Raw genomic sequence first — 61,666 nt, 5'->3', positions numbered from 1 at the left:
AGCGTCGGATTGTCTACGTCGGGAATCCTCCAGACGCCCACTTGACTAGTGTTCGTGACGCAGGTGACGCCCAACAAATTAATTGTGTATTGTCTACGTGGACCCGTTTACCAACCAGGTGAGCTCATTTATAGGTCAAGTGGACCAGTTTATTAACCAGTCGGATCTCGCGTGCGCAGTCTACGCAACTCATTTATTTTAGCTGCATCAATGTGCACGTAGATTCTCTCGTGCTCTTCTATCTCTTGAAGAGCGATGTTCATTAACTGGAGTTCGTATTGCATCAATATACACCACTATTCCACATTCGATCGTTGCTTTTGCTCTTTCTTCCCCATCTCATTTCGTGTGAGAGAATGGAAATTTTCCTCTATGGTTGATTCATCTTCTAACAAACCACATATTAGCTTTCCAATAAATTACAAGATCTAGCCGTCAAAATAAAAATAGGTCTGTTTTTATTTCTAGTCAAATTTGACCTTGTTTATTGAAATTCGTTTATAGAGTGTAATTCATTGCAAGACTTTTAAAATATATATTATCGTGTGTCAAACTAATTCAAATGTAAATTATTATAAATATCAGTTTAGATATATTAATTCCCAAATTTTAACTTATCGAGCAACTCAGTTTTCCAATAACTTGACGGAGTATATTTTAGTCCCATCGCTAGTACAATTAATTCAGAATACATGCAATGAGAGGAGATTAATTATTAGTTTGAGTTTATAATCATTAATTTAGGCATCTTAATCAAAAAACACAAATCAATTTTGCAAGACGGACTCTCACCCAACTCAACTTATAAAAAAAATATTAAAAGTATAATTTTTCATGGTGAATATAAAAGGAATCGACGTGTCTTCACAATATACTCATCCAAAAGTTCTTGACCGCTTTTGTAAGTATATTATTATAGTTCAGAGTTATTAAATATTGATATATTTGGTTCTTTTTGCTTTTTATCATCATATCGATGTAATTATTTGGAAAAGATCTAATCGATCGAGATTATCGCATAAATTTCGAGATTAATGTAATAACATACAAATCATGCTAATCAGATAAATTGTACTTGACATACCTTATGTGAGAGACTCTCGTCTTAAAAAAAATGTAGATAAAAAGAATTAAACAACCGACTATCGGTCAAACACTAATATATTCTACCCATTCGGATATCCTCAAAAGTTTAATGAAGTATATTATTATTGTTATTGTGGGGATGCCCTTTGATCTTCTTAAATCGGTGTGTCATGTAATTAATATATACGTATTAGGTGAAGACGACCGTCATTTGTATAATTTAAATGGGAACAGTCGGTTCAAATGAAGGAAAAAGGTGTCAGCTTTTTTATGATTGGAGTATGTACGAAATTAATTTTACATTTGGATTTTCTTTTTATTACAATAGTTTACTCTAATAAATTAGAGATCTTAACATTTATTTTTGTTTCGATCGTTAAATGTTTCATTATCAATTTTTCATGAATATTAAAATCTCACAGTGATGTGCATTATCCATTTTAAAGAAACTTAATTAGCACAAGAGACTGTCAAAAGTTCTTTAAATTGTGATCGGATGAACAACCTAAGAGTGGGTCTCATGTGAGACCGTCTCACGGATCTTAATCTGTGAGACGGGTCAACACTACCGATATTCATAATAAAAAGTAATACTCATAGCATAAAAAGTAATATTTTTTCATGGATGACCCAAATAAGAGATTCGTCTCACAAATACGACCCGTGAGACCGTTTCACACAAGTTTTTGCCAGAGGCGGCTGGGGAAGCACAACCTGATGAAATTCATTATTCGAAGCACAACCTAAACGTCTCTTAAGCAGCGGCCGAGGAAGTATTTATACTTCAAGTTGTGTACTTAAGAATCGACTACGAAACAATTAATTTCTTGAAATTGAGAGTGGAAAATGTATTGTAATTACACAATCTTTAAATATTTGGTACTTTTGGATCGGACAATCAGTTGAGCCACTGAATTTTAAATAATCCTACTTTCGAAATTCGATCATCAAGTGTTTTCACACAAGTTGAGTTTAGCATAATAGCCCTACTTTTAAATTATTTATATTAGATGTTGCTAGAATTTAGGTTTGACTTTTTTTGCACGAAAAGTAATTTTGAAGTGCATATACAGGCAACAACAGCACATATGTCAAATCCAAAAATTTGCAGCAATACACAAAAATATTAAATTGACTATCAAAGATATTTTACAGTTTCTTGTTGATTAAACCATAGACTGTGATTAGAGCCATTATAAGTGACTGATCTGCATGGGCTTCCGCCATTAAAGTCAACACATCATCTCCCAAAGCAACTCCTGATGTCTGTTTTTGTATTGCCTGCATGCATCATGCAAAGATATTGATCATTATATCTTCAAGAATTTAGTTTGTATATATATGTTACTGTGTGTATGTATACTAACAAGGCTGACCTCTGCCAAAATTTGGCCTGAAAAGTTTATAATCTTGAGTATGGATTTCCCTTCCAACCCTAAAATCTTGTAGCAACTTCCAATCTTTTCATCACACTTGAAACTAACTTGGAAAGACATATTGCGGCGTAAAATAATGTGATTTCTTCTAACTTGAAACCATGGTAGTCTCTCAGTTTTTCCCTTTGAATCAATCCATTTGAATCCTTCCCAACATGGGAAAATTCGTAGTTTCTGCAAAATTTGAACCGATTACCGACTCGAACTAAATAACACCAAACACGAGTAATTATTTTATATTTGAAACGTACGTGCTTACCTTTCTAGTTAAAGAAAACAAAACTTGGCCTTCGGAATCCATCAAAAACACTTTGGTACTGCATCTTTGCTGGTAATTGTCGACCCGAAACGCGATTTCACCTTTGGAATTGAAAATAGTGCAACCATTTCCATGAAACATAAGGGATTTCATCCATATAGTGTATATTTCCTTTTCCGATAGATTATTTGTAATTTGCTCTGCTTTAGGGTGTATTCTTGCCATTTTGAAGAACAATGGACAACTACTGAAAACTCTTGATTCTAAATGTTTGAGAGTTCAAAGAGCCGATGAGGATGTGTGTATATATATATACACACACACATGCATGTTCAGTGAGTAGGTAATTTTGATTAGATCAGAACATTTTATATTATACAGTTATTTAATTATTAATCAGTTTTGATTATTGAATTTTGTCATCAGTATTATTATATTTATTAAATAAAGAGTGCTCACGTTTTGCAATAGTGCTTAAACTGTGGTTATCTATATATGAAGCCCACAATTCCTTGGCTACCGCTGGTTGAAGAGAACAGGCGTGGAATATTTAATTTAAAGTAAATTTTCTGCACATATAAAAAAATATTCCAATACCTTCGTATGAATTTTTTTTAATCGCAATATATGAAGCAAGCTCTTGACCTAAATTTTTATGATCATTAAGCACATTGGAAATGCGTATTATTGAGAAGTTTCCTGTGAAATATATTATAACAGAAAATTAAACAATATTGCAAGCAAGATGAAGATTATAGGTTTGGATGCCGACACTCCATCTTGTCAACAAACGGGCATAAACGAGTCGACGGTTCAGTCTGAGTTTAAAAATCTTTTTTGACTTAGCGAGCCTAAACCATCGCCGATTTCAGGTTACAAGCTTAAAAACATCCCTATATACATGAAATAACATGGTGAATAGCAAGCGATTGTAAAATTAATTAAGTTATATATGCACCATAGAAATCCATTATATTAAATTATTTATCATGCAACAAACTAATATTTCTATGGTCTATAAAAATATAAGAGTAGCTCTTTTATAATACGGTCACATGTAACTATTTCCATCGGTCACATGTAACTATTTCCATGAGATTAGTTAACATGATTCATGATTAAAATGAAAAGTAATATCTTTAACATAAAAGTAATATCTTTTCATGAATTGAGTCGAGATAGATACCTATTTCACAAAACTGACTCGTAAGACGGTTTCATATGAGTTTTTGTGAAAATATAATCGACTAACTCAAGTAGATTTTAATATAAGTTGTGCATTATTGATATTGCATTATTGAAATTGAGGAAATGTTTTCTTAAAGTATGTGCGATGACCAAAAATACAAACATTTGCGTAGGTAATTTTCTTCGATTGTTTAATTTACAGGTGGATGTGGAATATATCTATACATAATAATTAATTATTATCAAGAATGAAATTACTGCTAGAGTGATTAAATTATTATATACACAATTGGACCATTTTGCTTACGTGGTATATTAGGACATATTATATTTAACTAAATCGTTAATTATTTAAGTTTTGATCGGCACAAAATTTCAAATGTATGTACTTAGCCAATATCCGTCAACTCAATTGGAGGAACTGGTTTTGTTGTTATCATCATACGTATACAAATATAATATCTCCATTAATTTATTTTGTATTAATTATTTTTATATGGATTTTATTATTTACAAAACGTGCGTTTAATGTAGCTCTGGTTAAAAATTTGACTCAATCTTCTCTCCTCGTAAGCTAACACTAGTTCGCAGTTGAAGGTTCAATACGACTTGATCTCGGCACGGCCCAACAAAAATATTAAACGTGGCCCATTTCATGCTGTTCACATGAGCCCAGTTGCTTCTGGTTTGATGAGTTATGGACACGGCCCACGGGAGAGAGACTTGTTGAAGTACACACAGAAGATCTAGGGGTGGATCCGACCCGTGTAAAATGAGAATTTTTCAAACGATCTATTTTTTTTTTTTTTTTGCACTCTATTTGTGAATAAATTTGGTACGTATTTTACATATGAAATAGAGTGTAGATACACAAAATTAGGAAAAAAAAATCATATTTATTACAAATGAATAACGTGATAAGTTATGGAATACTGATAATTTGTGAGATCATCATTTTGGTTAAATAAAAGTTGAGCTCTTTCGTCCAATATCTTTGTATCATTTCATCTTCACGGTATTTGTTGAGTTCAAATAAATACATATTGTTAAAATCGTGACATAAATTTAAGAGCTTCGAGTATCAATAAATTTTAATTTGATATACAATTTATGCCATATGTAAAGCGTGAAAATCGTAACGCAATACAACACTTGATGTAATGCACTTCTTACACGAGATGACCACATGATCATCTCGTGGACATCACATCATATGAGATAGATTTAAAGAATTGTCAGATTAAACGAGATGATCATTGATAATCTCGTGTAAAAAGTGTAAATTTAAAAGTTGTCAGATTAAACGAGATGATAATGCGATCATCTCGTTTAAAAAATTTACGGCACTTGATGTCGGCAAGTCAAATGGGGCGGCCAATCAAAAGAAAGAATTAAAACGTGGGAAATGCTTAGGAAATTTCGTGGAATTGCGTGATGAAATTGCGAGGCAATTTCCTTGTTCACACGGTTAGGGGCTCTATAAATAGAGCTCCCTCCTTCATTCTGAAATCATCCCTTCTTCGAGTTTTCTCTCATCTTATAAGCATTTGAGTGCTTAGTTCTATAATATTTGTGAGGTGTTTTGTTCTCCTGTATTAAGAGAGTGTGTGTTCTCTTTGGAAACACAGTGAGTGAGTTGTACACCACAAAATATTATAGTGGAATTATTTTCATCTTGCTCGTGGTTTTTACCCTAATAATTTTTAGGGGTTTTCCACGTAAATCTCGGTGTCCAGTTTATTCTTTATTTTCGGGTTTTATTATCTCAAATTCCGCACGTGGGACCAACAAGTGGTATCAGAGCCTTGGTTTAAAATTTCTTAAAATTCTGAGTATGCTCTGTGGTTGCAGCCTAGACTGATCTTCCACATCAGAAAAGATTTTTTGAGATTTTTTATTTAAGGCGGGATTATTTTGTCTGGTCTACTAAAATTGTTGTAGACATAATGGCGGGAAGGTACGAGATAGCAAAGTTCAACGGAAGCAATTTTATTTTGTGGAAAATAAAGATACAAGCAGTTTTAAGAAAGGAGAATTGCTCGGCGGCTATTGGAGACAGACCGGTGGAGATTGCGGATGATGGAAAGTGGAATGAGATGAATGACAACGCTGTTGCCAATTTACACTTGGCTATAGCAGACGAAGTTTTGTCAAGTATCTCTGAGATAAAAACAGCTAAAGTTATCTAGGATACTCTAACAAAGATGTACGAGGTCAAGTCGCTACACAACATGATTTTCCTAAAGAGAAGGCTTTATACTCTTCGGATGGCGGAATCTTCATCGATGACCGACATATCAACACACTAAATACTCTATTTGCCCAACTCACTTCCATGGGGCATAAAATAGGGGAAAATGAACGTGCAGAGCTTCTACTTCAAAGTCTACCAGATTCATATGATCAACTTATCATCAACATAACCAACAATATTCTTATGGGCTTTCTAAGATTCGACGATGTCTTAACTGCGGTTCTCGGAGAAGAAAGCCGGCGCAAGAATAAGGAAGATAGGTTGGTATCCTCGAAGCAGGCAGAGGCGTTACCGATGATAAGAGGAAGATTTATAGACCGTGACTCCAGTGGGAGCCAAAGGCGAGGTAGATCAAAGTCGAGAAGTAAGAAGAAAAATATTTACTGCTTTAAATGTGTCGGTAAAGGGCACTTCAAGAGAGAGTGTACGAGTATCAATAAAAGTTCTCAAGGAAATGTGACCAGTACTTCAGGCAGTGGTGAAATATTATTCAGCGAAGCAGCAACTGTTGCAGAAGGCACACACAAATTTTGTGACACATGGATTATGGATTCAGGAGCGACGTGGCACATGACGTCTCGGAGAGAATGGTTTGATCATTATGAACCAGTCTCAGGAGGATCTGTATTCATGGGAAATGATCATGCCTTGGAAATCGCTGGGGTCGGTACTATCAAAATTAAAATGTTTGATGGCACCATTCGCACCATACAGGAGGTACGACATGTGAAAGGACTGACGAAAAATCTTTTGTCCTTGGGGCAATTGGATGACATCGGGTGCAAAACTCGGATCGAGAACGGGATCATGAAAATTGTGAAAGGCGCGCTTGTGGTTATGAAGGCGGAAAAGGTTGCTGCAAATCTGTATGTACTTTTGGGAGAAACACACAAAGAGGCAGAACTAGCTGTTGCATCAATTGGTTCAGGAGAAGAATTAACAGTGTTATGGCATAGAAAGCTCGGGCATATGTCAGAACGGGGGTTGAAAATTCTCTCAGAACGGAAGCTGCTGCCGGGACTTACAAAAGTGTCACTACCTTTTTGTGAGCACTGTGTTACCAGTAAACAACACAGATTAAAGTTTGGCACTTCTACTACCAGGAGCAAAAGCATATTGGAGCTGATTCATTCGGATGTTTGGCGAGCACCGGTTGTATCCCTAGGAGGAGCGAGATACTTTGTCTCGTTCATTGATGATTTCTCTAGGAGATGTTGGGTGTATCCAATCAAGAAGAAATCAGATGTTTTTCAAGTCTTCAAAGATTTCAAAGCGCGGGTTGAACTTGATTCTGAAAAGAAAATCAAGTGTCTGAGGACTGACAATGGAGGAGAATATACCAGTGATGAATTTGATGCATATTGTCAACATGAGGGCATCAAAAGACAATTCACGACGGCTTACACACCTCAACAGAATGGAGTGGCGGAGTGATCGAGCCAAACTTGCACAGTGAATAGTCCCAAAATTTGTTTTATAAATGAAAGCTCGATTTAAAATATCGCAAGTGCACGATAGTCAAGTTATAATAAACGTACGTGAATACGAGTATCGATCCACAAGGACTGCGTTACACTATTCTTATTTTCACTTAAATTTCTCTAGCAACGATAGATGGAGTTGGTGATTAAACTAAAGTGAATTTAATACTAAAATGATTAAAATGCAAGAACAAATAATCAAGAAATCAATGATTAAATTGGATGAAAATCAAATGAGAAACGAATTTGTTGGGAATTATCAGTTCACCTACCACTCGTGTTCAGATAATTAGACTCGACTTTTACTCGTGCATTCGACGGAATTCCCTAGACTAATCAATATACTCTGTCGAGCTATATTAATACTAATCATAAACATGCAGTAATCAAGTGTCCTCAATTATTTAACAGTTCACGATTGCATTACGTTCTATGGAATCCACTAGCTTTCATCCGGGTGAACTATTACTATCGACACGTACCCAATTCCGTATGTCTACTAAAATTGTAAGTCCGTGGTTTATACTATGCGATCCTATTGTTAATTAGTCTGTCGAAATCGTTAACAACATGCAATAATCAAAGGAAGATAGCTAGGCTTCGCTGGAAACAAGAAATAACAATAGCATAAACAAATCACTTGTAAAAATGTCAAGAAATAATGTTAAACAACGAGTATGGGTAGGATCCCCTCAAATCCCAACAAATTTAGAGTTTAGCCAACCAAATTCATACTAAAAATCAACAATCTATGCAAGAGAATAAAATACTGAATAATAAAATACTAAATATGACGATGGAAGATGGCTGCGACGCTTGGAATTCTCGAGTTCTTCGAAAGTCTTCCTTACTCCTAGCCTTCTCTCCCAGAAAAAATGATGAAAATATGATGTGTAAGTCTGAAAAACGGCGCCCAATCTCGTGTATTAGGTTAGTGGTCTTGGATAGAGTCCATGAAAATAGAAACAAATCTCGCAGAATCTTGCTGGATCGCGTAACTCGCTAGGGCGGTAGGTTTTGACCGCTGGGGCGAGTGACTCTCGAATAAAAACTTTGAGCCTTCTCTCTAGTCTCGCTGGGGCGGCCACTTTTGACCGCCCGAGCGAGAGATCTTCTGTTAAATTCTCTTGTCCAGGCTAGCAGTCTCGCTGGGGCGGTCAGTTTTAACCGCCCTAGCGAGAGGTCTTCTGTTCGATATCCTCGGTAAGACTAGAATGCTCGCTGGGGCGGTCAGTTTTGACCGCCCTAGCGAGGCTTCTTCGTTGTTGTGCCCATTTTCTGCTATATTTGGTTCCATTCCTACAAAATACCACAAAACACACGAAATCAGTCATATGCTAAATAATGCAAACAAAATGCAAGAATAAACTAGAACAAGCTAATATGATGTATGAATGCGACTCGAAACCAACACTAAAAACACGTAAAAACGAGTCCTATCAACCCCCTCATACTAACCTTTTGCTCGCCCTCGAGTAAAATAGGTTAAAGCACGAGATTCTAAACAGACAAAATAAATAAAAAAAACGAAATAACCAACACCAGAAAAAGTTAATGGTGAGTTAACAATTTTATGTTCGTGCCTCAGTAAATTTTTTCACATCATAATCAAGTCATTTCACAAATAAATACTCTTTTTCATCTACAAATAAGTCTTGGCACTAATTCGAACGTGTGTGTGTCATGGTGGGTCTAGTCATTCGTACGTCAAATAGATCAATCGTCAAGTTATGCAAGTCACTCAATTAACACTTCAATACAAATCTCACTAGCATGCATCCCCGTGTCCATTCATCACTAACCATCATTTTGAACTTTAGTCAATTTTTAAGTGCATAGAAGGGTGTCGAAAGGAAAGAAAATAAGCTCAAGTGGCGAAAAGTTGGGAGTACATCGATCATTTTCATTGTGCAATTGTCAAGACTGTGTGTCAGACTTCCTCGACTCCTTACATCTCCAACTTTTAGCCTAGGAATAGAATTTCATTCCTTTTATTTTCGGCTCCCCCTTACCTTACATCTCCTTTTTTCACAAAGTTCTTTTTACAAGAACTTTGTTATTTCAACATTTTGATGCACAATTTTCACACATGTACTCCCTAGGCTAAGAATATATCTTTTTGGATTACAGCTGGTTAGGAGTACTGTATTTGAATTCAGGATATTGACAAGGGGGCATATGTACGGTTCAAGGTCAGTCAAATGCTATCATGCACGATCTCAATTAGTGACTTATTTCCACGGGTTTTCATGCTAAATCAATTCATACGTGATGTCTTTCAAGTTAACCAACAAGAATTTCAAATTTCACCATTATTCCTACAAAATTCTAGGCCCCACACATATGTGCTCAAAAAGTTCAAAATTTGCACCAAAACTCATGTTTCAACAATCCAGAGTATCATTCATGCATTGACCCAATCAATATTTCTCAAAGCAACATCATCATCGGCTCATAAATCATGTCAACTCACCATAAACGACTCACAATCTAACAACGAAAATACACCGACTTAAAAACCCAACTAACAAACTAAATAACTGAACAAACAAACAAAACAAACTACCCGACCCCCTCATACTAGAGTTGTGCAATGCCCTCATCGCACAAAACGAAACAGACACGAAAAACAATAACAACTTATGAATTCAAATGCAACAATAGAAAATGCAAAAGAAAAAGAAAGGGGAAACAGTGAACTCCCCTGATCAAAACTCCTCCTCCTCATCATGCTCAGGTGGTGGACTGCCCTCGTCAGTTGCAGGCGGCATAGGATACGTGTACTGGAAGTGGAAAGGTGGCGGGTATGCTGGAACAGGCGGCCGGCCGGAAGTGTCTAAGCCCAAGTGAGTCGAGATGCCCTGCACCAAGTACTCGATGTTCAGAGTGTGGGCTTGGTCGATGGCCTGATAATGAGTCTGGTAGGTGGCCCAAGCGCCCAACTCGTCGACTCGGTCTCGAATGGCACGGCGGCGTGGCTGCGGTGGTGGTGGATGTCCGACGACCGGCGGTGGTGGAGCGGCTTGCACGTGACCGTAAAATACATCAGCGGGCAGCTCATCCCGTCTCTTCGCGTACTTGGAGGTATGCAGAGCCTCATCGATGGATCTCAGTGGCGGTAGCCACTCATCATCGTGCGCGAAAATCACACCCGCGCGGGCACATAGCTCAGTCACGATAGTGGGGAAATAAAAGGCTAAATTGTTGCAATTGATACAGATAGTCAGCTGCCCGAATATGAGTTTGCCCACATCAATAGGCATCCCGGTATAGATCGCATAAAGAACCACCGCCCTATCCCGCTGTACATCACTCGTATGCCCTACCGGCATCAATCTCTTCGATAGAAAGGCATACCAAAGTGCCGCCTCCACCTTCAAAAATTTCTCAAGAAACACCGTATACGTTCCCGGCTGCTTCCACGTAGTGCCCGAATAACACAATGTGTGAATGATCAGATCGTAATCCGGATTCAGCACCCAAGCCTGGAATACCGAATCATCCACTGCCGGTAAACCCAACAAATCATTTATCGTTTTAGGATCATATGGGACTTGACGTCCCCTCACCCTAGCCTTATTTTCAGTCCCTTCCGGGGCGTTAGCGTAAAACTCACGTACAACCGGCACCACAGCCGCATTCGGTTGTGCTAAAAAATTCGTCCACCCTCGTCCTGCAACCTTCGAGCGTTTGGAAGCCATGGTAAGAGTAGAGTGCACAAGTAATATGAAGTCGCCGGAAAATTTGGAAGCTCGCCGGAACGTGAAGAGGCGGCGGCGTGGGTGGTGGTCGGAGAGTGTAGATTTGGCCGGGAAAATCGCGTCTTGGGCTTTGCAACAATGGAGATTCACAAATATACCTGTAAATTGGCAAGAAACCACGTCAATCGCTTCAGATCTGGAGTGGAGGGGCGAAAATTTGAGAGAAAAGTGTAGGTTTTGCTAGTGGGAGAAGAGAGAAGGGAGGGCGCAGCTTTTAAACATTCGCGACTCGCTAGGGCGGTCAAAAGTGTCCGCCCTAGCGAGAGTCTGTCTGCCCGAAAATTACGAGTGCTCGCTGGGGCGGACAAAAGTGTCCGCCCTAGCGGGAGAACCTCGGTTTTAAAAATTTTAAAAAAACGCGAGTGTTCGTTAGGGCGGTCAGTTTAGACCGCCCGAGCGAGACATCCTCGACTAAAATTATTTTGAAAAGTTGTAACACTCGCGGGGGCGGTCAAGTTTGACCGCCCTAGCGAGGGATTTTCGGGAAAAAATGTTTTTGAAAATTTCAATTCCTCGCTGGGGCGGACAAAAGTGTCCGCCCTAGCGATGCATGCTCGGCCAAAAATCCATTACAAATTACAACCTCTCGCTGGGGCGGTTAAAATGAACCGCCCTAGTGAGGTATTTTCGAAATCATTTTGAAAAAAATTTTAATGCAAATGCCATGCAATTATCTAAATGCAAATGATGCAATTAATTAACTAACGAAAAGAATAAAATAAGGAGTAGAAGTAGTTCTCAATTTATCGTCTAGAGCTCGACTTTTCACCCATGTCCTTAACGACTGTCTTGGAGCCGAGTGACTCCAATTTGTGGCTCAATCGTGCCACCAATATAGTGCTTTAATCTTTGGGCGTTCACAGTAAACGTCCCTTCCTTGCCGTCATGCAACACCACTGCACCTGATGGGAACACCTCGGCTATAACGAATGGTCCTGACCATCTTGACTTCAGCTTGCCCGGAAAGAGTCGTAAGCGAGAGTTGTATAACAACACCGCTTCACCCACTTTGAATTCTCTTCTTACAATGTGTTTATCATGGGCTCTTTTGGTGCGTTCCTTGTAAGATAGGGCAAGATCATACGCTGTACCTCGGAACTCATCCAACTGACTCAACTGCAACAGTCGTTTTTCACCTGCAAGAGCAAAATCAAAGTTCAGTGCCTTGGTCGCCCAATATGCTCTATGCTCTAATTCTACGGGTAGATGACATGCTTTACCAAAAAGTAACCTATATGGTGTAGTGCCTATAGGTGTTTTGAACGCAGTACGATAAGCCCACAAAGCATCATCTAACCGAATGGACCAGTCCTTTCGATTCACATTAACCGTCTTTTCTAAAATCCTCTTAATCTCTCGATTGGACACTTCAACTTGTCCACTAGTCTGAGGGTGGTATGGAGTGGAAACTTTGTGGGTGACACCATATTTGCCCATCAGTTTATCAAAAATTTTGTTGCAAAAATGGGTGCCACCATCACTTATGATTGCACGTGGTGTACCGAATCGATTAAAAATGTGTTTTTTCAAAAATTTTAACACCACTTGTGCATCATTCGTGGCACAAGCCTCCGCCTCCACCCATTTAGATACATACTCTACTGCCACCAAAATAAATTTCTTTGTAAAAGACGCAGGAAAAGGACCCATAAAATCAATCCCCCACACATCAAATATTTCACACTCAATAATGTTATTCAAAGGCATCTCATGACGGTTAGAAATATTACCTGTGCGTTGGCATCTATCACAATTGAGAACATACAAACGAGCATCCTTAAAAAGAGTTGGCCAATAGAAACCACATTCGAGTACCTTAGATGCCGTCCGTATGGGTCCAAAGTGACCACCTACCTCACGGTCATGGCAGTGGTTCAGAATTTGACTGGTTTCCTCCTCCGCTACACATCTCCTTATCATGGCATCTGCACAGATTTTAAACAAAAACGGTTCCTCCCAAAAATAATATTTCACGTCAGAAAAGAATTTCTTTCTTTGGTGAAACGATAAATTTGGGGGAGGTGTGCCAGTGACAAGAAAATTTGCGAAATTGGCATACCAAGGGCACGCATTTACCTCAAACAATTGCTCATCAGGGAACCAATCATCTATATCAGTGTTAAAGCCATTAATTCTAACATCTTCAAGCCTAGACAGATGATCAGCAACCACATTTTCTACACCCTTTTTATCTCGAATCTCGAGATCAAATTCTTGCAATAGTAAAATCCACCTAATTAACCTAGGTTTCGCATCTTTCTTAGCAAGCAAGTATTTTAGGGCAGAATGATCTGTATACACAATCACTTTAGACAGAACAAGGTATGAATGAAATTTCTCAAAAGCAAATACTATAGCAAGTAGTTCCTTTTCAGTAGTAGCATAATTCAATTGAGCATCATTTAAGGTCTTACTTGCATAGTAGATGGTATGAAATACCTTGTTCTTCCTTTGACCCAGCACCGCACCAACAGCTGTATCACTAGCATCGCACATTACCTCAAACGGTAACTCCCAATCAGGGGCAGTCAGCACAGGTGCTGTCACCAAGCTCTTCTTGAGTACTTCGAATGCCTGCAGACAAGTAGAATCAAAATTAAACTCAACATCTTTCATCAACAAAGAGGATAAAGGTTTAGCAATTTTAGAAAAATCCTTAATAAAACGCCTATAAAAACCCGCATGGCCTAGGAAACTTCGAACTCCCTTTATCGATGAAGGTGGTGGTAGATTTTTGATCACTTCCACCTTGGCCTTGTCGACCTCGATTCCATTCTCCGATACTTTGTGTCCTAACACAATCCCCTCTTGCACCATGAAGTGACATTTCTCCCAATTTAACACCAAATTGCTCTCTTCACATCTAATGAGCACCAAATTCAAATTTTTTAAACATTCATCAAATGAAGAGCCAAAAATAGAGAAATCATCCATAAAAACTTCAAGAAAATTCTCAATCATGTCATGAAAAATAGCGGTCATGCATCTTTGAAATGTAGCAGGTGCATTGCATAGACCAAAGGGCATACGCCTAAACGCAAAAGTACCATAAGGGCAAGTGAAAGTAGTTTTCTCTTGGTCCTCGGGTGCAATTGTGATTTGGTTGTATCCCGAATATCCATCCAAAAAACAGTAAAATTCATGACCGGCTAATCGTTCAATCATTTGATCAATAAATGGCAAGGGGAAGTGATCTTTACGGGTTGCATCATTTAATTTCCTATAATCCATGCACACACGCCAACCCGTAACGATTCTAGTGGGAATCAACTCATTTTTTTCATTGGTAATAACAGTAATCCCACCCTTTTTAGGCACACATTGTACAGGACTTACCCACGCACTATCAGAGATAGGATAGATAATACCTGCGTCCAGAAGTTTGATCGTTTCAGCTTTTACTACCTCTTGCATCTTTGGATTGAGTCTCCTTTGTGGTTGTGCTAGAGGTGAGTACTTATCTTCCATTAGGATTTTGTGCATGCAGATCGAAGGACTTATCCCCTTGATGTCCGAAACTTTCCAAGCGAATGCTCCTCTATGCTCCTTAAGGACTCCCAAGAGCTTACTCTCCATATCGTCTGTCAAAGAAGAGGAAATAATAACAGGCAGTTTATTATTTTCTCCTAAATATACGTACTTGAGATGTGGAGGTAGTGGTTTGAGCTCCAAAGTGGGTGGCTCCTCTAGGCTTGACTTTTGAGGCACTAAATCTTTTCTATCCCCCAATTCCTCTAGTCGAAGCCTCACTTGCTTTCTCCAAGGTGGAATGGCATTCAAATGAGCTACCATCTCCATCCTTTCCTTGTCCAGCTCGTCCTCCTGTTTTTCAGTAGTGAGAGTAGCCTCCAATGGCTCTTGCAATCCATCCTGCACAAAATCACAAACAAGAGAATCTAAGACATCAACGCGAAAACAACTATCATCGTGCATTGTGTGCTTGAGAGTATTAAAGACATCAAAAATAATTTCTTCTTCTCCAACTCTCAGTCTCAATTTTCCCTCGTCAACATCGATCAGTGCTTTCCCTGTAGCCAGAAATGGTCTCCCTAGGATTAAAGGCATCTCCAAATCTTCCTCCATATCAAGTACTACAAAATCTGCAGGAAAAATAAACTTATCCACTTTCACCAAGACATCTTCGATAATCCCACGTGGATACTTGACAGATCTGTCAGCCAGCTGCAATGACATCCTAGTTGGCTTGGGTTCACCTAATCCCAGTCTCCTAAACACAGAATACGGCATCAAATTAATACTCGCACCAAGATCACATAGAGCTTTATGAAAATTAATATCACCAATAATGCAAGGTATAGAGAAACTCCCTGGATCTTTTTGCTTAGGAGGCATCCTGTTTTGAACTAAAGCGGAGCAATTTTCAGTCAAGTTCACAGTCATATGATCTTCTAGCTTCCGCTTGTTTGCTAAGATATCTTTCAAGAATTTTGCATAACTTGGCATATTCAGTAAAGCATCAGCAAAAGGAATGTTAATATGCAGTTTTTTGAATATCTCAAGAAATTTACCAAATTGTGCATCTAACTTAGCTTTTTTCAGTGCTGCAGGAAAAGGTGGGGGGATAACAATTTTACTCGGTGCAATAGGTGTAAAAGTAGAGTTAGAAGACTTACCTCCTTGCTGTTCCACCTCATCCTCACATTGCTTGTTCTTTTCCTCCTTAGACTCAAGTGCCTTTCCACTGCGCAATTCCACAGCTTTCACATGCTCTCTCGGGTTAGTCTCCGTGTTGCTTGGCAAAGTTCCTTGCTCCCTATTAGCAATTAACTTAGCCAATTGTCCAATTTGATTCTCTAACCCTTTTATGGATGCATCCTGATTCTGAAATCTCGTCTCGGTTGCAGAAATAAATTTAGTCATCATTTGCTCTAAATTTGACTTCTCCTCCCTAGGCGGTTCTGGCTTGAATCCTTGGTGCATCCCATGTGGTGGCCCTCTTTGTTGGCGGTTTTGGTTGTTTTGACCTCCCCACGAAAAGTTTGGGTGATTCCTCCATCCCGGATTATAGGAGTTTGAATAAGGGTCATTTCTAGGACGGTTCTGGAATCCCACGTGTTTTGCTCCCTCAGGCACATAGAATGGATTGCCATCTTGGCAATCCTGCACGTCATGCTCACCTCCACACTTATCACAGAAAATCTCTTGCAGACGCATAACCGATCCACTCGCACTCATCCCATCAATCTTTCTGTTCAAAGCCTCCAACTGTGCTGACACCGCAGACAAATCAGTAACTTGATTAACCCCCGCACCTCGTTTCTGCCTATCAGAATGAGGATGATAGCTGCTAGCAGCCATCTCCTCCAATAATTCATATCCTTCCTCAGCCGTTTTTCTCAGCAAGTTACCACAGGCAGCAGCATCTATCATGGTACGGTTAGAAGTAAGCATACCGTAGTAAAAAGTTTGAACAACTAACCCAAGAGGTAGCTCATGGTGTGGACATCTCCTCAATAAATCCTTGTATCGCTCCCACGCCTCGTAAAGTGACTCAAGCTCATATTGAGCAAAAGTAGTAATGTCGGCTCTCAGCTTCATAGTCTTCGACGGAGGAAAGTACTTGGTCAAGAATGCCTTCGCCATATCCTCCCATGTAGTGATAGACCCTACAGGCAAACAGTTTAACCACGCCTTAGCTTTATCTCTTAGTGAAAATGGAAATAAACGCAAACGAACAGCATCATCAGACACAGCATTAAACTTAAAAGTATCGCAAATTTCAAGAAAATCAGCTATATGAGAATTAGGGTCGTCAAGTGCACTTCCCCCAAATTGAACAGTGTTTTGAATCATCTGAATGATAGCTGGCTTGATCTCAAACTGGTTAGCTCGGATGACTGGTCTCACGATGCTTGGACGTGCTCCCTCAAGAGACGGTTGTGCATAATCCATCATCGGAATGCGACGTGGTATCTCAACTTGTCTATTGTCACGCTGTTCCTCTCCACGTTCTTGCTCGTGTCTTTCCATCTGTTCTTTGAGTCTTTGTTGCTGTCTTCGTCTGCGGAAAGTTCTTTCGATTTCAGGGTCAAATTCAAGCTCCACGTCGAGTGATCTTCGCATGCACCACAAGAAAAATCTGCAACAGAATAGGAGTATCAACTAACAATAAAATAAATAATACTAAAGAATTTAAATGAAAAATAAAAAATTGTGAATCAACAGTCCCCGGCAACGGTGCCAAAAACTTGATCGAGCCAAACTTGCACAGTGAATAGTCCCAAAATTTGTTTTATAAATGAAAGCTCGATTTAAAATATCGCAAGTGCACGATAGTCAAGTTATAATAAACGTACGTGAATACGAGTATCGATCCACAAGGACTGCGTTACACTATTCTTATTTTCACTTAAATTTCTCTAGCAACGATAGATAGAGTTGGTGATTAAACTAAAGTGAATTTAATACTAAAATGATTAAAATGCAAGAACAAATAATCAAGAAATCAATGATTAAATTGGATGAAAATCAAATGAGAAACGAATTTGTTGGGAATTATCAGTTCACCTACCACTCGTGTTCAGATAATTAGACTCGACTTTTACTCGTGCATTCGACGGAATTCCCTAGACTAATCAATATACTCTGTCGAGCTATATTAATACTAATCATAAACATGCAGTAATCAAGTGTCCTCAATTATTTAACAGTTCACGATTGCATTACGTTCTATGGAATCCACTAGCTTTCATCCGGGTGAACTATTACTATCGACACGTACCCAATTCCGTATGTCTACTAAAATTGTAAGTCCGTGGTTTATACTATGCGATCCTATTGTTAATTAGTCTGTCGAAATCGTTAACAACATGCAATAATCAAAGGAAGATAGCTAGGCTTCGCTTGAAACAAGAAATAACAATAGCATAAACAAATCACTTGTAAAAATGTCAAGAAATAATGTTAAACAACGAGTATGGGTAGGATCCCCTCAAATCCCAACAAATTTAGAGTTTAGCCAACCAAATTCATACTAAAAATCAACAATCTATGCAAGAGAATAAAATACTGAATAATAAAATACTAAATATGACGATGGAAGATGGCTGCGACGCTTGGAATTCTCGAGTTCTTCGAAAGTCTTCCTTACTCCTAGCCTTCTCTCCCAGAAAAAATGATGAAAATATGATGTGTAAGTCTGAAAAACGGCGCCCAATCTCGTGTATTAGGTTAGTGGTCTTGGATAGAGTCCATGAAAATAGAAACAAATCTCGCAGAATCTTGCTGGATCGCGTAACTCGCTAGGGCGGTAGGTTTTGACCGCTGGGGCGAGTGACTCTCGAATAAAAACTTTGAGCCTTCTCTCTAGTCTCGCTGGGGCGGCCACTTTTGACCGCCCGAGCGAGAGATCTTCTGTTAAATTCTCTTGTCCAGGCTAGCAGTCTCGCTGGGGCGGTCAGTTTTAACCGCCCTAGCGAGAGGTCTTCTGTTCGATATCCTCGGTAAGACTAGAATGCTCGCTGGGGCGGTCAGTTTTGACCGCCCTAGCGAGGCTTCTTCGTTGTTGTGCCCATTTTCTGCTATATTTGGTTCCATTCCTACAAAATACCACAAAACACACGAAATCAGTCATATGCTAAATAATGCAAACAAAATGCAAGAATAAACTAGAACAAGCTAATATGATGTATGAATGCGACTCGAAACCAACACTAAAAACACGTAAAAACGAGTCCTATCACGGAGCGGATGAACAGGACCTTGTTGGACAGAACAAGAGCTATGTTGAGGACTGCAGGTCTAGAAAAGTCATTTTGGGCAGAAGCAGTCAAAACCACTTGTTATATTATCAATCGTTCTCCATCAGTGGCGATTGATCTGAAGACTCCGATGGAGATGTGGACCGAGAAGCCGACAGATTATTCTCATTTGCATACTTTTGGAAGTCCGGTGTACGTTCTGTACAATGAGCAAGAAAGATCAAAGTTGGATTCAAAATCCAGAAAATGTATCTTCTTGGGTTATGCTGATGGAGTAAAGGGGTTTCGCTTGTGGGATCCTACTGTTCACAAGCTTGTCATCAGCAGGGATGTTATCTTCGAGGAAGATAAAGTAAAGGGAGACAAAGGCACACAGAATTCAGAAACTACTATTTTTCAGGTAGAAAATAAGACAGACGAAGGTCAAGTTTCTTGTGAAACAGTACCAGAGCACGAAGAACAAGAACAAGTTGAGTCTGAGGTTTCCAATGTGAGGCAGTCAACTCGAGACAGAAGACCACCAGGTTGGCTTTCAGATTATGTCACTGAAAGCAACATTGCATATTGTCTATTATCAGAAGATGGTGAGCCATCCAGTTTCCACGAGGCTACTCAGAGCTCGGATGTATCTTTTTGGATGATAGCAATGCAAGAAGAGTTGGAGGCATTAGACAAGAATAAAACTTGGGATCTTGTTACATTACCACGAGGGAGGAAAGCCATTGGAAACAGATGGGTCTATAAGATCAAGCGTGATGGCAATAATCAAGTGGAACGGTATCGTGCTAGATTGGTAGTAAAAGGGTATGCTCAGAAAGAAGGCATTGACTTCAATGAGATATTTTCTCCTGTGGTTCGGCTTACAGCAGTCAGAGTAGTGTTGGCATTGTGTGCGGTGTTTGACCTACATCTAGAACAGCTAGATGTGAAAACGGCGTTTCTTCATGGAGATCTTGAAGAAGAAATCTATATGCTCCAGCCAGAAGGTTTTGCGGAAAAAGGCAAAGAGAACTTGGTTTGCAGGTTGAAGAAATCTCTGTATGGTCTCAAACAGGCGCCGAGGTGTTGGTACAAGAGATTTGATTCCTATATCACGAGCCTTGGATACAACAAACTGAGTGCAGACCCTTGTACGTATTTCAAGAGGTCTGGTGATGATTATATTATTTTGCTGTTGTATGTGGACGACATGTTGGTAGCAGGCCCCAACAAAGATCAGGTCCAAGGATTGAAGGCACAGTTGCCTAGGGAATTTGATATGAAGGACTTGGGACCAGCAAACAAGATTCTAGGGATGCAAGTTCACCGAGATAGAAGTAACAGAAAGATTTGGCTTTCGCAGAAAAATTATTTGAAGAAAGTCTTGCAACGCTTCAACATGCAAGATAGTAAGCCAATATTGACCCCTCTTCCTGTTAACTTCAAGTTATCCTCCGAGATGTGTCTTAGCAGTGAAGCAGAGAGGATGGAGATGTCTCGAGTACCATATGCATCAGCAGTGGGAAGTTTGATGTTCGCTATGATCTGTACAAGACCGGACATTGCTCAAGCAGTGGGAGCAGTTAGTCGATATATGGCGAATCCTGGACGAGAGCATTGGAGCACTGTTAAGAGGATCCTTAGATACATTAAGGGTACCTCGAATGCTGCATTATGTTATGGAGGATCAGATTTTACACTCAGGGGCTATGTCGATTCAGATTATGCAGGTGATCCTGATAAGAGAAAATCTACTACTGGTTATGTGTTTACACTTGCAGGAGGAGCAGTAAGCTGGGTTTCAAAACTGCAGACAGTTGTGGCATTATCTACAACAGAGGCAGAATACATGGCAGCTACTCAAGCTTGCAAGGAGGCAATATGGATTAAAAGGTTATTGGAGGAGATCGGGCACAAACAAGAGAATGTTCCTTTGTTTTGTGACAGTCAGAGTGCCTTGCACATCGCAAGGAATCCAGCCTTTCATTCCAGGACGAAACACATTGGAGTACAATTTCACTTTGTGCGGGAAGTAGTAGAAGAAGGAAGCGTGGATATGCAGAAGATCCATACGAAAGAAAACATAGCTGATTTTCTGACCAAGCCAGTGAACACTGAAAAGTTTGAGTGGTGTAGATCCTCAAGTGGTCTAGCGGAAACGTAAGCAGCAGGGAATGGCAAGATTGAAAGGATGTGTGGAGATATGTTTGATTCTCAATCAAATCTCCAAGTGGGAGAAATGTCGGCAAGTCAAATGGGGCGGCCAATCAAAAGAAAGAATTAAAACGTGGGAAATGCTTAGGAAATTTCGTGGAATTGCGTGATGAAATTGCGAGGCAATTTCCTTGTTCACACGGTTAGGGGCTCTATAAATAGAGCTCCCTCCTTCATTCTGAAATCATCCCTTATTCGAGTTTTCTCTCATCTTATAAGCATTTGAGTGCTTAGTTCTATAATATTTGTGAGGTGTTTTGTTCTCCTGTATTAAGAGAGTGTGTGTTCTCTTTGAAAACACAGTGAGTGAGTTGTACACCACAAAATATTATAGTGGAATTCTTTTCATCTTGCTCGTGGTTTTTACCCTAATAATTTTTAGGGGTTTTCCACGTAAATCTCGGTGTCCAGTTTATTCTTTATTTTCGGGTTTTATTATCTCAAATTCCGCACGTAGGACCAACACTTAAACCGATCCTTGTTTACCAACCACACATTGTCTAACCAAATCAAATTCTCTCTCGATACGTTCCTCAAAAAATCCGATTCGTGCGGATTCTTCCCCCAACTAACGAAGGGATCTTGGCGGAATTTCCACATATGAAATTGAGCACAATTTTGCAAAGAAAGAGCCCACTTGTTTCTCGAGAAGAGATGGGAAACATGCTCATTTGATTGAATAGTTGACCCAGCCCTTTGTTGTTTGAAGAAACCCTCCACTTCAATTGGTATTTTTTCACGAAAAGCAGACATGAGATAAGAAATCCAGTGTTTCACTAAGATTTCGAATAGCGGATGCTCTCAATCCCAAATATGGATGATATATAAGTGGTCGATGATTAGGCTTGCCCAAGAAAAAGCGTGGAAACAGATGTTTCCAATCCAGCCTTCTAATGCACGTTTTCTCGGACTCAACCATTAAATATCCTGCGCTTTTTGTTCTTTACCCGCAAATTTCTCAAATCTAGACATCAAGTCATTTTAGTTTAAGCAAAATATCCATTTTAATTATGTATGTATTGGTTGTGATATTTTTAATTTTATATTTTTTTCGTTTAATCAATATAATTATAGTTCTGAAATTATATTTCGATGATCAATTTTAGTCTTTCTCGTTAAAATTTCATAATTACATTGTTAAGTAAGTGACTTTTTAAACCATGTGATTTTAATTTATTTTATTTTATTTTAATTTCTTCGTGTGAGCTTGACTTAGCATGGAAAAGAAACAGCATAAATTAGGCAAGGTTATCGGGATTAAATTAATCTATCTATAAATGATGGAATAATAAGAGAACATGCATGCTTGATAATTAAGGATAGCCTTTGTCAACATTATATAAAAATACGAATAAAATTTAGATTCGTTTTTTTATAAAATTGTTCATAGATTTTACATTTGTTACCAATTTCTTGAGTTTGTGTCATAAAATCAATGTTCTAAAACACGATAGACAAACGACAACCCATCTTATAGTGCATTGACGGTTTTTTTACTTAAATATTTAATTTTATTTATCTTCATATATCTCCAATAATTCTACTATGAGTAGGTCTCATGTGAGACCGTCTCACGGATCATAATCTGTGAGACGGGTCAACCCTACTCATATTCACAATAAAAAGTAATACTCTTAGCATAAAAAGTAATATTTTTCCATGGATTATCCAAATAAAGATTCGTCTCACAAAATACGACCCGTGAGACCGTCTCACACAAGTTTCTGCCTTCTACTATACTCCAATAATTCTATTATATTATATTGAAACTCAAAATCAATGACATATTTATCATCTTTATCTTATACAAATTGATTAAAAATATCTCAAACAGATTTTTTAAAAAAAAAAACAATGTTAAAAAATAAAACAAAAAAAATCTATTAAATTAAGCAGCCGTCGATAGAGCTCAAAAACATCGTCTTTTTGAAAATCAAAGTAATAAACAACTATATAAGCAGTCTTAGACGATCGCCTTTTAGAACACTGAATAAAATACTCCATAATGTTGGAAGACAAATTATGGCTTGTTGAGTTGTTGTCTGTTGAAAATAAAATTAAGATCAAAGGGCCCAATAGAAGAACAACCTTTAATGTTTTCCAGCTGCCAATGCAATGCATTCATTCAAAAAAAAAAAGTTATTACAGAGTATCCACTTCGAATTAATTGTAGTGTGAACATTATTATACTGTTTTCAAAAAATTAAAAAGATTAAAATCTGAAGTGTAAAGATTGTTTCAGTAAAAATGGCAACATGAAGAGATCCATATAATTTGCATAACGAAATGCATTTATTATTGTTATTTCAATTATATTGTTGGGTGCAATAATTGTCTCTGCTTTATAGAGTGATCGAACCGTGGTGCTTGAGCTGCTGTGTGGTTTAAAAGATTTAAGTTGTACCATTAACACCAGTTATAGCTTTTGGTAAAGCGGCAAGCGATCGGTCCTACAATTGGTATTAGAGTCAAGGTCACGGGGTTCGATTCTCAATGATTGCAAAGAGTGTAATTATTGGGAGGGAGATTGTTGGATACAATAATTGTTCCTGTTTGGTAGAGTGATCTAACCGTGGTGCTTGAGCTGTTGTGCCGTTTAAAAGATTTGACTTGTATTATTACAACCAGCTCTATAGCTTTTGATAAAGTCGCAAGCGCTCGTTCCTAAAAAAAAAAAAATTCGCCAAGAGATGAGGTAGAAAGAAAATTTAATTTATTCTTCTAAAAATAAAGCAGAATTTTTCTTTTATCCGAGCCTATCAATGATCGACACATCATCAGTTGTCGTTCTTTAAAATAATGATAGGAAGCTTGGAAATTAGGAGTATATATTTAATGAAATTTAAATAATTTGAAACTTATAATAATGAATCTTGTGATGTCTTGCTTGGAAGGATTGTCATGAGGACCCTTCAAGCTTAAAACAATAGCACGTCTTCTTTTGTGCATTATAATATATTAATGCAATATATTATAAAAAACTTATTTGAGACGATCTAATATCTCAATTTGGTGAGACAGTTATTTTATTTTAGTTACAAGAGATCTACTCGATATGTTATTAGCATCTATTTTTTTTTTAAATTCAAATAGATCTTTTAATGATTAGATAAAGAGAAAATTCACAAAAAAATTAAAAAATATTGTTTCATTGAATTTTAGAGATGTGAAATTAGGGCCAGCAAGATAGATTATAAAAAAAAAAAAACAAAACCAATTATCGATATTTTTTTTGGCAAAAACTTGTGTGAAACGGTCTCACAAGTCATATTTTATGAGACGAGTTTCTTATTTGTGTCATCAATGAAAAACCATTATTTTTATGCTAAAAGTATTACTTTTTATTGTAAATATCGATAAGATTGATCCTGTCTCACAAATAAAAATTCGTAATATCGTCTCACAAAAAACTTACTACTTTTTTTTTACTAGTGATTAATGAATATCTACCTGTTTTTGGTCAACCTATTTTCCTAAGAGAATCTTGCATATTGTATGTTTGTGTTTATCTAGTGCAAAATGATACATCCAGTTCAAATAAAAGGCAATAATTGAGCCAATGAAAAAAAAACACACAATAATTGTCTAATGATAGTAACATCGCTTGTGATTGATGTATCCTCTACAAATAAATTAATCCACGAAAATAATTTCTATTTAACAAAAAAAAAAATTATAGAATGGACAACCCAAAAAATAACAAACATATGAGTCTCAAAATCATAAAAAAAAATGGCTCTGAAATAATCATTTGTCTCTTCTTCTAGGAAAATCATTAAACAAAATTGTCTGAAGTAGGTATTTGATATGACGATCTTACATATTTTTATCGTTAAGACGAGTCAATCATATTCATATAAAAAAATAATATTTTTGACATAAAACTATATTTTTTAATGGGTGATAAAATTATATTTTTTAATGGGTGATTCTAATAGAAAACTCGTCTTATAAAATCGACACATTAGATCGTCTCACAAGAATTTTGTAAATTATATGATAAGTACCAGATATGTATTTTTATAAAAACTGGCCGACTTTATATTGAGTGATTTTTCATATAAGTATAATCAAATATATGTTTTCATTGATCAAGTCATTCAGCTTCAAGCTCGAATTATTACAAACTCATCCAAAGACCCTTAACATATCATAATTAATTTTTTTTTTTATCATATATTGCAAATATTTTTATTTTATTCTAATAAGATTATCTACAAAACTAGATCGATGAATAGTCCGTTCACTTCTCGAAAATTTACGAGCTTACTAGACATGATTCTCAAAGATTTTAGAAATTCAACTCATTCATACCTCTAACTTAAACATAATTAAATATATGTTTGACTATAATAATGATATTAACTTCGCAGAGTCACATTTTTTTCTAAAGAGTTACAATTTTTTTAAACTCCTTAATAATCCCTTTTTTTGTATAAAATTTTAATATTTATGATTTGGAATGGAAAGCATAATGATTATTGAAAATCCGATGATTTTTGGGAAAAATGTAAAATAAAATAAATTGATTTGATAGAAAATTAGTTAGAATTTAAAGTTAAAGCTGTTATTCCACTAAACCACTACCATTTTCGGGCTCCGACCTTGGATCCCCACCAAAAACGACAGGCAAGTAAACAAATAATAACTGTCAATTTATATTCTTTAAACACAAACAGACAAAATCATGACCGTCACACTCTATCCAGCTCTTTCCGCGACTCGAATTTGCAAGTTTTTTTTTCATCATTTTATCCATTTTTTCTTTTGCTTTCACCGCCTGTCTCCCTCTGTTTCTGACACCAAACCTCTCTTTGGATTCAAGTCTTTCTCTTCTTCGTGGGTTCCTTTTTTAAATCCACTCCCATTTTTCAGTGGTTTTGCTTTCACGGGTTGTTGCTGATTCTTTTATCCAAGATTTCTGTTCAGTTTGCTCGCTTTGGTTTCTTAAATCCTTTTCATTTCACCAAGAAAGAAAGAGGGAATCTTGCTTATCCTCTTCTGGTTTTTTAGATTTCTTTTTAACTTCTCCAATTCTTGACCCACTTCCTTTTTAACTCTTTAGAATCTTTTCTTTGTTTCTTTCCAAGACTTCTGTTAATCTGTTGTAGATGGGTGGTTCGTCAAGCTGTTGAGTGTTTCTGTGTGTGAAATCTTGGAAAAAGATGGAATGCTTTACTTCATGTCAAGTTCTTTTGCTGAGTTTAGGGCTCTTTCTTGCTGATTGTGTTGCTGCATTTCCGAAGAATGAAGGCGAGTTTTACCCCTTCACTTGTATTTTATTCCACAGATCTTGATTCTTGCTACTTCGAAAGCATAGTTTTTTTTTTTATTAAGTAATGTGATGGATAATTAATCAATTTTGTCGGAGCTATTATCTGACGTAATTGTGTAAACATCTTCGATTTTGTTGTTGAGAAACGTGGCAAGTGAATTTAAGAATGTGGCTATTGCAAATTGTTGAGTAGAGTTCATATTTGAAAACTTTCTTATCAGAAATTTGTGGGTTTGTTCAGTTGAAGCCTTAACTTCCTTTAAGAGAGCTATTATTGAGGACCCGCTGCTGATTCTGTCGAATTGGAATTCTCTAGATTCGGATCCTTGTGATTGGTCTTGCATTTCTTGTTCTATGGCTGGGGATAATGTAATAAAGATGTAAGATTTTCCATTGGTTCTATTTAATAGAAAATTGTGACCACCAATGCAAGAATTTATATACTTTAATTAATGAGATTGATGGCGAGAATGTGGGAGTGTGTAGCAGTATGATGTTATTGTCAAACTAAACTCTCATTTGTGGCATCACTCAAATTGCAGCAACATATCCGGGGCATCATTGAAGGGTTTTGTTGCTCCAGAGCTGTACCAGCTCTCAGCTTTGCAAGAGTTGTAAGCTCTTATTATGCGATCAAATTGGATTTTATTGATAATTGTTAAGCTGGGGTCATATTGAGTCATTGACTGGTTGTTTCTGTCTTTCATTTACAGAATTCTGCGTGGGAATTCATTGATCGGTACAATACCAAAGGAAATCGGCATTTTAAAAGAACTCAAGGTGTTGGATTTAAGTTCAAACCAGCTAACTGGAACAATTCCACCCGAGATTGGAAGCTTAACTGCCGTAGTGAAAATGTTCGTGGATTGAGTACTAGATATCGAAACTCATTCATGGAGTTTTATACTATTTTTTATTCATTTTCTTACTGTTAATTAACTGTTATATTCTGCTTTTACAGAAATCTTGGCTCCAATGGATTGACTGGAAAGATACCTTCTGAATTAGGTAACTTGAAATACCTTGAGGAACTTCGACTCGATAGGAATAAGCTTTTGGGATCTATCCCTGCTAGTAATGGGCCAGCATCTTCATCTAATACGCAGGCGACGTAAGTAGAAATTACTCTCACAGACTTCTTGAGCTTTTGAATACTCTGTCCTACTCAAATTGAATTTGATTTCCTTGTGCAAATTATCTTGTATTTTCTTTAAGTTTGTGTCAAGTTCTAAAATTCATTAGGCACTAGTCGGATGCCACATCCAACGCCTAGAGCTTAGGCTGCCTAGGCGGGGATTAGGCACCGCTAAACGGATTTCACGTTATCAATATACTTATAATGGTCGTTAGAATACATTTCAGCTCAAATTTTGTTAAAATCCAATTAACACGGTGTCCATTCCTCGTACTTGTTCTGCTCAAGGCTGGTAAGGATAATAGGCAATGCAAGAGATACCAAAATAAACAAAAAAATTATCTTTATGGTCTAGTTCGATTTTCTTATGTGTGCCGAAGAAAGCAGACAAATAAGATGAGAGTAGTGTGTTAGGACAAATGTAAGCCAACAAATCGTAATTTTAATTGGGATTTCAATACCAAAAAATTAAAAGAAGAAACCTATAAATATTTTTTATGTTATGTTCTGGTTTAATTGGGCTTTCAAAAATTACAAGTCCAAAAAAAATTCCCAAAAAAATCTAACTGCCTAGGCCAGCCTAGGCGGCCAGGCTGGCCGCCTAGCCCATTTTCGGTGCGGTCGGGTGACGCCTAGCGCCTACGAGGTGCTAAGGCGGACGTCTAGCCCAAGTTTTAGAACACTGGACTTTGTGTTAATTGGAAAAAGGGGAATACATGACAGCATTTATGTTTCTTAGATGTTTGTCCCTGATGGATGATTGTCCCTCGATTATTTTTTCCTGGCAATATTTTTATCATGGAATTCGCTGTCTTGACCTGCGATCTTATATTCTTATTGTGATACCTCCTAGAAGTAGTGACTTATTTATTGCCAAAAGTCAGCTTATCCTAATGAAGTCTACATAAGGTTCTCGGTTTTTAGGATTGTAGAATCCCCTCATCTATCTGTGAAGAATTTGTGGACTCGTATCTGTGTTGGACTGTTATCTGATTGCTTCGCTATGTACACTTTCGATGAATACCTAGCATATTCAATCTAAGAACATATTTCTTAGTGTTGCCTCTTTGAAATAATTCCAGGTATGCTCTAAACGGCAACCCTATGGGTTTGTGTAGTTCGTCCCAGCTAAAAGTGGCCGACTTTTCTTATAACTTTTTGATCGGAAGCATACCCAAATGCTTGGCATATCTTTCGAGGTACTTTGTGTTTTTTACATTGCCCCCACTTAATCAGTTTCTTATTGCTCTTGCCCTTCTTGTGAGTTACTTTATGTTCTTACTTTCAATATAGATCAAGCTTTCGGGGGAATTGCCTTCAAGATAAGGATTCCAAACAGAGGCCTCCTGCACAATGTGGTAGGTGACCTTGGTAATTAATGTTACTGTAATCTATGTTAGCTTTGCCATTAAGGAAACATATAGATAGTGAAAGTTCAATGATCTTTTTGGTGAAGAACGAAAAATATAGATGAAATGACTGCATAGAGTCTCGTAATTCTGCATAGGCATTTCTTAATGTTGGTGTCATAAGTTTTTGTTGCATGTGATCCTCTTAAAATTCTTGAACAATGGTGGAGGTACATGTTTTAATATGTTTCCATTGTTCGCAGAAAATGTTTCCGGAAATATATTTTTGGGAGACATATAGGAAATGTGGTTTACGTTTGCTCATATTTCCCAAAATGCCATTTTCTAATAGATGCCATTTCATAACTTATCATGTTAATATGTTGGTTATTTATTTCTTTGATAATTATTGATAAGTGAATCTTTTAGAATTTGAAACATAATGTTTTGTCTTAAAATATCATATAATTATAGAATTTTCTGCGGCGCCCGGTTTAGGAATTCATAATTATTCCCTTACTCAGTGCCACATTTTCTACAGTCTTTCTTTATTGAACTGCTATTTTTATTTTTTCCATTATTATTATTAAAAAGACATTGTAGATAGAAATTTAAATATTTTCTATAATCATTTAAAGATTATCTACAAATATTTACATTTTTATTTCATATATGTACAATTATTTTACAACGGAAGTTTAACATTTATTTATAAACAGATCATCACAACTTTCAAATACTCTTATTTCTGCTTCAGTTATTTTCCTCCTGTTCCAATTCTGGGGTTCCTGTGTCTGGAAATTACAATAGACGAAAAGAAACATAGGGTTAAGTCTTTGAGGACTTAGTGAGTTTAAATTAGTATATAGCTTTTAAATATATTAAAATAGCGCTTCGTTATAATTATGTATGAAGTAATAGGCATAACAATTAGATGTTATGAATGCTATGCAATGAAATAATAGATAAATGAAAATTCCATAAATTAACATTGGTGGCTCTAATTGAGCACTTTTTACGAGCCAGGTGAACCATTCTCCGGACCAAAATATTCGGTACGCGCTGTTCAGATGAACCATATACCCGGGACTTTTGACCCGTTGTTCATTGGACTCATTTTCCGGGCCAAAGCCACGTTGTCCAGTGGACTCAATTTCCGGACCGAAATCTGTTGTCCATGACTCCATTCATTAATGGTATATCAATCCATTCATAAATATGCAAGAAAATATATCAGTAGTTGAAATGAACTATAGATGATATTTGAACATTAAATAAATGCTATTGAAATTTTCAGCCCAAATGCCAAAGGCTTTAATAGAAGAATGAATAGTAATTTCTTCACCTGATAACTTACAGTTTAGGTTTGATTAATAATCCGAGATGCTGGAGCAAGTCCTAAAAATGTATTATGAATGATATTTATATGTTAGAGTTTTTAAGTAACTAGCTGATCATTTCCAGATTATTTTTTGCTCAAAATTTAACCCGGTTGATTTTACTTAAGTTTGCAAAATTCATATTAATTAGAATATATCTCCAAACATTACGAAAGTTGGCCAAAAAGTCGGAAATATCACCAGGAATGTTCGGCCACCGGAAAATCGCCGATCCGACGGTACGTGAGGTACACGCTCCGACGTTTCCGACGTGTGGCTGGCCTTCCGGCGGCCACGCGCGGCCGGATTTTTTCCAGATTATGTAACTTTTGAATATCTTTAATTCTTCTGTTGAAAGTTTTGTCAAATTCTAACCCATCAATACCAGATTTAAATATCGTCGTATGGCTAACTAAGGTACTCTGGCATTCCGAAAATGTTAGTTCCGCCAATATTTTGGGACGACGGACGGTATGTACCTTATCTATACAACAAGAGGTACAACTTTTATGTTCAAGTCAACCTCTCGTTTGGTGTGTAGCTATAAGAAAAATGAGCGGAAATAAGAAAAATGAGCGGAAAGTACTTAGCTTGAATACGGGATACCGTTGTCGTTTTGCGGAATATATTTGTTTGATTTTCTGGTTTTTGAGCGATCCTTTTACGTCACCTTCAGTGCTATATTGCTTTACTATATGAGGTGAATAGTTGGTGATTTATTGGGATTTTTCGGAAAGGGTATAACTTTTTTTCTTCTATTTTCTTCTCTTTTTCCCTTCCCTTTTCTTCCTTCGTTCTTTCTTTGGTTGGTCTTTTCGGTTGGTTTTTGTGAGAGAGGAAAGGTTCAGCTATATTTATAGCCGAGAACTTCAAGTTTATCCCTCTTAATTCTATTATTATTTTTATTTATTTATTTATTTATTAAATGAAAAAAAATGTTATGTTTATCTAAACTTAATATTATTATATTCGTGTATCTAATTATTGAACCTAATTATCTTATATTGAACTTAATAATTATTGTACTTAATTATTTAACATATATATTGAGCTCAATTATAATATTTTATTATATTTTGGGTATTGGATTTTGGAATGGGAACCTCATAGTGTTTGATGAATTTTTAGGTGTATTGTGATGTATTTTAATGTATTTCTAGATATTTTGGACAAATAAAATTTGTACCGAAAAATAATGTGATAAAATTTTAAAAGTGAAAATAGTAAAATTTATACTAATAAAATACATTTATGCACCTTTGTTTTTAGGGTGTCACATTTTCTTTTATGAGTGATGAGTTAAATTAATAATAATTACATAGAGGAGCGTGAAAGTGGGGTAAATTTATATTTGTGGTAAATATTTGAAAATGATATGGATATGTTTCCAGGAAAATCAATTAAAAATGCCACGAGTTTGTGTCAATATATGTTCAGTGTTGGGGCTAGTCTTGATGAAACTTTCATTGCAGGCCGTCTAACTTCGAAATCACGTCCAAGACTTAACACAACACACATGCCTACTGAAGACAGAACAAAACATATAGCTAATGCATCAAAACCTGTATGGCTCTTGGCTCTTGAAATAGTCACCGGAGTAATGGTAGGTTTTCTCTTTGTCATGGCTCTTTTAGCTGCCATTCAGAAATGGAAGAGCAAACCTTCTATCATTATGCCCTGGAAGAAATCTTCAAGTACAAAGGAGTACATGACAATTTACATAGGTGAATGAGGTGTCTGTGTATATTTTGTTATCTTGTTGTCATTTTTCACTGGTGCCAAAGCTGAATGAAATGTTTGCTAACAGATTCTGAAGCTCTGAAAGATGTACCAAAATATAGCAGACAAGAACTGGAGTTAGCCTGTGAAGATTTCAGCAACATCATCGGATCTTCTCCGGATAGTGTGGTTTACAAAGGCACTTTGAAAGGTGGATCTGAAATTGCTGTGATATCCCTTTGTATCAAAGAAGAGAATTGGGCAGGCTATCTCGAGCTTTATTTCCAGAACGAGGTATTAGATCATTCTTTGGTAAATAGCAACTTATGGATTTTTTCTCGACTTTTTCATGTGGATAATAAGATTTTGGAGTTGTGTTAATCATTGTTCAGGTGGCAGATTTGGCAAGGTTAAATAATGAGAATGTTGGAAAACTTCTTGGATATTGTCGAGAAAGCAGTCCATTTACGAGGATGCTGGTGTTTGAATATGCGTCGAACGGGACTCTTTACGAGCACCTTCACTGTAAGTTAATTTCTGATGTATTTTTTCCTCCGTTTTTTATGGAACTTCTTATATTTTTTAAACATCCCTGACGAGAAATGACACTATTTCTGTAACTCGCAGATGGAGAAGGATGCCAGTTCTCTTGGACTAGACGTATGAAAATCATTATCGGCATCGCGCGGGGGCTTAAGTATCTGCACACGGAACTTAATCCACCATTTTCTTTATCTGAATTAAACTCGGGTTCTATCTATCTGACCGATGAATTTTCTCCCAAGGTGACTATAGATCAGTGTTCAGTCATATGAATATCAAAAAGGCCTGTTCTTCTACTTCCAAATCCCATTATCCGTTTCTTATTAGATTACTCTTATATTTTCTTGCAGCTAGTTGATTTTGAGTGCTGGAAGACGATTCTATCCAGATCTGAGAAGAGCTCGGGCTCGATAAGTAACGAAGGTGATGTTTGTATCCTTCCAAGTTCTTTGGAAAGACGCTGTCTTGATACCCAGGGAAACATATACGCGTTTGGGATTCTTTTAATCGAACTCGTCAGTGGTAGACCTCCATACTGCAAAGATAAAGGGTGCTTAGTTGATTGGGTAAGGATTTATCAACTTTTTAAACTTTTCCTTTCTTATTATCTTAATTCTTGAAAGGGAAATTGTTTTATTTAAAATTGAACTCATGCAGGCTAAAGAATTCTTGGAATCGCCTGATGTTATGTCTTACGTGGTCGACCCCGAGCTGAAACATTTCAGTTCGGATGACTTGAAGGTGATTTGTGAAGTGGCAAATCTATGCATCCGTCCCAATTCCAGCACCAGGACATCGATGCAAGATCTATGCTCGATGCTGGAAACCGGGATCGATACATCTATATCTGCAGAGCTCAAGGTGTCTTCTTTGGCTTGGGCTGAGCTCACTCTATCTTGATGTCGATTCAAACTCTACAACATAAATCATAATCATATATGTAGAGTAGCAATATGTTTTTCGTTTCCCATTTTTTTATATTCTTTGATCTCTCACGATCTTGTTGAGGCGTCGAAGTTCTCGTAAATCTTGCGTGTTGTAAGAATCGTGGGTTAGGCAAATCTCTCGATTCTTTGTACGATCTTTGCCTTTTCAAGGTTGTGGTAGGTAGTACAGGTTGAGCGGGTTAATTCAAGGGGGTAATTTTGTCGCTTCTGCGAATTATCTAGAGTTTGCAACAAAAACCAGAAACCAAGCAGCCAAAATCAAATCGACCTCACTCGAGAATACTTGGACAGATTTTAATATTCGGACCGATTCCCTGAGTTGGGTGTTCTACAGTTTGAACGAAAGTACCTTTTTATCTTTTACATTGAACTACAATTTTATGAGTTGGCATTTCGAACTTTGCATGGAAATGGTGTCAAAGGGCGGATAAAGTAAAACGAGTTGAAGATCCAACCAGAACAATAAAACTTTCATTTCCAAATATAATTCAATCTCGATGTTCTCCTTCACTTTTGTACCATTTAACTCCATGATAGTAACATCCTAAAACCGAATTGTTCCAAGTCCTTGTGCGACAGGTAAGTCCTCGGCAAGGGAAAACAAAAATATACAGATCATCCTGTATCATAACTCAGAAGCAAAAACGAAAATTTCCGGGTTTCATCACATCAGACCTCGTCTAATAGAGGGCCATCACGAAATTAATGCACCACCATTTGTATGAATCTTGAAGCAAAATGAATTGTTTAACATTTAGGACGTGAAAAATGATTGTCATTAGGATTCCTCTTTCCACTGAAGACGGCCAAAGCTTTCCTCACTGGAGGTTGGAGAGGAGCTTTCTTATCTGTGTGATGGCGGAAGATATCATCCGGCACAACGAAGTCGTCATCCTACAAAACAAACAATTCAAAACATGGGTAGAATATTAATACAGGGTAATTTACAGGATGAAGAAATAACATTAAAAGGCATTGATTATAAATTATGTAGATAAATCGACCTGCTTATTTTTCTTCTTTATTTTCGGGTGCAGAAACTTCTGAGGTAGCTGATCCTCACGTAAAACGGGGTTCTTTGTAACCGCATCTCGACCACCTTGGGGTAAAGGTAACGAGAACTGCAAAAAGGACCATTTACCAGAGCTAAGCAACCTTTTTTCGATAAAACATTCATTGACTGACATACACAATTGGTTGTACGTCAACTTTCAAAAGAGCGGCAAACACGTTGGCAAACAATGGTACACGTAAAAGGAAGGTGAATCATTTGGAGATTGACCTCAGCAAGAACTTCTCTAGTCAAAACCAAGCTAATTTGAAGTAAAATATCACGAGAAAGAAAGCATATCACAGGAGAAAAATTACAAATTAGATCCCAGGTATTGATAGTGACAAAGGAAAGTAGAATAATAACCCAAAAGCTTCCATTGTTACTTTCAAAGTTAGCAACAGATGAACTATACTTGCCTTTGTTCCACGCAAGGATATGCGAGGTCGACGACTAGCCAACACGATACCATTTTCATTAACTGTCACAGCTACTTTACGTAGTGTGCCGCCATTGCCACATTTTGGACAGAAAATTCTGCCAATGTCGGTGGTCACCTTAAAACAAGCATGGCATTTCAGAACCCACCTGCAGAAAAAATATTAAACCAGTGAAATCACTAAAAAAATAAAACTGCAAAGTTACATCGTTATTACCCAAACATCACTTGAAATAAAGGAGACGAATAACAACAGATAAGAGCTAGACCAATGTGAATAAAAATAGTTCACCACAAACATAATAAAACAAGAAACAGCCAAGATCATTATCAGGGTTGCTTGTGGAGATGCGCCTAAGAATTGCACATGTACCTGTGAAGCTCGCGAATTTGTATCCCACCAGGTGCAAGAAGTCGTAGACCCATCTGTAGAAGCACATTTTGCATCGCAAAGTCACTAGTTATACAAGCTACACTGGATTCTGACAATGACCTAAGAGTCCAGCTCTGTTCACTGCTTATATCATCCATATGCGACGTATCAGCCATTTCACTAATCTGACTTCTTATCTCCAAGTTCTGCAGGTCTTCATCGATGATAGAAACATCTTCCTGTGCAGCATCTGTCAGCTTGATACTATCGGATCCAAAACCCTCACTAGAATTGCTTAGTTCGTTGCAGTTCTGAAAAGATACCAAGGATTCCTCTTCCAGTTTCATCATATTAAAATCTGTAGAGATGTCTACATCTCCATTGTTCTGGTTGCGGGCCTTAACATCTTCAGAGTTACCATCTGTCCCTTGCTCGTAACTTTCTTCCATCAGCAGCTCTGGACATTCAGAATCATCAAGGTTTTCATTTTCCACGTTACTGGATGTGTCAAGTGAATCACTCATTTCCCGTCTGGCTTTCCTCCTGATATATCTTCTGTGAGTGCTCCGGCTCACAGCGGGTCGCCAATCACCAGAATTATCATCAAATTGTCCCTGTGATGCATCAATACCATCAGCCACCATCTTTTTCCCCTCAATTTTTACTTCAGTCTTCTTTGGAAAGTATCTCCTAGGTTTCCTAACACCATCATCACCAACCTCCTGACTCTCAAAGTGTGAGACACTGCCATCTTGACTTGGAACATTTTCTATACTAAGTTGATCGGCTGAGTTTAGCCCAAGGTTCAAATCTTTAACGGGTAAAATTTTTGAACTGAAATTTGACACACTGTCAAACTGATGCTCCAGGGCTTCCCACTCCTCGAGATTAGGGACATTCGAACCCCATCCAGGTAAGTCTTTCTCAGGAAGCCTTTTGACATTGACTGTTTGAATAGGAGCAGGGCTGTCTTTGAGATGCTGAGTCCCATGTATCTGTGCCTCTAATGTATAGGTCAAAGCAATGAGCTTAAGATCCACATCCGAAAGTGTTTGTAAGTCACCAGTAGCTCTGGCAAAGTTGATAACTGCAAATCGCGGGGCATTCAACTCATTTAAGATCAAACTTGAGCTAATAAAATTATTGCGAGTAAATGTAACATTACTAGTTCCACGATGATGATGTAAAAGTGGGAGTAAGATCGGAAAAATGAATTTATAGCACAACAAAGACACAAACTTTTCTTTAATGAATTAAAATACCAAGTAAGATAACACACAAGAATTAAACCAGAAAAAAAGCGTTAAAATACCTTTCTTAAGGGCTTCAGGGGATGGTTCCAGAGTATCCACAGGGAAGGGCAAGAAGTTTAGAAAGCGGCGGGAGGAGGGGTCGCGGATTTCATCAATTACGTCAGCGACTGAAACGAGGCGATCGGCCGCGTGAGAAAGGCGCTCTTCGCCCTGTATTATGGCATTGGCATCGACCACCGCCATTGCTATGCCCTTCGACGACTTACAGCTGCCAACCAAAACGCCGCTCTGTTGGTTATTCGCATCGGCGCATTGGAAGCCGAGTCTGGAACTATGCTGTAGTTTTTCTGGTTGCTGCTTTAGGATGTTGCTCCAACACAGTGGAGCAGTGGGCTGCGGTCTTACCTCCATGGCAGCGGTGCTTGTATGGAGAAGCAAGAGTGGGAAAATAAAACCCTACAAGTGGAAACGGAATATGGGTATTGAAAAACGATCCTCGAAACAAACCAATAGTTAAAAACGACAGCGTTTAGGTTGGGAGCACATACAAATTTACATTACCAAAAAAAGTAAATCATACTTTTTTTTTTTTTTTTTTATCATAATCGCGCTAAAGAAAAAACTGCATAAAGCATCTTATATATGAAAATCAAATAAACATATGTATTACAACAAAGAGTAGGTCTATGATACGGTTTTAATTATATTTATTCGTGAGATATGTCAATATTATTTATATATATAATAAAAGTAATATCCTTGACATGAAAAATAAGATAACTAAAATAAAATATTCATCACAAAAAAATGATTCGTTAAACCGTAGTTTTTGAGTCCAATGAAATAGATTGTACTGATCACATGTGGGAGTCAGATTTTATGATCATGATTACTTTTTATGCTAAGAGTTTTATTTTTTATGGTGAATATTGATATGGTTGACCCATCTCACAGATAAATATTCGTGAGACCGTCTCGCAAATGACCTACTCACTACCGAATTTGTGCTACTAGGATTTATATTATTTAATTGATTAATTCATTCATCTTATAAATTTCGGTCAAAATATGGATGTGGTATCAAATAGCACTGTTCAATTACCGCGTGACAATCAATCAAACTTAATTATAAATAAATTTTGCAAAAAATAACTCATGTAATATCGTCGTATGAGTAAATTTTGTGAAGTTGATTTCCAGTTCGATCCGATATATGAAAAATATTATTTCATTTTTACTGCAAAAGTATAATTTTTGTTAGTTATTTTATTGATAAATATTGTGAAATATATGTTGATTTAAGTGAAAAATATTAATTTTTATATCAAAATTATTATTTTTAATCCGATCAATTCATCTTAAAAGGCATAGATACATGAGATGAGTACATATGAGACCTACATTAAATTCTATATAATGTAATAATCCCGAACAGTTTATTTCATCCTATCTATTTGGGCATTGCTCTCATGATAGGATGGATGGCCAAGATTTGCTCATGCATATATAGGACCCACTTTTTTTTTTGAAATTGTATGTGTGACGAGATCTTACCCGTTGAAATGAAGTGAGCACAGTGTTCACATAGGTAAGATCTCATCTACCATCCCAAACTGCCCACATTCATCAATTCAATAATAAAAAAGCGATGCAGAAGCTCGAAAATTTAATATTAAAATTCATTTATTAGCTGGATGGTCTATTATTTAGAGTCTACAATCTACATATAGTAAAAAAGACCCGAAATTTAGATACAATATTTTGTTATTTAATTTTATAATAATAATAATAATAAAATAAATACCTCGTGGTCTATTGTTATTATTATAATTTATAACGTGAAGGTTAACATATAACACAAACAAAAAAGTATAAAATAATGCATGATAATTTTAAGATTTGATTATACTGAAGCCACGTATTCAGGTTCAAACTTCGCAGCCAATTCCTGATGCACCGAAGCATAACCCAATTTCAAAAAGTGTAACCTTTTCCCTCTCACTTGTGTCCCTCCCCCATTCCCATTTCATTACCCGAGATAACCCCCCCACACACACACACACACACACACGAAGAATCCAGCGAAAATGCGTGAGATCCTACACATCCAGGGTGGCCAATGCGGCAACCAGATCGGGGCCAAGTTCTGGGAGGTGGTCTGCACCGAACACGGAATTGACCCGACCGGCCGCTACCAAGGCGACTCCGATCTGCAGCTCGAACGCGTGAATGTCTATTACAACGAAGCCAGCTGCGGGCGCTTCGTACCCCGAGCAGTCCTTATGGATCTGGAGCCGGGAACCATGGACAGCGTCCGTTCCGGGCCTTTCGGTCAGATCTTTCGGCCGGATAACTTCGTCTTTGGTCAGTCCGGGGCGGGTAACAACTGGGCGAAAGGGCATTATACTGAAGGAGCTGAACTTATTGACTCCGTGCTTGATGTCGTTAGGAAGGAAGCGGAAAACTGCGACTGCCTCCAAGGTGAAATTGACTTCTTATGTGCTTTCTATGTCAGTTGTTTGCGGTGGGTCTATTTGTGTAACTTTTGGCGATTTTGCCTTAACTTAGTTGCAGCATTCTGAGTTGCGATGGCCTTCGTTTTTGTTTGTTTTTCTGCTTGGTAGTTGTGGCTTGTGAGTGGCCGTGGTGTGATTTACTTAAACTTCTATGTGCTGTTATCCAGGATTCCAAGTATGCCACTCTTTGGGTGGTGGCACAGGATCTGGGATGGGAACTCTGCTGATCTCCAAGATAAGGGAGGAATACCCTGACCGAATGATGTTGACATTCTCCGTTTTCCCTTCTCCAAAGGTGTCTGACACTGTGGTGGAGCCCTACAATGCGACGCTTTCAGTACACCAACTTGTTGAGAATGCTGATGAGTGTATGGTTCTCGATAACGAGGCACTTTATGACATCTGTTTCCGCACTCTGAAGCTCACAACTCCCAGTTGTAAGTCTTCGTATCCTTGATTTGTTAATCTGAACCTTGTATATTAATGGAATAACATGCATCGTGATTTCTGTTTTGTTGTCCTTTTATATTTTGTTTTGGCATCATGATAAAGCTTTTAGATTCTTACCCATACTGAGTTACAAGGGCTTGCTTTTTGGCCCAAGGATAGGAGGTTTTATGATTTGTAGGGCATCTCCAACCCTATTCTCCATTTTTTCATTCTCTACGCTCCAAAATAGAGTATTGTATTCTCTATTTAAAAAATCTTCTCCAACCCATATTCTCTAAATTTTATAAATTCTTTATTTTTTATATTTTTTATTCCAAATTATTTAATATAAAAATAGTAATTATGTAATATGATATTAAACAAATTAAATTAAATGTGACTCATTTTTTTAAAACATAATTCATTTATTTTGACATCGAATTTCAAGCCGCATACAACATTAAAACACATACATAGATCGATATAATTATAAACTACACATGATTTAAAGACTAATGTTCTGAATTAGAGTATTCCTCCCACAAATGGTCATTAAGAGCATCTCGGAGTGCATAGTGAGCCGATTTGTCTTTGATTTGACGCTGACGTGCAAGAAACTCTTGGAATCGGACGTGTTCATCAAAATAATTCAATTACAATAAATAAATAAATAATAAAAAATGAGAAAACTTGAAATAAATTAAATAATACCAAAAAATCATTAAAATTTAGTAAAAGTATTGAAATAAACATTTAAATATATGAAATTAATAAAAAAAATTAAAGGGTGTATTTGCAATTTTGGAGAATGGCATTTTCGTAAATAATGCCATTCTCCAAATAGCATCCTACTTAGTTTTGTGGTATCATTGAACTAAAGATATTTCCTCCGCATGATGTCAAGCATTATATGATATTTTATTTGTCTCGTGTACAACTGACGGGGTTCCTTCTTTTAGGCCCGTAACCAGCCCCACAAGTATTGCCATACTGTGAAGTCTGAATAGTAAGATAGCAAAATGCACATTATTTTTGTGTGCTTCCATCTCAACCAGCCCATTCCATGACCCTGATTCTCTCTCATACATACCCACTCACCAGTACAATTCCTTATGAGTCAACTTGATAGTTAATTAGAATACATGTATTAGGTTGACTAAAACCTAAATTCCGAGAGGCTTGTGATGGCGTGCATCTCTCACGCGTGGTTATACCTACTTTCATGGTCCCTCAATACAGTATACATGTATTTGTGGGCTAATCATTTGTCATCGATTCTTAATTATTCCATTTGCATGTTTATTAAAAAATGAATGCTTTAATCCGCATCAACAAATTTGGTTTAGGCTCTCTTTTAATTTTTATATCAACCATATACAAATTGAATGACCGGTTTCTGGCATGTTTCTTTGTATTTGATAAGCTATAAATCAAGCAATTTCAAGGCAGAGCTTTTAATTGTTTCTTCCATGTACCATTACAGTGTTCCTGAGGTGGGTGACTTGTTTTTAACCTTTTTCTTTTTTCCACTAGTTGGGGACTTGAACCATTTGATATCTGCCACCATGAGTGGTGTCACTTGCTGCCTTCGCTTCCCAGGACAGCTCAACTCAGACCTTCGAAAGTTGGCAGTCAATCTTATTCCATTCCCTCGACTCCACTTCTTCATGGTTGGATTTGCCCCACTTACTTCTCGTGGATCTCAGCAATATCGTGCTCTTACTGTCCCTGAACTCACCCAGCAAATGTGGGATGCTAAAAACATGATGTGCGCTGCTGATCCTCGACATGGTCGATACCTCACTGCATCAGCCGTGTTCCGTGGCAAGATGAGCACTAAGGAAGTCGATGAGCAGATGATCAATGTCCAGAACAAGAACTCATCATACTTTGTCGAGTGGATACCGAACAATGTGAAGTCTACAGTGTGTGACATTCCACCCACCGGTCTTAAGATGGCATCAACGTTTATTGGCAACTCAACATCAATTCAAGAGATGTTCCGAAGGGTCAGTGAGCAATTCACTGCCATGTTTAGGAGGAAGGCTTTCTTGCACTGGTACACGGGAGAAGGTATGGATGAAATGGAGTTTACTGAAGCTGAGAGTAACATGAACGATTTAGTTGCAGAGTACCAGCAATATCAAGATGCGACAGCTGACGAGGAATATGACGAGGAGTATCAGGAAGAGGAGGCAGAATAAGATGTGAGGTCGACGTCTATGTGGTTTTTGCATATATTTCTATTATGGATCATAAAGTCGATGTGTTGAATATTGCTTTCGTTTATGCTTTTTCTCGACTCTCTAAACCTTTAGTTTGCTGTTTGAACTGTGTTTTGAACTAAGAGATTTTGGAGTGTTGATTTTAAATTTCTTTCTTTTTATCTAGTTTGTCACTCAAAAGTTTACATGTGCGCCAGGTTGGACCTATCCTCGTATACGCAGGCAGGGAATAGTTGGAATGAGGTTATTTTCTCCGATTGAATGGAATTCTAAGGTTGTACAATACCTTTTGATATTAGTATTTTTTACTAATCTCTTTCATAAAATAAGGTTAAGCCCACACGACCCAATGAACGCAATCGAAACGTGTTCGGTTTAGAAAACGTAAAACATCACCGAAGATATTGTGTTCTGTATCTTCGTTTTGTCTGTTGTTTACCCTATCAAACCAGTTTTTTGTATTTCTACATTTTAAAAAAAAAAATTGTTTTAAGAAAGTGTACCACTCATTTATTTTTGTTCGAAGACTGAGGTTAAATGCTGTTTAACGTAGGGGATATTGTGTTCTGGATCAAATGTTAGATATTAATTATAAGATATTTCAGGAAAAAAAATTAATAGAAAAGTAGACGAGAGACGACTTAAGTTTTGTTGTTTTCCCTTTCACCAAGAATTTATTCTATTGGCATCGACCTATTAAAAAATCACATGAATGAAATAAGTTTACAATTAATCGATTAATCTGAGCTAATTCAATTCCCAAACTATTAAATGGTCGAGTACTTGATCTATTCATCCCACATCCACATATAGGCTTATATGTGTTTCACATAGGATTACCAAAAAATTATTGGAAATATAATTTTACAAAGAAAATCTCTCTCTCTTTATTTAATGAATATTTTAACATTATAAAAAAATTATTTGTAGTAATAAATAAATGTTTAAATATGACAAAAAAAAATTATTGGCAGTAAATCACCGCCAACATTGATCCTCTCTTTTTTCCCCTACCCTTCAAGCCAACTTGATTTTAAATTCATATATGAACAAAATTAATGAGGATTATCAAGGGGTACCAACATCGCCATATCATATAATGAAGGCGCCTTTCATATCTAAACAGCATTGCAAACATATCCGAGAAAATAAAAGCTAAAACACATTGGCAACGAGTCCTGAACTTGAGTTTTTTCTTACAACAGGAATAGACAACGATAATCTCAACAGAAATATCAGTTAATACCTTCTTTTACTTCCCAACAACAATAAAATTATATAGCATTGCAGCTCCTCCTACAAAGAAAACTTTTGTTACAACATATGTTAGCACAAACTGATCATCGGATTCAAGAAACTGTTTGTACGGTGAGTTCAGAGTCTGGGAGATTCCAGATGTCGTCCATTTGCAATAACACATATACACAAAATATGCAAGTGCTGATTGTAACTAGTATCCTCATCCGTCCATCAGGTCGAAATCGAGCTGAGAATTTTTTATGTCCAATCGTGAACCCTGTGGCCAAAGACTCGTACCAGAATTAGGATGACTTGGAGCAGCGGTATCTGGAGTTGATGACTTCTCAGCAGACTCTTCTAGCAGATAATTTTCGTCTTTCGTCTCTGACTCAGCTTTGGTCTTTGCTTTAGTGCTACCATATACAAAACTGCATGCCACCACCTGCAGAAAGTATTTTACCGGTGGCGAGACATAAAGCCATATAAAGGGTGAAAGAGAATTCTACTGGTGAACAAACAAATTTAGCAAAATCAAATGAATACCTGCACCGGATTTGCTGCAGTAAGTCTACCGCCTATGGCTCCACCAATCATTCGCCCATCAGTGTTGCAAATGGAAATGCTTAGTCCGCCAGTTCTATTGCGAGGACCGCCAGTTTCAGCGAGTAAGTATGAACCAGACAAGCATAATATTTGGAACCGGCCCTAAAAGAAATAACAAGCCATGTTGGTTTCATTTTAGACGGGTAATGACTTACTTGAACAAAAATGTGACGCATTACGGTACCATTAAATATAATATCCTACAGATTGCCTCATTTAGTAGCATGAACCCATACTGCAAAAAGACCATCACTTTTCAACATGAGAGAATCCCAACACTCGGGGAACCAAATCCCAAATTACATGATAGATTTGCAGCTAATTGGTGTGGTATGCTATGAATGGAGTTTGGTTAAATTCATTTGAAAAGCCCGGCCCTCTATATACCGCATTCAATCAGGTCAACCCAGTCCATTTTCAAAAACAATCAACAAAAGGGACCAGCATAATTTCTAATTCAAGAATACTACAGGGTACATTTAGCAGTAACCATAAATTGAGAACTCAATAAATACTGATTGAACCAAGAGAGCACTTATTGGACGTGTTTCCTGCCAGAATTACTCTATCTATTTTAAAATTCGATACCACCCTGCTGATCAGAGATACATAAAGAGTTTTTGTTCTTCCAAAACATCCACACCTCCAAATATTAAGAAGTTTGTGGGCACCAAGTTGCTTATCGCAATTCAACAAGCAAATAATAATAATTCTGCGATGTAAGGCCAAATATCACACACTGCAATTTCCACAAAGAAAGTAGCTCCTCACTACAATATGTATTAACCGAGAAAATCATGAACACCTTCACAAGGGGCATATAGATGCAAAATCAGAGACCCCACAAGGATATAAATTGCATCAATCACACATAATCAGCTCAGACATTAAGATGCAAAGAAAGGTATTGAAAACAGATGATTCTAGTGGCAAAAAATTTATTATATTAAAAAACTGATGAAAGAAATGAGTCTCCTAAGCTTTCAAAATACAGCAGCACATGAAATATGAAGGATCAGGATGGTTTAAACCTCATAAGTGACAGTGCCAGCAGAAGTACTAGGTTGGCGTAATGTTACTGAAGAAACTGATCCATTAGCAGACAAGATGCATAAAGCTCTTGGTCTCTGTTGTGCAAATGCCAATATTTTTGCGGCAACGTCCTGCAGGGAGATCAATAAATTCTCTTACTGCAAGTCTACTAAAACAAGGGTACTCTTGAGTGTTAAAAGTGTAATAGGAACATATTCAAATCAAGCATGTATTTACAGAAACCAGAATTGAGAAGATTCTTAACTTAAGACATAACATACCTCTCCAACTCCAACATGTATAACATGCGGTGTAAAAGCTAGCCCAACTGTGCTGTTCATCCATTCACCTGATCAAATATATCATTTAAGAACATAATGTTCTCACAGCCACAAAATTCGTGGATAGAGCAATTTGCATCTAAAAAAGAGAAAAGACCAATAGCTCCCAAATTCAAGTCTAAAGAAATAAGAATTTCCGGTTGTTTTTCCTTTCATGGTGGTTGAGTGGATGAGAAAATTCGAAGAACATAAAACATAAAGGGCACAACAAATGATGCGGTGAAATTGAAAAAACAGGACACCACAATCGTGAAATTAATATGAAATATGAGAAACACCAAACTTTATATTAATATCAGGACAAAATAAAGAAAAAGCTCATTTTTTATGCTTTAAGTAGCTGCACTGATAAAAGTCGTAAACACATATCGTGGAAACTTCATAAAGCACTAAACAGGTTGAGGTCCATCTATTTCTCAAAGACTCATATTTCAGTAAAAATTAGCATTTCAAATTATGGTCAACGTACAAGTCCAGTAACAAACTACACTTTGCTCTCTGAGAACCTCTTCTTATCTTTCCTAAGGAGAGGTTCAATACTGATGATTTTTCTTTTAAATATTACTATTAGATAACCATAATATTGAATTTTTGGTAATAGGACACACTAATATATGTCACACTATCAAGACTTCTTGAACTAAAATGCATTGCATCCAGCAATCGTCAGAGACACTGCAGATATAGAATCACAATCAACTACAATAAAAAATATACCAAGAGGAGCAAGCTGCTGCTTCCATCCACTGCCCGGTGGTCGTCCTCTCCGTCTTTTTTCAGAAGGATTTATCTCGTCGAAACGAGGTGTGGGAGCTGACAAAGGTGATAATCCTAAAGACATATTAGACTTATCTGGAGCATATTTCCTAGGCCTGCCCCTCTTCTTCTTCACAGTTTCACCACTTGGTGGCGCAACAGGCACCGGAGCCATAGTCATTCCATGAGTAAAATTGGGTAATGAGTTCTCAACATGGAAAGCAGAACCAATTACAGCACTACCATTAACACCTATATTGGGATGCATTGCGATGTTGGGATTTGAAAGATTTTTGAAAACAGGTGTGGGGTGTTGTATTTCACGAGCCTGTGTCATGGCTGAGCCACCACCGGGACCATGTCCATTTGGGCCAGCCCCGGAACCATCAGATCCACCGACTCCACCTCTATTGAAGTAATACGAAGCTGAGCCTTGATATGCAATTCCTTCTCTTCCATCCATGCATTTACTAGGTAAAAAATAACAGTAAAGATTCAATTTTTTCCAAATATTTCACCTAAAACCGTTTCTTCGCCATGTGTCATGTATCCGAAAAATCTAAAACTCACTAGCCAAATCCGGAAAAATCCCTGAAAAACAAGCCAGAAAAGAGGGGGGGGAAACAGTAAACACAACATGAATTCTATAGCTACTACAGAAAAGGTGGATTTTGTAAGGGTTTAAAATGGGTTTTTCATTAATTACATAAAGCAGTTAAATAAACAAGAAACTGGAGATTTCAGGTCTCAGCATGAAATATAAACTAAAATGAAAAAGAGGAAGTAAAAAAGGCCGAATCTTGAGGTGAAAGGAAAGCCAAGAACACACATCAAACCTTATTATGTAAATGTCGAAAATCCACGGCCGTCTATTCCTAAAATTTAACAGACCTCCACCCACACTCGAGGTCGCGCCGAGGAAAAATTGGAGAAAGCGAGATGAAAACCTAGATTTGGAGCGTAGGGAGAGTGGGAGGAACTAAGGGTGAGTTTGGCGCAAGGGGCTGCAGGATAACGACAAAAGTTAGATGGAATGGTAAAATTTGTGGAGCTTTCGAATTAAAGTGAGGTGGTGGTGATGATACCTTTTATTGCCTAATTATAATTAAACTACAATTTAATTTGAAATATGATAATTAAATAATAAATTTTCAGTATTTTGGTATTTTCATTCCTTAATTCCCACTTAATAATAATCATTTATGTTTGCAATCTATTCTATAATTTATATTCAATGTAAAACTTCATATTATTTATAAACTTATTTCGAATTTTATATTTAGTTCTTATGTGATTACATTTTTTTATCGTTACAAAAATAAAAATATTATGGGGAAAGAGTTTTTTTTTATTAGGAAAATTCTGAAAAAAAAAATACATTTGAGTGCTAAGTTTTTAGAAAAGAGTTATTTTGTTAATGTCAAAAACTTGTGTGAGATGGTATCACATGTCGTATTTTGTAAGACATATATCTTATTTAGATATCCATGAAAAAAGTATTACTTTTTATGCAAAGAGTATTACTTTTTATTGTGAATATCAGTATGGTTGACCCGTCTCACAGATAAAGATTCTAGGAGACCGACACACAACAGACCTACTTTTTACGAATTATCCCGTTTTGATTTAGAATATCGATATGTAGTGTAATTTAATCAAGACAGTCTCACAGGTCGTATTTATGAGACAGATCTCTTATTTTGGTCATCTATGAAAAAATATTACTTTTTATGCTAAGAGTATTACTTTTTATTTTGAATATCGATAGAGGTTGACCCCTGTCTTATATGAGAACCACTCTTTAATCAAATAATTATATCAAAGCAATTTGAAATTTAAAGGTTGAATAATTTTTACATGGAATTCAACTTTGAAACAGAATGTGCATCTTTTACTAATATATATGAAGGAAGAATAACTTATGATCACTTATCGTACATCAATTTTTTCCTAAAATACTTATTTTCAGTAATATCATATTTTTTGAATGAAAAAAATATAACACAATAAAATAAAACTCCAAATATGAGATTTAAAAATTATCTTAATCTTATAATATCAAAATACTAATTTTCCATAATATCATATTTTTAAAATCATATGCACGTAATTACGTGAAAAAGTTTTCTAGTTATATAAAATATCAATGGATATATTTAAAATATGCAAATAGATTCTGAATTACCAAATAATAACATATACTCAACTTTTATTACAAAAAATATTATTTCAATATTTGAACTCAAATAATATTGTGGCATGATTCAAAGTCTTTTATCCAAAGTCAAAAGCAATTTTAGGAAATTGCTTTGTAGTTGGGCCGATCTGTCTTGTCCGGAAGCCCACTTTTATCACTGAAAATTGATTGTAAAAATAACAACCCACTTGCCGGTGCCGTGTAGACCGTAACACCCCGTTTGGTTCGAGGGATTAGGAGTGAATTACTAATTTATTCGGCCCAATCAAGTGTTTGGTTCATTTTAAATAAACATATCTTATCCCTCCTAGGTATCATTAGGTTATATTAGGTAGGTTAAAATAATACCTCCTCACCCCCTAAAATTATTTATCCCACTCTTAATACCTCATATTTTTCCGATTTTACCCTTCTCCTAAATTCAAACTCACCGCCATTTCCCGCCACCGACCGCCGCCAGCCAACCACAGACGGACCGCCGACCGCGGCGAGCACCGGCCGATCAGCGACGAACTGCCGACCACCGGCCGGCTAGCGACGGTTTGTCAAAAAACCGGTTTGTGTAGAAAGGTTTGTCAAAACACCGTTGCTAATAGCAACGGTTTGTAAAACGTCGCAATTAACGACGGTGTGTTTAAACAACGTCGCTAAATGTCTAATTTTTAGTAATTAAAATAATTCAAAACAAGATCGGCGACGGTTTCTCAAAAACCGTCGCTATTAGCGACGGATTGTTTTCTCAAAAACCGTCGGTATAAGCGACGGTTTTTGAGAATCCGTCGGTAAGTTTACCTGCTGACCTTTTCCGATCGACCATTTCCACCGGCCGGCAAGACATCTTTCCCTGACTCAAAATTAACAACTCGCTTCTCATCTAAGATCATTGTTGACAAAATTTAATAATGGAGTAAAATTCAAATAAAATTATAATGGACAACATCTTTCTAACACAATTATATTATGGCAAAACTTGTGTAACACGGTATCACGAGTCGTATTTATGAGACGGATCGCTTATTTGAGTCATCAATGAAAAAGTATTACTTTTTATGCTATAAATATTATTTTTTATTGTGAATATCGATAGAGTTGATCCGTCTCACATATTAAAATCCATGAAACGGTCTCGTATGAGACACACTCTTTATTATATAACAAAAACTATTGTGAGATAGTTTAAATGATCGATTTTGCGAAACAAATATTTGAGTGGACTATGAAATCAAAAGCTTATTAGACATATAAGTGGTTTACCACAATTGTTAAACCTTTTAAAAAAAATTAACATAATCAAAAGCATTTAAGTGCAACACGCTCGAAATAGATCTGCATTAACAGCGCAAAGACACTCTCTTCCAAGTACACCACATCCGTGTGTATCTATCTGTATTTTTATATATGTTGTGTATGTATCTAAATTATCTCTCTATATATGTTTTTTCTGTTCACCTGTCTATACGTATACCCCTAGATCGTTTGCACTGTTGGTTTATCGTTTCAGGCTCTACCCGAACAAACGCTACACGATTTTCTTCTGTAAACAAAGATAAACATACGCAGATAACATCAGTAGTTGGCTTTGTGCTCTTACCAAAGCTAGCTTGGCCGAAAAAACATTTTTAAGGTTCCTTTTTATTCTCTCGATACTTTGTCTTTTACTGACAAATTATGGGTTTGAGTTTATTGAAATTGTGCATTCTGGAAATGGGTTTTACTTTTTGTTTTTTGATTCACTTGAGATGGGCTCTTTCTGATATATTTTTTTATTATGCTCTGGACTTTTGGGGAAAGTGGGTTTGGTTGGATTTTTTTCCTGGCATTGTATAATTGACTTTGAATGACCAAGTATGTTTAATGTGCGTTAGGTGAATTGTTGACTTGATATAGCCGAAAAGGAAGTATTTTTGGGAGGTGTTGGCGACATGTGAAAGCTTTCGGATTCAAAAATGTTGATTTGGTCTCCGTGAGCTTTCCCAGATTTGATTATTTGCTTAAAGTAACTTTCTCGATCCTTAAATCGTATGCTTTATGTTGGCTTGTAGATCATGATTGAACTTATGAATGATGATTTGAGGTATTTCATTGTCTATGGCTGAAATTTGGAAATGTATATGGTTTTTCTGCGAGTTCCTATTGTCTTATCCCCACATACTGTAGATGCTAAACTAATATGATTTTGGGGTTTATATGATCGGCTGACGGACAATGAACTAGGTTTATGATTATCTAACTTTGCATTCATCTTTAGTTTTTGAACTAGTTAGTAAGTTAACCAGTTGTGTGCATTCAACTTTTCATACAAACTAAGCTGTTGATTCCGTTCGTCCAAGTTCTTAATGCATCGCTGTTAGAAACTTCTCTGGATGTATCTAGAAGCTGATATTTCTGTTCATTCCTTGGTGGGCACAAATTGTCGTATTTAGTTCTAGACGTTATACGCTTTTATGTTTATGCATCTTAATTTTGTATAGAATAACCCAAGTATATATCTGGTCAATGGAGTCAGATGGATTACGTCTGAGTTAAAAGTGGCTTTTGGCTAGGAGGAATTTTGAAGTCTTGTTCCTGTTCGCGTTCTAGTTGTTGGATTGGGATGGGCTGCCACTGTTCCAAGCTCACCTCATGTTGTTTTATCTCGGAAAGTGATGGGCCGGGTCACGAAGCTAATAATGCTGGTTTGTCATAGATATCATGTTCTTCCTCTTAATTTGTGAAGAAGCTGAGTTCGACTTATTTTCATTCGGTGCAGAAATTGAGGATAAAAGTGAAATCAGTGATTTGCCTGCATTTCGCGAATACTCTATTGAACAACTCAGGATAGCTACATCCGGATTTGCTGTAGCAAACATAGTTTCAGAACATGGGGAGAAAGCTCCGAATGTGGTTTATAAGGGGAAATTGGAGAATCAGAGGCGGATAGCTGTCAAACGCTTTAACAGGTCTGCTTGGCCTGATTCCAGGCAGTTTTTGGTGAGCGGACACTGCTTGCATCTCTATGGTCTTTATTTTCATCTATTCCTGTTTCCCTTTGGAGCGATCAGGATATCCCTGTCCTTTTGTTTCCTCACATTTATCCCATGTTAAAATTTGGAGGAACCTTATATTGCGTTAGTTTTTCTAGAGTTTCAGGAAGTGAGATGCGTGTTTTGACTGATCTGTTGCACAATCACTCAAATCATAAAAAAATAATTCCTTGCACTGGAGGAGTTGCTTCAAGAATTGTCGAACTTCTTTGATTTTCTTAGAGCTTTATAGATCACAGCTTAAGTAATTACTTTGATTTTAATTGAACTAGTTCCATAATTAAAACTTTAGGAAGAAGCAAGAGCTGTGGGTCAACTCCGGAATACTAGAATGGCGAATTTACTTGGTTGCTGCTGTGAAGGTGATGAGAGGTTGCTGATTGCTGAATTTATGCCCAATGAAACACTAGCAAAAAATCTATTTCACTGTGAGTATATTCCATTTGAAACTCACGCATCCAACCCAAGTTCTACACCATTATAATGCTCGTTATTATGGCGGACTAATGTGGTGTTTGAATAATTTATTTCTTATTGAATTTCGCTTTGCAGAACATAGCCAATTTCTTGTGAATGTTGATCTCCTTTTATTATCTATATGGAGTGATTTCCGATCGGTTAAAAATAATAATTTTGCATAATGCCCAGTCTTGTTAACGTAAATCATAGCCTCATTTTGTATTTAGATATGTTTCTGTTTTACCATCTGCCTAGGCCCTTCCCTAATAAAATCCATGGTAAAAACTGTCTGAAGGTTGTGCTTGGTAGATCTACAAAACGTCTATGATCTGTATTTTAAATTCCTTCCAAACATGGTTTGCTCATACTTTCTAAGAAAAAAACAAGATGTTTGCTGCTCAATTTACACTTCAATTTACTTTCATAATCTGTTTTTATAGTACCATTTGTGTTTATATTTTGAATCTGCCTCATTTTCAAATTGATAAGCCTCACTTCTATGTTATTTCAGGGGAAACACAGCCTATGAAGTGGGCAATGCGATTGAGGGTCGCATTGTATCTTGCACAAGCATTAGAATATTGCACAAGTAAAGGGCGTGCTCTTTATCATGATCTTAATGCCTACAGAGTTGTCTTTGATGACGTAAGTATGAAGTTCTTAATTTCCCATTTATGTACACAAGACAAGCATCAGCACAAACATGCTGTTGATTCTTTTTGGGAACTTAATCTGTTATAGGATGCCAATCCTAGACTGTCATGCTTTGGTTTGATGAAGAACAGTAGAGATGGAAAAAGTTACAGTACAAATTTGGCATTTACTCCTCCAGAGTACCTGAGGACCGGTAACAAATTTCACTTTGAAAATATTTATCACCACTTGGAACTGTATACTATGGGATTATACCGCATGTTCTGTGTGGTTTTATTCATGTTTTTGGTGTACAGTATTAGTTTACTCATGGCCTATGATCTTTGTGCTACTTGGCTTTCCATATATATTAATAATAAGGAAAAATCAGTTTTGGTTAATTATGTTCCATGTATGTGCATAAATGTTCAACCTTTGGAATGTCTTTAAACAGATGAGTGTATTTGCTACTATGTCTTGCCAGTTAGACTTTCTTATGATTGTGACTAAAGCCTATTGCAGATAACCAAGCAGGCATATATTCTTTTGCGAGGCACTAATTCATACCCTTTTATGTTTGCAGCTTTTGTTAACAAAATAGCTTCTTTTAGTATGTCAATGATCAATTTTATTTGTTGACTTGCTCCTTTTGCCACTGAGACGAGTTTCTCTTCATATGATGGGGGAGTCATTAATTCAGTGTGCTGAAATGTCATTAGAGCAGGTGCATAATTCTTTTTATACTCCTGAAGGAGCTTAGTTAGTGTGGCTCAGTTCCAGGCGTTTGTTTGGATAGAAAAGATTTCGTACAAAGGGCGTTATAAGGTTGATAAACGGAGCATTTTCCCAGTTAGTTAAGGTTGGATCTTAAAGATCTTCTTCTCTCAAAAATGCTGATCCATTACCTGATGAAAGTTTAGACTTTACATTCTTAATCTCCATTGTCATAAGCAGATGTATATTCACAATTAAAGCTATTCTTAAGTTGTAGTTCGTTGTGAATTTTTCTACTCATGCACATTGGCTAGGACTTTAAAGGGTAGATGATTTGACTACTACATAGATGCCGATGCAAGTCTTGCATTTTTTTAAATAAATTATATTCTCTATCACACACATAGATCTTACTCTAGTTCACCCGCAGAGGGTAAAATATGGAAGACTTCAGAAATAAATTAGCCTTTAAGCTTTTATTGTGATGGGTTTTATTTCTTCTTCTTGTTTTGGTTGAATTTAATTCCTTGTTAGTTTACTTGCTTACATAATGATTCTTGAAAATTTTGATATCATTTATCATCTCGTTGATTTAAAAAATTCAAGTTTGTGGCATAGTCAAACTAGTCAGACAGTATCAGATTGTAATTCTTAAACTAGATCACTCTGTACTGCAAATATGGAAATTCCATAAAAGGATTTCTTCATGATATCCAGTTTAAACTATTTGTATACGATGACCCATTTTTCACTTTTCCTTCTTCATCTGTTAAGCTCTCTGGGATTGTGCCTATTATGTTTCTGAACGTAGCTATAAATCAGATGTCCACAACAATGTATTCCAATCTTCTGTACCTCAATGTGCAATTCAATCTCTTGCATATCTTATAAAAACGGAATGGCTTGACTGAAAATTATAAGCGTCTTATTTTGTTTTTAATCGGGTTTCAACTGAATAGCATCCCCTGTTTTGGTAGATAAAATAGATTTTCTTTGAATTGCGATCAATTGAACCAGTTAAGTTATTTTGTAATGTGGAATTGCTTTCATTTTTGCCAATTCATTTTGTTCTGTCAGTCGATATATTCTCTAGATTCTATGAATGTATCTCTCTTCTTTCGATGTTTGTTATCATTATTGACATTAACCTCTGTCTGTTTTCTATGATTTCACTGAAGCTCTTTATAATGTTGTCCTAAATTTTCAGGGAGAGTAACACCGGAAAGCGTAATGTACAGCTTTGGCACACTTTTACTTGACCTCCTCAGTGGAAAACACATTCCACCGAGTCATGTAAGTCTATCCATGTTATTTTTCATGTCTCAAGATAGTTTTTACTGGGAATACAGTATGGTAACCAGCTCATGACAGATATGGTACTTGTCAATCAACCAGAAAAAGGTTTCAAATCTATCACCACATTGGTTGAAGTCATTATTACCTCTCGACATTCCACCTTTTGATTTACAGGGCAGTGATGCATGCCAATGGCGATGGATTTATAACATTTCTAAGTCAATCATTGAGTTTAGTATTAAAGGACTGGCATTTAAATCATAATCAGTTGTAGAAAAATGAGTTATGGAAACAAGCCTTTGGCTATATTGTCCTCTTCCTACGATACAATATAAACTGTTGTAGCAATATCTACGTGTGGGAAAGACAGCCCGTGCAATTTTCTATTGACAAATCATTTATATTCTTATGTAATTTCTTTGTTGTGTCGACCAAATAACTCATGTAGCCTTTTGCAGTATGAGATGTTTCATATCGAAATCGAATTTTGTAATCCAAGTTTGACTGATATTTTAGACTTAATTGTGCCTCCCAAAACATGAAAGGTGATAACTTTACTTGAGCATTCTTGACCTGATGGATTGTGCCTCAAGTTGTTCTTGAATCTGAACTTCACCTTTTTTTATTCCCAGAAGAACGACTTCTGCAAAGTTGCCTCACTTCACTCATTTATTGGTTCCTAACAATCTTTTTGATTGGTGACAGGCCCTTGATTTGATAAAGGACCGGAATCTTCAAATGCTTACAGATTCTTGCTTGGAAGGCGAATTTTCGAATGATGATGGAACTGAGTTGGTACGTCTAGCGTCAAGATGTCTGCAATATGAACCGAGAGAGAGGCCAAATCCTAAATCATTAGCTGCTGCGTTAGTTTCTCTTCAGAAGGAAACTGAGGTTGGTTCTTCTCTGATGCTTTATGGGCATATGGTCGATACAATTGTCTAGGATTTAGTGAAATATCTTCCTGAAATTCATACTAGAAAACCAGTGGTAGTGCAGTGAAAGAAGATTCTGCTGTATACAACTTTTTATGTGTAGGTGTATATCAGTCCTTTGACCTAAAATAAAAATCTTTTAAAAAATTTATAAAGAGGTATGTGACATGGGGATCAAAGACATAATATCGATAAGAAAGAAAAAAAATGAGGAAAGTTTGAAGCCGTTGGTTCGTTGAATTCATTTCGCTATTCTCCATTTTTCCATACAATCTGTAATATGAAGTTATTTTAGCGGAACATTTAGTATTTAATTTGCAGGTTCCTTCTCATGTACTGATGGGTATCCCTCATGGTGGAGGGACTATGCCTCTATCAGCACTCGGTGAAGCATGTTTGAGAATGGATTTAACTGCCATACAAGAAATATTAGAAAAGCTCGGTTACAAAGACGACGAAGGTGCAGCAACTGAGGTTTGTTTCTGTTTTGTATCGCGATAATGTTTCGTTCTCGTCTGTCTCGCTGACGAACGATTATTTTCTTCACACAGCTCTCGTTCCAGATGTGGACCAATCAAATGCAGGAAACATTGAACTCGAAGAAAAAGGGTGATGCTGCATTCCATCATAAAGATTTTAAGGTTGCGATTGAATGTTACTCACAGGTTAGAACTTCAACGGTTCATGATTCTAATCCTACACCAACCATGCATTTCTTGAATACTAGCATTATACACGTGCGTTGCACGTAATTTCAATTATATTATAAAAATTAAAAAAATATGATTTTCTAAAAAATAATTTGAATCATTTTGTTATTTATCTGAGTTTAATTTCTTATCATATTAGACGATTTATAAGAACTTATATAACTTATTTTCAAAATTGTTTCCCAGATTAAATTCAAGCAGTTGATTTTATGTTATATAATAAATTGTAAAGAACATAATATATAAAACAAAATGAACTGAAACAAATTTTTTTAAAAAAATTATATATTCAAACACAACGTATAAATCATAATAACCTAAAAATCAACCAAATTATGTATTTTACCAATGTATAAATCATAATATACAAAAGCGAAGCGTACTAAAGACAAATAATTATCAATTTAAAATCACTATGACTAACTCTTAAAAACAATATTAATACAAATGAAATAGTAATATTGATAGTAAAATATAACTCATAATTTTTAATTTAACCTCTTAATTTTTTTTTTTACTTTTTATTTTTACAATTCTATATATCATGGATAATAAATTCTATATATCGATCTTTCGTAAACTAACATTGATGACTGTTAATTTCTTGTTAAATAAGTTTTAAAATATATGTAAAAAAACGTACATTGAAATAAGATTATATGGTAAATATCAAATAAACTTATATAATAATTATTAAATATAGATTTGAAACTATATGATTTTAACCATTAAAATTTGAAATATAACAAAAGAAATAGACGTTCATATATATTTTTGTGATACTATAATTTATTACTTAATAGAAATTGCAATAAAAATATAATTACAAAATTACAATAAAATCATTGGAAAAACATGTAGAGAGAAATAAAATCATTGGAAAAACATGTAGAGAGAATTAAAAGGATAAAACATTTAAATATAGTATAAAGATGAGTTATTTGATAAAATTAATATAGGAGTTACATTCTAATCTTGAAGTCTGTATAGAAGGTTAATTTTGTCACTGCACAATTGGAAAATAATGCCCTTCATCCACACTTTTATAGGTATATAAATAGATGTACTATTTGATGAGCTACAATTTTCTTATGCGGCACAACACTACTATCATCATTTATAATTTTTTGTATTACGATAGATTGTAGGTTATTTACTTGTAATCATCTGAATTAAAGTTGCCTCCTGGTTGATGTTTCTTTTTCCAGTTTATTGAAGTTGGAACAATGGTCTCCCCCACTATTTTTGCTCGTCGCAGTTTGTCTTATCTCATGAGTGAGATGGCACAGGAGGCCCTCAATGATGCGGTGCAAGTGCAGGTTATATCTCCTGTTTGGCATATAGCGTCATATTTGCAAGCATCTGCTCTTTTCGCGTTAGGAAGGGAGAACGAGGCACAAATTGCACTTAAAGAGGGTTTGATTCTTGAAGAAAAGCGGAAGGCTACATCCTAAGATAATGGGATCATACCATTTTAACTAAAGAAAAATCATAGTCTCTTCGACTCCAAAAGTAGCAAAGACGCGTACTCTGTTTTCATCCCTTGGCACCCTTTCCACATGACCCATTATGTTTGTTTGAGTGATTAAAAAATAATTGCTCTAAAATCATTAGACTGGTTTTTTCTTGTTAGCTTGGTGGAGTGTCGAAATGTTTTTCTCCGTGTTGTGGGCATGAAACTAAGCTTGGAAGGTGATATTTATATAGGATATGCGCATTGCGTGCATTAGATATGGTGTTGAAGAGATTTGTTGCTGTACTGTAATTTGTGTACAGTGCTAAATGGCTGTTTTTTGGAGGGTTTGATCCTGGAGTTGATTTATTTGCGACACAAAAACTTGCTTGTATAAGAAATTACTGTAGTTTGGATATTATGGAACTAACAAACAAACGACTTGTATGTTGTTTTAAAATATACTTGATTTACGGTATCCAAATCCACACACCCACACAGGTTTTACTAAAAAAAGTATGTATTAATAGTTTAGGTTCCCAGTATGGCAGGAAAAATTACCTGCATTCTTCTCGTCAATGTTGGAGTCGCATCTCCCTCCACATTTCGCTACCCGGGCTTGTTTCGATTAAAATAATATGGTTCCCTTACGGTCTCTCGTTCATGCAGGGAGCTCGATTAAGTTGAATATGGTGCTCATTTGTGGGTGTGATCCGCTCAAAGGTATACAGCTACTTGTGGTATATCCCTTACAGGACTAAGAGATAGCGGATCATATAATCCGAAAGCGGCAGTAGCAAAGCACCTTTCAACAAATTTTGACCCTTCAGAGAGTCTCGAAAGTGATTTTACGTTTGAGAATAAACTAAACTGAAAAATACTTCGGATCTATTAATTTGATCAACTTTTAACAATGTCACCACAAAATAACTCGTGTTCCTATTCACGATATCTAAAGACTGAAGCTTAACCGGTAAAGCAGAACAGATACCCTGTATGCAAGCCAAATAGTCAACCTGATCCCAAACTGGCTCGCAGTACACCCCACAATCACATTAGACAACAGAAAATAGAAAACACCAACACCACAATTCACCTGCATCAGAGCTATGTTCGCTAGCCATGCAAACAGAAACGCCACCACTTGATTGAACGACGTTAATCTGAAGAAACTTTGGAAAAGAATAGTGCCCATCGTTGCAACTACAAATTCAATCAGCTTCGCCATCTTTTTCTACCCCAGCTTCGAAAAAATCTCCTTCCCCCGTGCAACTAGAGGCCTCAGTTTCTGAAAGAACTCGTCACCTGGAGTCCGATCCGCCAAAAAAAAAAGTGTAAGGTTCCAAACCAGACCCTGCTGCCCAAGAAGCGGAGGTGTAGTGTGCAATGTAAATCACCAAAATGGGGAAAAAGAGAATCTCCCCGGTATCAAAACTGAATAGTGATATTTCAAATGATTCTATTATCAAGTTGATGTTAAAATTTATCATAATTAACCTCAATATTATATAAAAAAATTATGTGAGACAGTCTCATGGATCATATTTTATAAAAAAAATATTTTATTTGGGTCATCAATGAAAAAATATTACTTTTTATGCTAAGAATATTACTTTTTATTGTAAATATCAGTATGATTGACGCGTTTCACAGATAAAGATTCGCGAGATCGTTTCACAAGATACCTACTCTTACATAAATATGAAAGATACGATGTAGATTTGAAGTTTATGATATTATTTATTTAAAACTTGAAAAATACACATGAATATATTTGAAATTCGTCATAAGAAATCAAACGAATTAAAAATACATACCTTCGAATCCTTTCATCCAAACACAAAAAATTATATTTGAATGGATGAATTTGAAGTTAAAATTTTAAATCTATTATTTTGTATGGGCAAATTTATCAAATAATTGTTTTTTAAAGTAATTATAATATATTTCAAATTTTTCTATGTTTTTTTCAAATCTAAAATCGAGAAAATTAGATTTGTAATTGTAACAACACATTTCAATCCTTTGTGTTTTAGTCTAAGGAGTTACCAAGAAAATCCGAAAAAATTAATTGAATTACACGGACTCCCATTAAATATTAAAAAATAAACTGGTAGGTGAACTTATACGAAATTTCTGTTTCAACTTTCATCTGTGTACATTGATTAGTTGACTTAACAACTGAAATAACAAATTCCACTTGTTTGACCGTAATTTATTGTATTTTTTTATGGACAAAAACTTGTGTGAGACGGTTTCACGGGTCGTTTTTGTGAGACGGATCTCTTATTTGGGTCACCCATGAAAAGTATGACTTTTATGCTGAGAGTATTACTTTTTATTGTGAATATAGATAAGGTTGACCCGTCTCACGGATTATGACCCGTGAGACGGTCTCACATGAGACTCACTCTTTTTTATGAACAAGTGTTATTAAAGAATCAGGAACCATTTTTTCTCTTTTTTACCACACCAGAACTCGTGCTTCAGCTTCTCCTCGATTCACCATTGATAGATTTTGAAGCTCCACCCGCAATTCGTAAAGAAGAACAGAAGCACCATAAGCAATCCATGTAGTACCCTGAAACCCGAATTCATTCACCGTACACCCAACAACCACATTCGCCAGCAAGAAATTGAACACCCCGAGATCCGAAGCAGCGCGAAGCAGAGCAAGATTCGCGAGCCACACCACAGCGAAATACAGGAAAGCTAACACGTGATTGAACGTCGTTATTTTGAAGAAATTCTGGAAAAGAATTGTGCCCACCATCCCAACTGCAAATTCGATCAGCGGCCTTCTCTTCTGTATCATCCTCCTCAGAATCGACGAGTTCTCGTCCTGAAAAACTATGCCACGCAGTATGCCAGCACCGAATTGAACCAAGTTATCCATCTTCTTAATGGTTGACGTTAGTATATTTACCGGAACATCTAGCCTCAGTGGCGGGGTTCGCTGAGTGCCTTGGGCATCGGAGATTGCTGCCCAGACGGAGGAAGTGTGCCAGGAAACCAACAGGACCAAAATGGGGACACGTTTCTTGTTGTCTCCGAAGTATATCACCAACATTTTAACGCTAAAATCAATCCCGAAACCAATACCATCCCAAGGCACGCCGTAGAAGAACATTTTGATGGAATACAGGAAGAATACGATAGAACCCCAGATGGGGAAAAGATACCACATGAGTGGCCCATCAATAGCATTGTAAATCAACGGCCCTGTAAGCGCGAATACCAAAAACAAGTGGTATATTTCTCTGACGTCGGGTATGTCGAGCTGCGGGGAATAAACGAAGGTGTAATGGGACGAATAGCAGATGGAGATGGCTGCGGCATGATTGAAGAAGAACAAAACGAAGGGTGATACTGTTCGAGAGAGATCGGTCGTGTCGAAAGCGTTGAATCCTAGTTTCGAGAAAACGATGCTGGCAGTAGATTTGTATTTTAGAATATTAAGTTTCTTAAACTCTAGATTTCATTTTTATTATTTGAAAAAATTTGTTTACTAATCAAAGACTACTTTTCTTATTTTGTAGAAATATATTCAAGTCTATCAAGATCAACACAAATCTGTATGTATTGAAAAATAACTGATACACAGAGATGCATAGGTCGAAGGTGCCAGAAAAGCGAGACAAGCAACACACGAGATAATTTTCAGAAGAACTCGCAAAGACAAATCATCATAATTATAATGTGTTGTCGTTGAGTGTTGGATGCATCAAAAGACAAAACTTATGAAAGTGCTGATTGAAGATTTCTTTTTGTTGCTATTTTCATTAAATTTTTAGAAATGAGTTCGATTAAATCAGTCAAAATCGCTTGAGACATGGCTTCGACAGAAACCAGAGAGACAGTCCTAGCCGGAGAACCTTTTAGTGAGATGATAGGAAAAACGACTACCCTATTTAAAGTATAATTTACAGGGATATATTATTTTAATAGTCAAGACACATAAAAAAATATACTCAAGCTACATATAGTTTTGAATTACATGACATCTGTTTAGTAGATGAACATATTATATTATTCACTAACTATAGATGGAAATTAAGAGTCGGAAAAAATATAACAATGCAACATTTCTACGGTAAAATGCCAAGTCTTTAGAGAAAAATGATAATTAGGGACTGTGTCCCTGACAATATAGATACTTTGGTACAAAAGGCCTATTTTCTCAAAGAAAAATTGACGGAATGACGACATACGGTAGCATAACAAAAGAATTAAAAACATTTAAAAGATATTAATAAACGTACT

General features: G+C 36.6%; 6 protein-coding genes and 1 non-coding gene across 17 annotated transcripts; 4 read left to right on the top strand and 3 right to left on the bottom strand.

The window, feature by feature from the left end:
• Window positions 1-2,235: 2,235 nt before the first annotated feature.
• Window positions 2,236-3,060, bottom strand: LOC140829865 (protein LURP-one-related 11-like). Its single transcript, XM_073193146.1, has 3 exons — window positions 2,782-3,060; window positions 2,463-2,696; window positions 2,236-2,367 (listed from the first exon to the last, which is right to left on the bottom strand). Exons 1-3 carry the CDS (start codon window positions 3,004-3,006, stop codon window positions 2,236-2,238), a joined length of 591 nt encoding a protein of 196 aa, XP_073049247.1. The 5' UTR covers window positions 3,007-3,060.
• A 13,854-nt stretch (window positions 3,061-16,914) lies between these two features.
• On the top strand, window positions 16,915-17,021 carry LOC140831280 (small nucleolar RNA R71). Its single transcript, XR_012117852.1, has one exon. It is a non-coding gene; the product is annotated as a small nucleolar RNA R71 (small nucleolar RNA).
• A 9,071-nt stretch (window positions 17,022-26,092) lies between these two features.
• Window positions 26,093-33,934, top strand: LOC140831219 (probable LRR receptor-like serine/threonine-protein kinase At1g63430). Of its 2 annotated transcripts, none has more exons than XM_073195070.1 (13): window positions 26,093-26,632; window positions 26,896-27,034; window positions 27,197-27,268; window positions 27,368-27,511; window positions 27,616-27,765; window positions 28,908-28,988; window positions 29,083-29,147; window positions 31,990-32,241; window positions 32,325-32,530; window positions 32,629-32,761; window positions 32,864-33,021; window positions 33,130-33,345; window positions 33,437-33,934. In XM_073195070.1, exons 1-13 carry the CDS (start codon window positions 26,545-26,547, stop codon window positions 33,677-33,679), a joined length of 1,947 nt encoding a protein of 648 aa, XP_073051171.1. In that variant the 5' UTR covers window positions 26,093-26,544; the 3' UTR covers window positions 33,680-33,934. The 2 variants fall into 2 exon arrangements, with proteins under 2 accessions (XP_073051171.1, XP_073051168.1); XM_073195067.1 differs by having other exon boundaries at window positions 26,095-26,632; window positions 28,872-28,988.
• A 234-nt stretch (window positions 33,935-34,168) lies between these two features.
• Window positions 34,169-37,333, bottom strand: LOC140831220 (RNA-binding NOB1-like protein). The gene is made up of 5 exons (XM_073195071.1): window positions 36,902-37,333; window positions 35,590-36,676; window positions 35,197-35,365; window positions 34,731-34,847; window positions 34,169-34,620 (listed from the first exon to the last, which is right to left on the bottom strand). The coding sequence occupies exons 1-5, from the start codon at window positions 37,251-37,253 to the stop codon at window positions 34,474-34,476; spliced, it is 1,872 nt and encodes a 623-aa protein (XP_073051172.1). The 5' UTR covers window positions 37,254-37,333; the 3' UTR covers window positions 34,169-34,473.
• Window positions 37,334-38,855: 1,522 nt separating this feature from the next.
• On the top strand, window positions 38,856-42,173 carry LOC140831218 (tubulin beta-2 chain-like). Its single transcript, XM_073195066.1, has 3 exons — window positions 38,856-39,323; window positions 39,526-39,795; window positions 41,321-42,173. The coding sequence occupies exons 1-3, from the start codon at window positions 38,930-38,932 to the stop codon at window positions 41,989-41,991; spliced, it is 1,335 nt and encodes a 444-aa protein (XP_073051167.1). The 5' UTR covers window positions 38,856-38,929; the 3' UTR covers window positions 41,992-42,173.
• A 978-nt stretch (window positions 42,174-43,151) lies between these two features.
• On the bottom strand, window positions 43,152-47,031 carry LOC140831217 (AT-hook motif nuclear-localized protein 11-like). Of its 2 annotated transcripts, none has more exons than XM_073195065.1 (6): window positions 46,820-47,031; window positions 45,945-46,453; window positions 45,168-45,235; window positions 44,886-45,017; window positions 43,795-43,956; window positions 43,152-43,693 (listed from the first exon to the last, which is right to left on the bottom strand). In XM_073195065.1, the coding sequence occupies exons 2-6, from the start codon at window positions 46,444-46,446 to the stop codon at window positions 43,472-43,474; spliced, it is 1,086 nt and encodes a 361-aa protein (XP_073051166.1). In that variant the 5' UTR covers window positions 46,447-46,453; window positions 46,820-47,031; the 3' UTR covers window positions 43,152-43,471. The 2 variants fall into 2 exon arrangements, with proteins under 2 accessions (XP_073051166.1, XP_073051165.1); XM_073195064.1 differs by having other exon boundaries at window positions 45,945-46,574; window positions 46,820-47,030.
• A 2,535-nt stretch (window positions 47,032-49,566) lies between these two features.
• On the top strand, window positions 49,567-57,820 carry LOC140831216 (serine/threonine-protein kinase BSK7-like). 9 transcript variants are annotated; one of them, XM_073195055.1, is made up of 13 exons: window positions 49,567-49,585; window positions 49,682-49,804; window positions 50,046-50,176; window positions 50,652-50,855; window positions 50,930-51,150; window positions 51,496-51,631; window positions 52,174-52,307; window positions 52,404-52,509; window positions 54,217-54,302; window positions 55,011-55,199; window positions 55,562-55,714; window positions 55,792-55,905; window positions 57,159-57,820. In XM_073195055.1, the coding sequence occupies exons 4-13, from the start codon at window positions 50,774-50,776 to the stop codon at window positions 57,402-57,404; spliced, it is 1,467 nt and encodes a 488-aa protein (XP_073051156.1). In that variant the 5' UTR covers window positions 49,567-49,585; window positions 49,682-49,804; window positions 50,046-50,176; window positions 50,652-50,773; the 3' UTR covers window positions 57,405-57,820. The 9 variants fall into 9 exon arrangements, with proteins under 9 accessions (XP_073051156.1, XP_073051162.1, XP_073051157.1 ...); XM_073195061.1 differs by lacking the exon at window positions 49,567-49,585 and having other exon boundaries at window positions 49,604-49,804; window positions 50,046-50,143; window positions 50,724-50,855; XM_073195056.1 differs by lacking the exon at window positions 49,567-49,585 and having other exon boundaries at window positions 49,604-49,804; window positions 50,046-50,143.
• The last annotated feature ends 3,846 nt before the right edge of the window (window positions 57,821-61,666 follow it).

This window comes from Primulina eburnea, chromosome 4, assembly GCF_022965805.1.
Source record: "Primulina eburnea isolate SZY01 chromosome 4, ASM2296580v1, whole genome shotgun sequence".
Classification (NCBI taxonomy): Eukaryota; Viridiplantae; Streptophyta; class Magnoliopsida; order Lamiales; family Gesneriaceae; genus Primulina; species Primulina eburnea.
This window is presented reverse-complemented; position numbering and strand designations above follow the sequence as displayed.

Bases quoted from the DNA above. Each gene is read 5' to 3' on its own strand.
- LOC140831216 (XM_073195055.1), top strand. From the start codon at position 50,774: ATGGGCTGCCACTGTTCCAAGCTCACCTCATGTTGTTTTATCTCGGAA. The intron at 51,151-51,495 runs GTGAGCGGACAC...TTAAAACTTTAG, and splicing joins CTGATTCCAGGCAGTTTTTG to GAAGAAGCAAGAGCTGTGGG. The intron at 51,632-52,173 runs GTGAGTATATTC...ATGTTATTTCAG, and splicing joins AGCAAAAAATCTATTTCACT to GGGAAACACAGCCTATGAAG.
- LOC140829865 (XM_073193146.1), bottom strand. From the start codon at position 3,006: ATGGCAAGAATACACCCTAAAGCAGAGCAAATTACAAATAATCTATCG. The intron at 2,697-2,781 runs GTAAGCACGTAC...CAAATTTTGCAG, and splicing joins TGTTTTCTTTAACTAGAAAG to AAACTACGAATTTTCCCATG. The intron at 2,368-2,462 runs GTCAGCCTTGTT...TGATGCATGCAG, and splicing joins CAGGCCAAATTTTGGCAGAG to GCAATACAAAAACAGACATC.
- LOC140831218 (XM_073195066.1), top strand. From the start codon at position 38,930: ATGCGTGAGATCCTACACATCCAGGGTGGCCAATGCGGCAACCAGATC. The intron at 39,324-39,525 runs GTGAAATTGACT...GCTGTTATCCAG, and splicing joins AAACTGCGACTGCCTCCAAG to GATTCCAAGTATGCCACTCT. The intron at 39,796-41,320 runs GTAAGTCTTCGT...TTTTTCCACTAG, and splicing joins GAAGCTCACAACTCCCAGTT to TTGGGGACTTGAACCATTTG.
- LOC140831219 (XM_073195067.1), top strand. From the start codon at position 26,545: ATGGAATGCTTTACTTCATGTCAAGTTCTTTTGCTGAGTTTAGGGCTC. The intron at 29,148-31,989 runs GTAGGTGACCTT...CTTTCATTGCAG, and splicing joins GAGGCCTCCTGCACAATGTG to GCCGTCTAACTTCGAAATCA. The intron at 33,346-33,436 runs GTAAGGATTTAT...GAACTCATGCAG, and splicing joins AAGGGTGCTTAGTTGATTGG to GCTAAAGAATTCTTGGAATC.
- LOC140831220 (XM_073195071.1), bottom strand. From the start codon at position 37,253: ATGGAGGTAAGACCGCAGCCCACTGCTCCACTGTGTTGGAGCAACATC. The intron at 34,848-35,196 runs GCAAGTATAGTT...TCCTTTTTGCAG, and splicing joins TATCCTTGCGTGGAACAAAG to TTCTCGTTACCTTTACCCCA. The intron at 34,621-34,730 runs GTCGATTTATCT...TTTGTTTTGTAG, and splicing joins TAAAGAAGAAAAATAAGCAG to GATGACGACTTCGTTGTGCC.
- LOC140831217 (XM_073195065.1), bottom strand. From the start codon at position 46,446: ATGGATGGAAGAGAAGGAATTGCATATCAAGGCTCAGCTTCGTATTAC. The intron at 45,236-45,944 runs GTATATTTTTTA...ATATTTGATCAG, and splicing joins GCAGCAGCTTGCTCCTCTTG to GTGAATGGATGAACAGCACA. The intron at 45,018-45,167 runs GTATGTTATGTC...ATCTCCCTGCAG, and splicing joins TACATGTTGGAGTTGGAGAG to GACGTTGCCGCAAAAATATT.